This window comes from Vulpes lagopus, chromosome 11, assembly GCF_018345385.1.
Source record: "Vulpes lagopus strain Blue_001 chromosome 11, ASM1834538v1, whole genome shotgun sequence".
Taxonomy (NCBI): Eukaryota; Metazoa; Chordata; class Mammalia; order Carnivora; family Canidae; genus Vulpes; species Vulpes lagopus.
Window position 1 is genome coordinate 62,983,655 of NC_054834.1, and position 68,662 is coordinate 63,052,316.

The 68,662-nt window shown below is 53.1% G+C and overlaps 2 protein-coding genes across 4 annotated transcripts; both read left to right on the top strand.

Annotated features, from left to right (window-relative positions):
- Positions 1-935: 935 nt before the first annotated feature.
- Positions 936-10,891, top strand: SSRP1 (structure specific recognition protein 1). 2 transcript variants are annotated; one of them, XM_041723453.1, is made up of 18 exons: positions 936-1,074; positions 1,561-1,696; positions 2,639-2,824; positions 3,381-3,486; positions 3,745-3,935; positions 4,048-4,278; positions 4,412-4,515; positions 4,619-4,747; positions 5,020-5,241; positions 5,959-6,031; positions 6,141-6,149; positions 6,443-6,581; positions 6,715-6,760; positions 8,490-8,619; positions 9,002-9,172; positions 9,357-9,445; positions 9,964-10,150; positions 10,403-10,891. In XM_041723453.1, the coding sequence occupies exons 2-18, from the start codon at positions 1,643-1,645 to the stop codon at positions 10,472-10,474; spliced, it is 2,139 nt and encodes a 712-aa protein (XP_041579387.1). In that variant the 5' UTR covers positions 936-1,074; positions 1,561-1,642; the 3' UTR covers positions 10,475-10,891. The 2 variants fall into 2 exon arrangements, with proteins under 2 accessions (XP_041579387.1, XP_041579388.1); XM_041723454.1 differs by lacking the exon at positions 6,141-6,149.
- A 966-nt stretch (positions 10,892-11,857) lies between these two features.
- Positions 11,858-36,713, top strand: TNKS1BP1 (tankyrase 1 binding protein 1). Of its 2 annotated transcripts, none has more exons than XM_041774304.1 (12): positions 11,858-12,042; positions 15,014-15,126; positions 16,198-16,834; positions 18,200-18,269; positions 22,646-24,049; positions 26,001-28,135; positions 33,704-34,070; positions 34,305-34,455; positions 34,551-34,687; positions 35,432-35,589; positions 35,683-35,755; positions 36,274-36,713. In XM_041774304.1, the coding sequence occupies exons 1-11, from the start codon at positions 11,873-11,875 to the stop codon at positions 35,741-35,743; spliced, it is 5,403 nt and encodes a 1,800-aa protein (XP_041630238.1). In that variant the 5' UTR covers positions 11,858-11,872; the 3' UTR covers positions 35,744-35,755; positions 36,274-36,713. The 2 variants fall into 2 exon arrangements, with proteins under 2 accessions (XP_041630238.1, XP_041630240.1); XM_041774306.1 differs by lacking the exon at positions 11,858-12,042 and adding an exon at positions 14,530-14,671.
- Positions 36,714-68,662: the final 31,949 nt, after the last annotated feature.

Here is a 68,662-nt window from a genome sequence, read left to right on the forward strand (position 1 = left end):
TTTCTGGATCCGTGAGGAGGGACCCGGTATCGTGTTCAGAAAAGCCACCTTTCCCCCCTGAGCAGCTCTTCCCTTGAGCGTTATCTGTGCCCTCGTCTCTCCCCCTGCCCAGGGCGCAGACATCCTGCTTTGTCCTCCCCTCCAAGAGCAAGGGCTTCTCCCCTTGCCCCTTTCTTTCACCAACTCCTCACGCCAGGAGGGGAATCCCTCATTCCAAAGTGGTCTAGTTCTGTGCGGGGACCCCCTCCCCCGCCATCCACTTCGGTGCGGGGACCCCCCTGCCATCCACTTCGGTGCGGGCACCGGGTCCCCCCCCCCCCCCCCCCCCCCCCCGCCATCCACTTCGGTGCGGGGACCCCCTCCCCCGCCATCCACTTCGGTGCGGGCACCGGGTTCCCCCCCCCCCCCCCCCGCCATCCGGCCGGTGTTTGGAATCAGGGCTCTGCGGTGCCTGTGACCCCCCGCCCCCGCCCCGCCCCCCGCGGACCCGCAGGCCACCCCTACATGGACTGCGGGCTTCGGGAGGGAAGTTTTGGGTGCGGACAGAGAAGCCCTTTCAAAGAGCATCCGGTGCCGTGTGGCGGGAGGACGGGACAGTCACTGCGACACCGACACCCCGGCCCCCTGCTCCCCAGGACCGTCCCGGGCGGGACGCGGGAAAGGCGCAGGCACGCGTCCGCGGGAGGTCAGACAGGAGACAAGCGCACGGCTTCTCCCCAGGACCCCGTCCTCCCCTCAACAGGTGTGACTTTTAAAGAAGGAGCCCTACGCGCCGGCTTCTCCGCCTCGGGGTCCCCGCAGGGTCCTGAACCGCTCGCGGCCCTCCCCTCAGGTCCTCCAGGCCGGCTGGCGCTCTAGGCGGCCGCCTCGCAGGCGGGCCGGGCTCGCGTCTCTCTAGCTCGCTCGCTCTCTCTATGGTCCGTGCACCGCTTCCGGTGGCGGGCCGCGGGGCCGCGCACGCGGGAAAACCTTCCCCGGCGTCCCCCCCGTCCCCCTGTCCCCGCCCCCCCTCCCGCGTCCCCCAGCGCGCCCACCGCCCGCACCTGGGCCGTCGCGAGGCTGCAGCTCGAGGAGGTGGGTGGTCGCCGCCGCGTGCCCCGGGAGGCTGCGGGCCTCGCTCCCCCCCGCGGGCCGCCCGTGATGGGCCGTTCCGCGTTCGAATCCACGGGCGGCGGGCGAATCCATTTTAGGGGGCGGGGGGGCGCCTTGGGCCCGGGGCCGCGGCGCGGCGGGAGCGCCAGGAGGGAAGCCTTGCCCTCGGAGCCGGGTCGCGAGCCGCAGAGGTGCAGCCCCCGGGGTTCCGCTGCTCGTTGCCATGGCGCCCGCTGGAGCGCCCCGAGCGGGCGTCTGGTCCCGCTGTAAGCGCGACTCCAGGCCGGGTTCCCCAGCCGCGGCTGGGCCTGGCTCCTGGAGGTTTGCAGGGCCTGCCGTGGGGTCCCTGGCAGACGAGATCCTGACACATCCCAGGTGCAGCCGGGGCTTGCCACCTGGCTCCATCCACGGGCCCAGGGAGGTGCTGCCTTTGATGTTTGTCACCCACCCCCCCCTTCTTGAATTCAGATTCCCAACCTGCTGAGTATCTGCACACCCACCCAGGAGTTGGGGCCCAGCTCCCAGTTGAGGCCAACAGGGGCTGATCAGAATGGCGGAAACACTGGAGTTCAACGACGTCTATCAGGAGGTGAAAGGCTCCATGGTAAGAAGGGCTTGGGCTTTTCGATAGGCTGAGAGATGGAAGGAGAGTAGGCTTTTTATCCATCATCCATGATGTTGCTATTTTGGAAAAAGAGTCCGAGTCGAATGTGTAGTTGGGTGTTTTCCCCAACAAAAGGCAATGCCTGCAAATCTCCCTACCGGGTCCAGTGGGGTCACGTGGCCAAAAACCTGTTGTAAGTCGAAAATACCGTTTGAGTAAAAAAAAAAAAAAAAAAAAGAAAGAAAGAAAAGCACAGTAATGTTTCTAACCTGATGAACAGGGCAGGTTAATCTTACCCACTTTAAACAGGCCCAGAGTGTTTTCGTTGGCGTAGGCTTTGCTGCAACCATCACAAGGTTTATTTTATGATCGAGTTTGGACACCTTATGTGGTTTATGAAATACCGTCCTGAGAGTGAAACAGAATGAGTAGGGAATGGTTGGGTATCAGTTGTGGCCTGGTGGTGATCAACCCGGGTGACTGTGTGGCTGGCTGGGAGCTATGGTTCACTGCCACTGCCCCAGCGTCCTGAGGGGATTATATACCACCTGCTGCTAGCTCAGGAAAAGATACAGATTCAAATTATGGTTTCTGTTCCTTGCATATCGTTTTCACACCGTCATAAAGTTGAAAGATTGTAAGTTGAGCCACCGTTATTCAAAAAGCATCTGTGTAGGAGTTAGATGATTGCAGACTTTGAAAGGGACTGTCGTCGTGCGCTCCATTCCCCACTGCAGACTAAGGACCTGGTTACCAGGGTTTGGTTTTAGGATCCAGATTTCCAGGTTACTTTTTTTCTTCTTTCTGACCCTCACCCTTGCCAGCTGTTGGTCCTGTATCTGTATCTGGCCAGCCCGGTGTAGGTAGGTGTTGGGTGGGACTGTCTGTGCCCCGGACACAGTGTGTATCGTACCCTTGCATTTGGGCCTGTTTTTCCAACAGAACGATGGTCGGCTAAGGTTGAGCCGCCAGGGTATCATCTTCAAGAACAGTAAGACAGGCAAAGTGGATAACATCCAGGCTGGGGAGCTGACGGAAGGCATCTGGCGCCGAGTCGCCCTGGGCCATGGACTTAAACTGCTTACAAAGAATGGCCACGTCTACAAGTATGACGGCTTCCGAGAATCGGTGAGGTGTCCTGTGGCCATAAACCCCCGTTTACTGTGTCACGTTGTTTATTTTTAATCTAGAAAGAGTTGGGGCTCCTTTGATGGCCGTGTAATTGCTAATTTTGGCTCCTTAGAGCAGGGCCATTGCGGCCATGAAGCACGGTTCAGCTTTGGATGCCTTGTGCTTTGACTCCAGAAGATTTTCTGTTATTGTGATATTTTGGTGGTTTCTGCTCATTGCCTTTATCCAGATTCAGAGTCTTGGTACTTTAGTTTGAGTTTTTTTGTTTTAATGTTTGGACATGTTTGAGTTAAAGACTGTACTGCATTTGAATTTTACTTTCATCAAAGCACTGCCCACACAAAGTCAGAGAGCACGGTGAGGCACATAACCAGGAATGTCAATTCCATACTTTCCTCCTCCCCTGCTCTGACATCCAGTCCCCAGCAACAGCTGCTTTCAACAGTGGGTTTGCCGATAGAAGGTATATCGGGGCAGTTTGTCAGAGAGAATCCCAGAATGTGTTAAGGCCACTGGGGCTTACAGGGATTGCTCTCTCCCCCTCTGCCCACAGGAGTTTGAGAAACTCTCTGATTTCTTCAAAACTCACTATCGCCTTGAGCTGATGGAGAAGGACCTCTGTGTGAAAGGCTGGAACTGGGGAACTGTGAAGTTTGGTGGTGAGTCCTGGGTAGACTGAAGTTTGCAGGAGAAGGTTGGATGAAGAGTTTCAGCTTTTACCTTGTTATGCTCTTTTTGTGCTATTGTTTCTGATTTCCTGTCAGTTTGTAACTCATCACCTAGTTACTGAGGACTGGTAGCAGATGAGGCCTGGTCTTGAGGGTGCAGTGTGACCAAATAGCCCAGTGTCTGGCGGGAGCATTGTTTTTGCAGACTTGAGGGAAGAAACTTGTGGTCGCTAAGCCCTTTCCCCGCAGGGCAGCTGCTCTCCTTTGACATCGGTGACCAGCCGGTCTTCGAGATACCGCTCAGCAATGTGTCCCAGTGCACCACTGGCAAGAATGAGGTGACGCTGGAATTCCACCAGAATGATGACGCTGAGGTGTCTCTCATGGAAGTGCGCTTCTATGTGCCTCCCACCCAGGAGGATGGCGTGGACCCAGTTGAGGTAAGGCCTCCCCTGCTCGCCTTGAGAGCAGACGGTGCTGAGCAGGCCCCGGCTGGCCCAGGGGTGCAGCAGGATCCCCACTGCCTGACTACCAGTGTGTACACTTTTGCAGGCCTTTGCCCAGAATGTGCTGTCTAAGGCAGATGTGATCCAGGCCACTGGAGACGCCATTTGCATCTTCCGGGAGCTTCAGTGTCTGACTCCCCGAGGCCGTTATGACATTCGGATCTACCCCACCTTTCTGCACTTGCATGGCAAGACCTTTGACTACAAGATCCCCTATACCACGGTGCTGCGTCTCTTTTTGCTGCCCCACAAAGACCAGCGCCAGATGTTCTTTGTGGTAAGCAGAAAGCCCCAGGGGTGGATCGTCCTGGTTTTTGCATAGTAGATAGGTCTTGCTGGTGTTTGGTTAATCAGCAGTTCTTGTGGAACACTGACTCGTGTGAAACCTGATGTCGCCTCTTCCTTACCAGATCAGCCTAGATCCTCCCATCAAGCAGGGCCAAACCCGTTACCACTTCTTGATTCTTCTCTTCTCCAAGGATGAGGACATTTCCTTGACTCTCAACATGAACGAGTGAGTGTATCCCTGAACTCATGTCCTTCCACTGTCCAGGCAGGAGAGCAGTGTGCCCTTAGAAGGCAGCAGCGCTGGTGAACTCGTCCTCCTCTCTTTGTAGGGAAGAAGTGGAGAAACGCTTTGAGGGGCGGCTCACTAAGAACATGTCGGGATCGCTGTACGAGATGGTCAGCCGGGTCATGAAGGCGCTGGTCAACCGCAAGATCACAGTGCCAGGCAACTTCCAAGGGTGAGAGTGCCGGCCTGGGGTCCTGGCCTGCCTGGGGGGGCGCTTTGCTGTGTCTCCCTGGTAAACCCCTCCTGGGCTGGGAACGCAATCTCCTAGAGGTCTAGTTGGGCCAGAGCATGATTGGTGTCAGCTGTCTCCATTAGAGCAACTTAGTGAAGTTTACTCACATGAGGACCCGAGCACACATGTGTCGCCGCTGAGGGCGGGGCCTTTGGCTCTATGCCACCTGCTCCTGAGGTGGGTGCTGACTAGGCTCCCCGCATCTTCCATAGGCACTCGGGGGCCCAGTGTATCACCTGCTCCTACAAGGCGAGCTCGGGACTGCTCTACCCCCTGGAGCGGGGCTTCATCTACGTTCACAAGCCACCTGTGCACATCCGCTTCGATGAGATCTCCTTTGTCAACTTTGCTCGTGGTACCACCACCACTCGTTCCTTTGACTTTGAAATCGAGACCAAGCAGGGCACCCAGTACACCTTCAGTAGCATTGAGAGGTGAGAACTGCCAGTTACTTTCTGGGCATCCTGGGTCTGTCTCCATCTCTCCCGGGAAGCTGGCATGGCCTGGGGTAATCTCTGTGCTGTGACTTTTCCCTAACATTTCAAGCCTTGAGCAGAATTTTTCTTCTGCTTCCTTGGGATCTGGTTCTTCTTGGAGTGCTCAGCCTTTGAAAGCCTCTCCCTTTTTTTCTGTACTTAAATTGTTTCCCATAGTGTGTGCTCAGTACCAGCCCTTCTCCTCCACTCCTCCCATGATGGAAATGCTATCTCTCCTTTTCCTGGAATGAGCTCTGTGCCCGAGAAAACAGCAGCTAATGTTTATTGAGTGCTCACTATGGGCTAAATGTCTTCCAAACATCTTCCCACCTCATCCTTCTGATAGCTCTTGTGAAGTACGAAATTCAGAGTAGCACAAAGGTGAAAATGTCCCTTTCCCTGATATTCTCCCCCTACTTTGGGCATATCCAGTGAACAGAAACACACCCCACCTTCTCTTTCTCAGACCCTTGAGACTGCAGTTCCCTTTCAAGACCGGTGTCTGACTCTTCCTTACCGCCTTCCTCTGGGGCTCTCTGAGCTGTTAGCTTGGATAATGTGGTCAGCAGCTGTAGGCCCCACAGTCTTTCCCTGCCTGTGGGTGTCAGAATAGCGTGCGGCCCACCCTGGCATGGGCCCTGCATGTCTAGTAATGTGGTGCCTCTCACCTCACAGGGAGGAGTATGGGAAGCTGTTTGATTTTGTCAACGCCAAAAAACTCAACATCAAAAACCGAGGACTAAAAGAGGTACCCGTGCGAGTGGGAAGAATGAGCCTCTTCTGTTCTTTCAGGGGTGGAGGGAGCAGGGATTCTTCTGCCTTCTTTTTCACTCTCTGTTTTCTTCTTACCCTTATAGAAAAAAGAGGTGCGTGTGACCCTCCCCCCTTCCCGGTGCAGGTTTCCTCAGCATGACCTTAGCTCAGTCTCGGCAGCCCCTCAGGAGCCCCCAGTGGGGCTGGGAGAGGGAGGGGCTTGGACTAACTCGGCTGGCAGGACGTCCTTGGGCACAGGCCCTGCACGCCGCTGTGTGTGGACAATCCAGCCCCAGGGTCTTCTGGGAGCTGATCTTACTCACAGGCATGGGGGAGTGCTTTTGAGTGTGCAGGGCTTCTGGCACCAGGGTGAATTGGCCCTAACTCACATCTTTTTCCTGGCTAGGGCATGAACCCAAGCTACGATGAATACGCTGACTCTGATGAGGACCAGCACGATGCCTACTTGGAGCGGATGAAGGAGGAGGGCAAGATCCGGGAAGAGAATGCCAACGACAGCAGTGATGACTCAGGAGAAGAAACTGGTAGGTTAGCCTTGGCAGTGCTGGGGCACAAGGGCGGTCAGGCTGTTGCCTGAGGCCAGAGCTGGGCGTCTGGGTAAAGGGGCAGGATCTCTCTCTTGGGGGCAAAACTGATGCATCCTATGTTCTTTTTCAGATGAGTCATTCAATCCAGGTGAAGAGGAGGAAGACGTGGCAGAGGAGTGAGTTTTGGTTCTACTCAGGGGTGAGGTAGAGATCTTAGATCTCTAAGATCTCACAGATCTCTAAGATCTGTGATCTTAAGGGACCAGAAGATCTCTAGACATTTCTCATGTCCCAACATTAGCTACTGACCCACAGTGGAAAAGTGACCTCCACTGAGGTGATACATGGACATGCTTTGGAAATTGTCAAGGGTTTTGCAGGTACAAGGCACATGGTAAGCCAAAAAAGCAGTGGGGAGAAAATGGGAATAAGAACCAGTGCCTGCACATTTACTAGCTAGGAGTTTCGGGGTGAGTCATTGAATCTCTGTGTCCTCACGTAGAACCTCATGTGGTCCCCTGTGCTGTACTGATCAAGACTCTTGATTGCCAACCTCAGAAATGTGGCTCAAACGGCCTTTAGCTTAAAAGGGAGTTTTAGAAGTTCATGGAACTGTAGAGTCCAGGGATATAAGTGGCTTCAGGTACCTAGATCCAGATACTCAGAAGTTGTGGGGAATCTTTTATTTCTTCTGTTTTTTTTTTTTTTTTTTTTTTAGATAGGTTTGGCCTCCGCAGTGTCACATGACCCTCAGAAAGCTCTGGGCAGGCTTAATCCTATTGGTTTAACACCCAGAACTGCCTCTTCTCTCAGGGCAGTGAACAGCATGGTTCCTGCCACCTTCTGAGTTATTAGGGGGTGAGCTGTGTTAAAACTAGGCATGTACCTATGCTTAAAGCCTATTGGAGTGAGCCCCTCCTGAATGGGGGCAAGGTGGTTCGCACAGAAAATTGGGATTTTCTTTACCCAGAAAAATTGGGAATGAATGTTGGGCAGCCAAAAACCCAATAGATTTATAGTATGTATATGTATTTATATACATAGTATACATATATATGAGTAGGTGGTTCTGCTTGTCACATACTTATAAAGGTCAGTGAGCAGACACTTGCAAAAATCCCTTGAAAATTGGCACCATACAGGTATAAGGTAGGTCTGTCTGTCTTCTGAGGAGTTCCATGCGTATTGGATAGAACTTAATTATATGTGTATGGATGGACTTGGGTTGAGGTCAGTTTTCCCTTTTCCTTTTCCTTTTTCTTTTTTTTTTTTTTTAAGTATTCTCTACACCCATTGTGGGGCTTGAACCACAACCCTGAGGTCAAGAGCTGCATGGTCTTCCGAATGAGCTAGCCAGGTTCCCCTAAATTTTATTTAAGTTATCTTTAAAAAAAAAACTTTCCTTTTTCTGTAGTAATTATCTTTTTTTTTAATTTTTTATATTTTTTTTAGTAATTATCTCTTTATCAGAAAAAGACTCTAGAACGGATTAAAACAACTAACTCAGAGGAAGTGGTGAAGAGTGCTTAGGGCGTGTTCTGGGCAAGATAAGATAATTCTGGGCAAGATAAGTTCTGTGCCTGTCTCCCAAGAGTATGGTGATGGAGTGAGACATTGGGTCAGGCCATGAGCAAAGAACGCAGCTGAAGCTTGTTCGTTATTTTATGTCCCCTTGGTTGACTGATGCCAGGGATAGGTGTGCAGAAGAGGCCAGGTGTGGGGAGGGGACAGCTGGAACCACTCCAGTGAGAGGAGGAAGCAGGGTGGGGACCATTGGGGGGCAGGCTCTCCTGCAGCCCTGCCTTCCCCTTTCTGCATGGGTAGCTTCAGACTCCTTTCCCTCCTGTCCTGAACCCTTGGGGTGCTGTCCTTCCTCCCAGGTCTTAGCGTCCCTCTCCTTGGCAGGTTTGACAGCAACGCCTCAGCCAGCTCCTCTAGTAATGAGGGTGACAGTGACCGGGACGAGAAGAAACGGAAGCAGCTTAAAAAGGCCAAGATGGCCAAGGACCGCAAGAGCCGCAAGAAGCCTGTGGAGGTGCACACTCAGAATGGGAGGCTGTGGGGGAAGCCATTCCCTTTACCTTCTTTTGTCCACCACCTGTAGGGTGTGTCACAGTGGTCCTGGGGCTGCTTGTTGTAGCCAATAAAGATGGCCTGGGGAAGTATGTCCCTGGAAAGTTTGCTCTCTGGCCTTTGGGCTGATTAGCTTCTGAGAGATCAGAATTAGGAGCCTGGCTTCTGTCCTAGGAGCCCAAGACAGGGGGCCCCTAGGGAGCGAGGCAGTGGGTGTAGGGCGAGTCTAGCGTTATGCTTACTTATTAGTTCTCTCATTTTTCTCCTCAAGCAGGTGATCTAAATAATTTGTTTTGGGGGCCTGTGAGAAATAGATGGCTGAAGGCATTTGGGTTTTCATGTAGGTGAAGAAGGGCAAAGACCCCAATGCCCCCAAGAGGCCGATGTCTGCCTACATGCTATGGCTCAATGCCAGCCGAGAGAAGATCAAGGCCGACCATCCCGGCATCAGCATCACCGATCTTTCCAAGAAGGCAGGCGAGATCTGGAAGGGAATGTCCAAAGAGAAGAAGGAGGTGAATGGCTGCAGAGATGAGGGGTGGCATCCTTGTAACTGATACAGGGGGCAGGGACAAGCTGTCAGTGGACCTTTTCTATATAGATTTTGCCACCATCAGGGAAGAGGGCTCATTCTTCTCTTTCCTTCGTGTGTGTGTGTGTGTGTGTGTGTGTGTGTGTGTGTGTGTGTGTGTGAGACAGGAGTGGGATCGCAAAGCTGAGGACGCCAGGAGGGAATATGAAAAAGCCATGAAAGAATATGAAGGGGGCCGGGGTGAGTCTTCCAAGAGGTAAGTGTTGGGAACAAAATGGCCCAGTAAGTGCTTTTTTTGGCATCTATTTTTGTGGGTCCATGTTGAGAATTGGGGTGTTAAAGATAATAGATAGGCTCTGATTGCAGTAGGCAGTGCTTCTCAGGTCTGGGTAGGCAACTGCCCAATATGGTAATGTGCTGGGGAATTCCAGAGCTCACTGGATAAATGGGGCCCTTTTCCTAGAGGGTTAGTTTTACTTGAAGGTGTGGGGGAATAAATAAATATGATGGAGCAGAATTCACACGAAGTTTTAGAGATAAGCGGGATATGTACAAGGTCTGCAATGTGCTCCAGGCTGTGGCCCGTGATTCTTGTGGTTATTTACTTACGGGGCTCTTCCTTGGGCACTTGGGGCTCACCTGGCTGGCTGTTTGCACTTATAGTGAGATGGGCGGTGTGGCTGGGAGTGAGAAAAGCCCTATTAAAGTTAAGGGTGGATTGGCTTTGATGGGTGAACCTGAAGGCCCAGGCCCTTTTCCCTCTTGCTGCTATAGGGACAAGTCAAAGAAGAAGAAGAAAGTAAAGGTGAAGATGGAAAAGAAATCAACGCCCTCGAGGGGCTCATCATCCAAGTCCTCATCAAGGCAGCTAAGTGAGAGCTTCAAGAGCAAAGAGTTTGTGTCCAGTGATGAGAGTTCTTCCGGAGAGAACAAGAGCAAAAAGAAGAGAAGGCGGAGTGAGGTGTGGCAAGAGTTTAGGGGTGAGGGGCCTTGAGGCAGAGGGGTGGATGTCTGAGGGCTGGGGGCTGTGGTAGGTCTGTAAGAGTAGTGAGTTGGAGTGGAAAGGTGCAGTTCTCAGGTTCTGAAGGCGAGTGCTGCAGTGGGGGGTTGGGGGTGGGTAGGGAATTAGGGATCCTTCACCTGCTGAAAAGTGGCTCCCTGGGAGGGCAACCAGGACTCTAAACCTTTCCCTTAAGAGACCTTTGATTTTCAGGACTCTGAAGAAGAGGAGCTGGCCAGCACCCCCCCCAGCTCAGAAGACTCGGCATCAGGATCTGATGAGTAGAGAGGAAGAAAATTCTCTCTCCTTGGGCTTGCTCTGTCACAACCTGCAGTCTCTCCACCCATGTTTTGGTACCAGTTTCTCATGAAATGCAGTCCTTGGATTTTGTGCCATCTTGACAAGCTCTCCTGGTGACATGCACTTCACCTGGGCAGCAGGGGAGGTGTCCTCTCTACTGCTTCTCAAGGATGGCTCTTGATAACTTGGGGAGAGATTGGGTGGGGCAGTGCAGTGCAGGGTGGAATCCTGAGCCTGCTCCTGCGACCTTAGGGATATGGCTGCTGCTTCTCCTGTTCAGGTTGCTGCAGCAGGGGTCAGGTGAGGGCAGGCCATAGCTCCTAACGGGGGCCTATTTCTACTTTTATTTTGTATTTCTGGTCTGAAAAATCAACATTTAATAAAGGGAACTGACTTTGGAAACCATGTCCTAATGCCTTCTCTGTAGCCCTGCTGCTGAATACAGGCGCCGTGTTCCGGGGGTGGTGGTTACCGTCCTGTTGTGATTGGGCCGGGCCCTGCTGGCCAGCCGGGAAGCAAGCCTCCAGGTACATCCTGTTCTGTTCCCGGTTGGACAGGCATTGGTTTTCACTCTCTCCTGCGGGGATGGGCCACCTGAGAGTCTAGAAACCAGAGCTGATCTGATTAGGAAGTCACTCTCACAGTTTCACTCCATTAGCCCCGCTGAGGGGAGGCAGCTTCTGGCTCAGTCCTTCATCACCGAGTCAAGGGTCTTGCATGGCTTTAGATAATGGAATAAGGATTGACCGGGCTGCGCGCAGCGGGGGTGACGGAAACCCGAGCCCGGAGAGCTGTGGAGAGCGGTGGACGGCGAGTGGGGTGGGGGTGGGGGTGGGGGTCAGGGTGCAGCCGAGGTGTGCAGCGCGGGTGAAGCTTTTGTTCTGGTGGGGCGGTCGGGGAGCTTCCGTCTGGGAAGGGGGGATAAGAGCACCTAAGCGAGGGCCGGCTGGAGAGCCGGGGCCCGCGGCCGCCCTCACGGCGGCTCCACGCCTCGACCGACACACGTGGAGCGGCCACGTTGCGCGCGTTCTCAGGTGTTCGCCGCAGGAAGCCTCTCCGGTCCGCCAGCGGTGACCTTCTGTCTCGCCGGGACTCTATGGTGCTGCAATCAGTGCCCGCCGCCCGCCGAGCCCGCGCCCGCGCCCGCGCCGGAGCCGGCCGCCCTCAGGCCGCCTCTCTAGGCAGCCGTCTCGGTGGCCATCTCGCCCAAGGGCTCCCAGCCGCCGACTTGCGTCAGTTTCGCCGGGGTCCGAGCCCGGGGCAGGCCCCTTATTTGCGAGACTCATAAATAATTGAGCACCGGGGCTGCCGCTCATTTGCATACGGCTCGGCGTGCCCGGCCTGGGCTTCCCGCTCCCGGGTCCCACCGGCTCATGAATATTCATGAGGCGCGCTGGGGGCGGGGCCCTGGGCGGAGCCAGGGGCGGGGCCCCGCCGGGGCTCGCTCAGGCTTGGTCCCGCGGTGACGGCGGCGGCGGCGGCGGCGGCGGCGGCGAGGACTGGCGTCGGGGCGCCGAGCCCGAGCCGCGCGGAGCCGGATCCCCGGGGAGCGCGTGAGTGCGCGGGGGCGGGCAGGAGGGCGAGGGAGGGGGCGGGGTCCGGGATGGGGGCGGGGGAGAGGCATGGAAGGAGTGGGCGCTTTCCTGCCGGGACCTCGGGGCGTGGAGGTGGTGGCGGGGGGCGGGGGTCAGCGGGAAAGTTTGCAGGGGCCGGGGGCGCGGGGGGCGCGGGGGAGCGGGCGCGTGCGCCCGGGGGCTGCGGGTGCAGGGTCTGGAGCTCGTGCTGGCCGAGCTAGAAGAAAGGGGGGAGGGGGCGAGGGCTTGAGGCGGGGCCGGGGGCGGGCGGAGCTGTGGAGGGACCCCCGCCCCCTCCCCGGCTCCCTCGGCACGCCCCCAGCCACCCCGGTCCGCCCCCACCCGGCCCGCGTCCCCAGTCCCTCGTCTGTTCGCCGGCTGCTTCTCAGCCAGCGCACCGGTCCTCCGCTGGTGCCGCCGCCCCCTCCTCCTCCTCCCTCCTCCTCCTCTCCCCTCCTCCTCTCCCCTCCTCCTCCTCCTCCTCCTCCTCGGCGGCCGGCGTCCCCTCTGTGTCCAGGGCTCCCCACCGGGCCCCTCCAGACGGCCCCTCGCCCCGGGCTGTTCCGTCTTCCCGTTGCCCTCCCTCCTCCCGTGGTTTCCGTGCGGTCCCTGCCGACCTCTCTGGCCCCGGATCCGGCCGGAGATCCCAGGGTCCGTAGGGGCGACCCCGCTGGCGCTGATGGCGCGCTGGGCCGCTGCCTCCCCGGGCTGGAGCTGCCCAGCCTCTCCCCAGCCCCTCTGGTGGCCTTGGCGCCGGGGGTCGGCTGGTCCCCCCGTGACTGTTGGGGCTCAGGAGTGCTCAGTGCTGCTGCCGTTCTACAGCTTTCGGCTACGGCCTTGGTCACCTGGGTTTCCTGGCTGGGCCCTCTGAGCTTCTGTGGCCCTCTCAGGTGGGGAAGCCGAGCCCCCCGCTTCATTGCTGCAGCCCCTCCTACTGCAGAGGTGCCCATCAGGCCCCCCAAGTGAAAGGGTTTTATGGTTCTGGGCCAATCTGTCCCCATTTCTAACCACCCACACCATGTCCCTTGTAATAATGTTCAAGGACAAGGAAACAATCTTGTGTTTTTTAAATTTTTTTTTTCCTCCTGTCGTGCGCCCCTCCCCCATGCACACTCGGACTGGCTCTGCACAGTTATCACCCACCCACCGCGTGCGGTCGGTCCTCCCTTGTAGTTGGCTGACCAAGGGATTGACGGTCCTGGGTTTGTCTTTACCCTTGTGTTTTCTCCCATCTTAGGAGCCAGCTGGGGCAGGGGCAAAAGTGAGGGGTGGTTGGGTTCTGCCAAGGCTGGGCCCCAGGGGTCTCCTCTCAGGATTTGGCGCTGTCTCCCCCAGGCCAGCTGGAGTGGGTGGTGAGGAAAGCAGTGCCCCTTGCAGGCGGGAGAGGGTTGGGCTGTCCTCAGGGCTGCGTGCATGCCCGGTGATGGGAAGCCTCCTCCTGCCTTAGGAATGAGAGGAGTAGGGCTCTGGAGCCTGGGGGGTCTTGTGGGTGGGATGGAGCTAGAATGGGAACTGAGGAGGTGGTGGGGTGTCTGAGGAGCAGGTGACAAGATGGGCCCGCGGGAGTGGAGGAGTGGTTTGGAGTGCTGGCAGCCTGTGGCCTGGGGAGAGGAAGAGGCAGTTAGTTACCAAGGATCTTAGCTCATTGGTGACCCTGCATGGAATCCTACTAATGCTGGCCAACATTTGCCGGATACTTTTTATGGGTTAGGCGCGCACTCTCACATAGGCCTCCCGCCAGTCTCAGGTAAAGCTGTGTTTCACATAGGGAAACTGAGCCATAGAGAAGTAAGCAGTGTGCCTAAGGTCACACAGCTAAAGAAGTGGTAGAGCCACTCAGCATTTGAATCCCCATGTGTCAGACCCCAAAGCTCCTGCTTGAGGCTTAGAGGAGGGGCATCATTCGGTCTCTGCCATAGGGCTGTGTTGCTTGGTTTAAAATTTCTTCGGCTCCCCCTCCTCAAAATCCCTCAGGCCGACCCTGGGCTGCTGAATGATGCTCAATATCCCCATTTCATAGGCTCTCCCACCCTGACTGCCTAGAAGGGGGAACCCCGGGGAGTTATTTCCCCCAAGCCACCCCACCCCCCGGATGTTCTCAAGTCCTGTCCCATTCTCCCAGCCCAGGCCTGGGCCGGCTCCTCCTTCCTCTTGGCGAGGCTCTGGAAATCCAGTGGGAGGCCATTGCTATGGCAACAGGACTAGGCCCTGGCTTTACCTCATCAAATTCCAAGCTGAAGCCAAAGCGATTGAGAAATTAAAGAAAAAAAATGTATTCCAGATGTTTACTTTTTATTCCTTATTTTTCCGTGTTTGGATGAGACGGCTCGGAGGGAGGCGGGAGTGGGGCTGGGATGTGGAAGGAGAAAGGGGGGGGGCTGAGCGGGGAGAGGGAACCACTCCCAGCTGCAGGGGGAGGGGGGAAGGAGGGAGAGCGGGAAGGGGGAGGCAGGCGGCGGGGCGGAGCCCCAGGTTGGGGAGGAGCGGGTTTTTCCCGTCTCCCATGAGGTGATTCACAGAGGGACCTCAGAGCTCGCGGCCCTCTTGCTCTGCCCCTGGGTAGACGTCTCAGGCTGGGCCGCCGGCCCCAAGGGGTGCCCTGGGAACGGTAAGTAGGGTGTCTTGGAGAGCTTGCCCCGGGGAGCAGCGGGTCCCTGCCGCTCCGGGACTTTAGGGTGAGGAGCCCGGAGTTTAGAGAGTGGTCTGGGAAGAGCGGAGGTTACAGCTGTAGGGGACCGCTCTTGACCTCCCCCAACCCCCCTCCGAAGTTCCTGCTTCCTGTCCCACACTCTGCCTCTGCTGGAAGTAGGAGACTTGTGTCAGCTACGCCTACTGCCAGTGCCCAGCCCCTCTGCCTTCTCAGTCTCCCTCCCTCTTATCCTGGGTCTCCAGCCCCCCCCCCCCTCCCCCCCGCCCCCGGCTCACAGCCCTCTGCTCTCCAACTCTTCAGGCAGGGTCTGCCGCCTGTGATGAAAGTGTCCGCTCTCAGGGAAGGCACTGCCATGGCTTCCCCACCGCCCCGGGAGACGGAGGAGGAGCTGGGATCTGCTGGCTCCGAGCCAGGTACCTATGGGTGCAGGGTGGAGCAGGGTGGCTGGGAGGAGAGTGGGAGGGGCAGCAGCCGAACCCCCTGCTCTGTCTTGGAGGGGGTGGGGGAGTGAGGGCAGGAGTTACGCCGCTGCCAGGGATATGCAGGATGAGTTCTGAAGGTTTTCTGCTCCCGTGGAGAGCATTCTGAAGTGTTCGAGAACCTCCATCCCCAGCACATGAGGGTGGATTGACCTTCCAGGTGAAGCGGGTTAACCTTAACCCTGGGGTTAACCGTGTGGCGTGCAGGGGAGGACGCTGAGGTCTAGGGGAGAAATGGCATACACCTGGTGGGGGGAGTTTGAACCCAGGCCTCCTGGCTCTCTCTAGACCCCTTTCTTGGGCTGAGCCCAACGAGTGGGTGATACAAGATTCAGTGAGAAGGGCCATGGCCATGAGTAATTCTAAGTCTTTTATCTGGCATTAGAATGCCTTACGGACAAGGTAGGTTTCTGGTCTTGTTTTCTTCCTGTTGCAGATTTACTTCTCTTTGGTTTAGGTCAATAGTACATTTGCATTCCTGATCACACACCTGATCACACACCAGATGACAGCGGGAGGGGCCTGGGTGTGTGTGGGCTGGGGGAAGGCAGTGGGGAGGCCGAGCGGGGAAGCTGAGCTGTGTTCACTCTGGGTGGTGGTGTAGCAGTGTCATGTCAGAGGAAAGGACAGTGGGAACATGGTGGCCTGGCTGCTTGATGTGGGCAGGCAAGCAACTGTTTATTGGTTCTTGTTCATTCATTTGTTTGTTCATTTGAGAAGAACATGTGCTGGTGTGCAAAGTGGGGTACAAGGAGAAATAAGGTGCCAGCCGGGCCCTGAAGTAGCTTTGGCTTGTAAGGGGAATTGACTAACGTTTTTGAAACTTGGAGATGGGGGAAGATGCTCCTGAGATGTGTCTGGAAAATCAGGACAGGCTTCCTGGAAGAGCTGACATTTGACTTGCACCTAGACAGATGTGAACATTCTGAGTTTTTAGGGTGGGAGATGAAGTTCTGCTTCCTGGTTCTTCTGACAGCTCCCCAACCAACCTTTTCCTTTTGGTAGGTGACCCTCGGGCCAAACCCCCCGTGAAGCCCAAACCCCGGGCCCTGCCTGCCAAGCCAGCCCTGCCTGCCAAGCCCAGCCTGCTGGTGCCTGTCGGGCCTCGGCCCCCCCGGGGTCCCCTGGCTGAGCTGCCTTCTGCCCGGAAGATGAACATGCTGGCCGGACCCCAACCCTATGGTGGCAGCAAGCGTCCTCTTCCCTTTGCACCAAGGCCTGTGGCTGAGGCCTCTACTGGAGGAGAAGCCACTCGAGAGATTGGGAAAGAGGAGGCTGGGAAAGAAGAGATGCCCCCTTTGACACCCCCAGCTCGATGTGCTGCCCCAGGAGGTGTGCGGAAGGCCCCCGCCCCCTTCCGTCCAGCATCAGAGCGCTTTGCAGCCGCCACGGTGGAAGAGATCCTGGCCAAGATGGAACAGCCTCGGAAGGAGGTCCCTGCCAGCCCTGATCGCCTCTGGGGCTCCCGCCTCACCTTCAACCACGATGGCAGCTCAAGATATGGCCCCAGGACCTATGGTGTGGCCACTACTGGTCCCAGGGATGAGGACAGTGGGACCCTCTGCAGGGGATGGTCCCAGGAGGGGCCAGCCAAGTCTCCCAGCGAGTGCCAGGAAGAGCCCAGCAAGACCCCTGAGGAGAGGTGAGGCGGGGAGGCAGTCAGGAGGGCCTGTGGGTGGCTTTGCCTGGGACTGCGACCTTCACGTTTAGCTTAGTGTGCCGTGAGTGCAGGCGGACCCTGGACTAAGTCACAGAACGTTCCTTATCATCATTGGTACTCCGTTCTTTGTATGATTGTAGTGCTGTTTGCAGAGTGGACGGACGTTCACGGCAGAGTTCAAATGTTCCATAGGGAGGTTTATTTTTAGGTCTTTTTATACCGAGGGTTGAATTTTGCCTCATTTAAGTGACAGCCATGCTGAGAGTATTAGACCTGTTTTAGAGATGTGGAAACTGAGTTTCTGAAGCGACTTCTCATGGTTGCTCAGCCAGTAAGAGACGGACCCGGGATTTGAATTCGGGTCTGTTTGATTCCAGAGCATGTTCTCTTCTGTGTGGCTCCCACTGTGGGTGGAGCAGTGTGCAGGTCTGGGGGGGGGGTGGGCAGGATGAGTAGGGTGCAGTCTGCCCACAAGGAGGAATCTGATAGAACAGATAAGACAGGGCACACCTTGATGCCCAGCCAGCAAGCGTCCATGCACAGAGGTCATGGCCAGGTTGGAGACTGTGCGCATGCTTCGTCTCTCCAGAGCTGGTGCCCTTGTAAAGGCGGGCTGGCCAGGAGGTGCCCCTGGGGGTGGTGGGCCCTGGACACTGGGGGAAGAGGCTGCCCTCCTGCTCCTGCTGCCCTGAAGGGCAGGGCTGCGGTGGTGCGGGCTGAGCCCAAGGCTGAGGGCCCCTGCCCTACCCTGCCTTCCAGCCTTGCCCTTCTCTCCCCTGCAGGTGCCTGGAGGGTAGGGGCCCCAGTTCACCCTGCTTTGTCCCAGGCCTCTGGGAGGTCACACCCTGCCCAGGCTGGTCCGCTTTCTGGCTTCCACCCTTTTCTTGATCTAAGCAGAGCTTAAGAGGAACAACTTCAACTTTGGAAAATCACTCTTCCCCCCTCATCCTCCCCCTGCAATCCTTCAAGAAGCATTGGCAGGGCAGTCGGGACCAGCTGCACTCTCCCTGGCTGGAGGAGAAGATTAACTCCTTAGGGGCTGGGGAAAGGGGGTGTTAACCTTTTGGGGACCACTGAGGGTCTGTGCAGGCAGGGTGCTTCGCCTAGAGGAGCAGGGCATTTAACCCTTGATGTGCAGGAAGGGAATGGGCGCTTTATCTCTGGGAGCTCCGGCATGTCTGTCCTCAGTGGTTCCAGGTGCGGCTCCTTGGTACATGGCCTGGGGGAGCCGGGTAACTTTGGGTGCCAGTAAAGTCACTCAGCAGACTCTCGAGCCACTCTCCCCGTGTCCATCGGTGACGGGCTGCTCCATTCTGTGCCTCCATTTCCTGTCTTGTTCCCTCCCAGGAGTGCCCCTTTGGACCTGGCCTTCAACGGGGACCTGGCTCAGCCGGCCGGCTCGGACCCACCTGCTGATGTGAGTTGGCCTTCCATTAAGAATCAGAATCATAGTTGTTTAGAGCTGGAAGGGTCACCCGAGATCCTTTGTGTTACCTCCTTGTCGTTCAGATGGGGCACTGAGGCCTGGAGAGGTCTTGCCCCAGGTCTGGCCTCAGGACTCAGATTTCTGGACTCCTAGGCCAGCTTTCTTGATCACTGAGGTGCTTAGGCGTGGTTGGGGCCGTGAGACTGGTCGTTCTGAGGAATAATGACAGTGTTTCTAACAACTGCTGTAGCCGATCAGGCACCTGCCGTGCGTGGGGCACGTCCCAGGAACATTGACCTAGTCGTTGTGTTAGCTCTGGCTAGTGGTCCCTCCTGGCCCCAAGTGAGGTGTATGCATGCCGCAGCTCACAAAGGTTAGGTACCCGGGGCTGAAGCAGGATCCCAGGAGCCTGATTCCAGTGTTCTCCCTGGCTGGGCTGCCTTTGTGGGGCTCCAAAGGGGGGGAATTTCCTGTTTAATCCCCACAGCTCCCCCACAGGGTGCTCAGAGGATGGTCACCTTGACCTGCTTTCCTAAGGAATGACCTCTCTTCTTGCTCACAGAGCCCTTGCTAGCCAAAGGCTGTCCTGTCCCCCCCACAATGGAGACCTGACCACATTTCCTTGTCCATCCAGCAAATACTTACTGAGCAACTATTACGAGCTGGGTGCCAGGGACACAGCAGGGAACCAAGGGCCTACTGTCCTGCCCTCAGGGAGCTCACCTTCTGGTGCAGGGAGACAGACACAAGCACAGCTGTCCCTGCAAAGCCGCAGACCGAAGTGGGTCAGACGAGTGCGGGAGACCTATAGAGGCAGAGAGCTCTGGGCTGAGGGTAATCAGGGAGGCCTTGCCACAAGGGTAGGGGAGTGAGCTGCGTGGGTGTTTGGGGAACAGCATTTTGGGCAGAGGGAGCTGCAAGTACAAGGGACTTGGTACCTTCCCAGCTAGGAAGCCAGGACGCTTGGACTGCAGGGATAGAGGAGGGGTTGCAGCTAGTGAGGTCTGATGGGATGGGTCAGAGTGCTTGAAGCGAGCCACACAGGACACTAGAAGGACTTGGGCTTCAGTGAGGGGATGAGGCCACAGGGAGGTTGGAGGAGAGCAGTGATGTGTCGCTGGCTTCGTTATAAAGAGGCATCTTGGTTGCAGGGAGCTAATAGCAGCAGGGACCAGGTGGGAGATGATGGCGCCTGGACCCTGGGGGTCAACTCTGGGTCGGGTTTAAAGTGAAGTTGGCTGGGTTTACAGGTAGGTTGATAGAAGAGTGAGCCAGTCCAGAGTCATAGATGACAGCAGGGCTTTTGGCCTATGCAGTGGAGGGTGAGGACATGGGGACTTAGAAGGGCAAAGTGGGGGCGGGCGCCTGGGTGGCTCAGTGATTGAGCTTCTGCCTTCGGCTCAGGTACTGATCCTGGAGTCCCGGGATCGAGTCTGACATCGGGCTCCTTCCAGGGAGTCTGCTTCTCCCTCTGCCTGTGTCTCTGCCTCTCTCTCTCTCTCTGTGTCTCTCATGAATAGATAAATAATATTAAAAAAAAAAAAAAGAGCGAAGCAGGATCAGAGGGATATGAGGAGTTTGCTTCTGGGTTTGTTGAGTTTGAGATGCCTCTTAGACATCCAAATGGAAATATTGTGTGTGTGTGTGTGAGGAGGGCAGCTGGGTAGTTGTCAGTGTACAGGTGGTGGTTAAGGTTGAGGTCCCCAGAAGAGCTGGGGAGGTACAGCAGGGCAGAGGGCCTAGGCCCCAGGCATAGCAGGGGTGAGGGGGGGTGGCGGCGGCAGTCGGGGATGGTGCAGTCGTAGAGGCCACACGGAGCCAGCAGCCAGCTTCGGGGCTGGAGGAGGGCATGATCCATGGTCAGATGCTGCTGCCAGGTCAAGGTAGGTGAGCCCTGGGAATGGGAGCTGGCTACAGAGATGTCATTGGTGACCTTGACAAGAGCGCTAGCTGGCATCCTGCAGGGACAAGGCTGTTTGGAATGGGTTCACAAGAGAATGGGACGAGAGGAACACTCTGGATAGAGAGTGAACGTGGGCAACGTGTCCAGGAAACTGGGTGATAGCTTTAGAGAAAGGTGAGGTCAAGAGGTTTTTTTTCTTAAAACAGAAGAAATGAGAGCGGTTTGTGAGCTGATGGAAATGAGCCAGTAGTAAAGGAAAGATCAGCGTACAGGAGGGAGAGCGCCAAGCGAGGACAGCTCACAGGCACAGAAGGGGAGCATGGTGCCTGGGCTCACATGCGGGGTGTGTGTGTGTGTGTGTGTGTGTGTGTGTGTGTGTGTGTGATGTGAGGGCTGGCAGCTGGGGGTGCTGGCAGCTGAGGGGGGTCGGCAGGTGGTATTGGGGCTTGAGAAAACAAGATGCAAAAACATGGCCTTCGGGTGTGGGCAGGGGAGGGGAAGTTTTGGGGGACTGCTGGGCACTTGAGGCCCATCTGGGGGGATTCCCTGGGTGGCGCAGCGGTTTGGCGCCTGCCTTTGGCCCAGGGTGTGATCCTGGAGATCTGGGATCAAATCCCACATCGGGCTCCCGGTGCACAGAGCCTGCTTCTCCCTCTGCCTGTGTCTCTGCCTCTCTCTCTCTCTCTCTCTCTCTCTCTCTCTCTCTCTCTCTGTGACTATCATAAATAAATTAAAAAAAAAAAATGATTTGAGGCCCATCTGGGGTCCTGGAGATTCGAATATCCATTGGGCAGAGGTGAGACCAGGCATCCTGCTTGCTTGCTCCTCTCCAGCCACGTCCGGCCCCAGGTGTGGCTGTAGGGAGGTGGAGACCTGGGACTGATGGGTTACAAAGTCAAGAGGTCCAGGAACAGAGAGCCGGGACTACACGTGTTACCCGTGTGGCCGTTGGAATCACTACAGATTATAAGGGGTGGCTAGCGCTCCGGAGGGTCGGGCAGGAGGGTTGTGGGTGCTGTGGTTTAGGGGCATGTTGTTTAAGACTGGACGATTTTGTTCTTTTTTTTCTTTAAGATTTATTTATTTATTTGGGGCACCTGGGTGGCTCAGTTGGCTAAGTGTCAGCCCGTGGGCCTGGGTCATGATCCCAGGCTCCCTGCTCAGCGGGGAGTCTGTTCTCCCTCTTCCCGCCCCCTCCCCTTATGCCTTGCTCTTGCTCTCTCAAATAAATAAAATCTTAAAAAAAGATTTGTATATTTTAGACATTGAGAGAGAGGGGAGAAAGAATGTGGCAGGGAGGGGCAGAGGGAGAGAGAGAGGGAACCCCAAACAGACTCCCCACTGAGTGCAGAGCCCACTGTGGGGCTGAGTCCCAGGACCCTTAGATCATGACCGGAGCCAAAATCAAGAGTCGGACGCTCAACCTATTGAGCTGCTCAGATGCCCCCAACACTGGAGTTTTGTAGACAGGAGGGAGGTTGGAGGGATGGAGGGGGCTTTGAGCAGCGAGGAAGACCTTCCCTTCCCTTTCCCAGACTGTCCCATTGGAGAGGGTGGCCGGGGAAGTGTGACCCCTGGGGAGGGCAGAGGTCAGAAAGAGCCAGGTTTCCTTCGTTGTTTAGGGACAGGCCCAGTGGAGGGGCGGATGTCAGGTGCCTGGAGTCCCCTGTGCCCCTTCCTCCCACCCCAAGCCCCCATCCCAGAGCATCCCTTATTCTGTAAGTCCTAGCCCAAGAGGCCACGAGCGCAGATCTTACTGAGTTCTGACCTGGTTCTGTGAGATGGGTGTGCAGCCCCAGCGTACAGAGGGGAGAGCCGAGGCCCTGGGAGCTCTAGCAACCACTCTGCAGGACGGCATATGGCCGAGGAGGGGCAGGGTCCGTGACTCCAGGCCATGTGCTTTCATGTCCCTTGGTGCCCTTTGCCTGAATCTTGAGTCAAGGCCTGCCTGCTGCCTCGGGTGGTGGGTAGTGCAGGGACCTGTGGATCCACAGAACGGGTTGGCGGGGCCCCCTCCCTGTATCTGCTCCACCAGCCCGTGTTCTGGCACCGCATTGGGCTTGGAGATCTCTGAGGCAGCATCCCCCCAGCAGCCCAGATGGCACATCTCCCAGTTTCCTTTTCACTTTGTGAAGTCAGTGTTCTTGACCCGTGTACCACGAGCTCTTTGGGCCTTAGATGAGCTCTGGGATGGGTGGGCAGGAATGGTATGGGTGAGGCTGTGTGCATTTTCTGGGAGAGGGCCTGTGGTGAGTCTGCAAACCCTAAGAAGCATGAGGTACCCTAAATCACTTTTGGGGCCTCTCCTAGCTGTCCTGAGAGACCCGCCTTTTGAGCCCCTGTCTCCTCTTCTGGTTTGTGGAGTGAGAGCATGAGGAAGCAGCTGACCTGGGGTCTCTGGGGTTGGCAGGGGTCTCCTTGCCACCCGGGAGGCGAGTAATGGCTCTTGACCTTTCTCTTACAGATCTGCAAGCCCTGGGACCCCTCGAGTCCAGGCCCTGCCTCCGAGAATGCAGGCTCTGCTAGCCCAGGTCTCCCCATGGAAGTCTCAGGCCTGGGCCCTGGGTCTCCCCGACTTCGCTCACCCGATGAGGGGTCTCCCCGACTTCGCTCACCTGATGAGAGCTCTCCCCACCACTCTCAGCTTCCGGAAGCCCAGAGTCCCGCAGTTTCTGGGCCCTCTCCCTGCCTCCCTGTGACCCCAGCATCCCCAACTGTAGCCCTGCCCGATGAGAGTCAGAGCTCCTGCTGTTCCCCGAGCTTAGGGCTTCCTGCTGTGGCAGCCCCAGAGGCCCCTGCAAATGGCAGCCTGGCCCTTGAGAGCGTGTCAGGGCACCATGGCCTGGAAAAGCCCCCAGCTACCTCTGCCCAGCCCCTGCCTCAGGGGGGTGACTTGCTGGATCTTCCTCGGACGTTTCCATCTGGGGATGTGGTAGCCAGGGGTGACCTAGACCGTCCTCCCAACAGCCTGGCTCAGCGCCGATTTTCTGAAGGTGTGCTCCGGCCGCCTGGCCAAGACCAGGAGAAGCTGGGGGGCTCACTGGCTGCTCTGCCCCAAACCCAGGGGAGCCAGTCTGCCCTGGATCGTCCCTTTGGGAGTGGGACAGAGTCCAACTGGAGCTTGTCCCAGTCCTTTGAATGGACCTTCCCTACTCGGCCTTCGGGTCTGGGGGTGTGGCGGCTGGACTCCCCACCTCCCTCCCCCATCACTGAAGCCACTGAGGCTGCTGAGGCCGCTGAGGCTAGTGACTGGGCTGCATCCAGCAGAGAGGAAGGAGCGTCCCAGCAGGGGCGAGGGGCCCAGTCAGCTCCAGAGGAGCCAGGAAGTCCTGGTTCCCAGGTGCAGGCGGATGATCCAGGCATCTCCCCAACCCAGAAGGGTGATGGGGAGAGTCAACCTCAGTCGCCAGTTGATCCCCTCAAGCCCTTATCACCACCTGGGGGTCCACCTGGAGTGGCCTTGCTGCAGGCAGAGGAGAGATATGAGGAGCGGGAGCCCCTGGCAGGACAGGAGTCTCTGCTCCCTCTGGCCACCAGGGAGGCTGCTCTGCCCATTCTGGAGCCAGTCCTGGGGCAGCAACAGCCAGCACCCCCTGACCAGCTCTGTGTCCTCTTTGCGGATACCCTTGACCCCCAGCAGGCATTGCCTGCTGAGGAGGAGGCCATGACCTTGGCCCAGGCTGAGGCCACCCAATCCAGGACAGAAGGTCGAGACCCTTGTAGTGTGTCCCCCGAGCCTGCAGGCCCCGACAGCAGCTCCCGCTGGCTGGACGACCTCCTGGCCTCGCCACCACCTAGTGCTGGCAGCACAAGGCGGGGAGCTGGACCTGAACTGAAAGACACACAGACCCCAGGTGCCTGCTCTGAGGTGAGGACCGATGGTACGGGGAGGCCTCGGGATGGAAGCAGAGCTTCGGTGGGCTTTCTTTCAATGTGGATTTTATATGTCTCGAGCTCAGGATACAGCCGTGAGCAAGGCACCTGTAGCTGTATCCCTCAGGGCTGTACAGTGTGGCAGATGTACACACTCCTCCTGATGGAGGAGGGGGTGCGGGACTGGTGTGCGTTCATAACCCAGCTCCAGCTCCCACTGGCTGAGCGGCCTTGCTAACGTACCCTAACTCCTGAGCTTCACAGACCTTTCACAGTAGGAGCTTTGGCCTCTTTGGGTCTTACTGTGGTAGAACGAGAGGTGGAATGGGCGCAGTCCAGTGCTCGACTTGTGCTGAGCCTTAAGGCCGTCTTTGCAGACGGGATTGTGGACGCAGCATAGCACAGCCACTTAGCGCATGGGCTCTGGAGCCAGACTGCCTGGCTCCTCTGCTGTTTGCCCACATGTGACTTGGAGCAGGTTACTTTCCTGGGCCTCGCCTTTCTCTGTCTGTAAAATGGGAGTGACAGCGATGAAGTGTCCCTCCCATGGCAAAGACTAAGGAAGCCGTGTTACCTGTAACGCACTAAGAATAGCGCGTGGCTCATCCTGAGTTTGCTGGGGGCTGGCTTTATGGACACTGTTACCCTTGAGCTCGAGACCTGCCTTGTAGACAGGCAGCTGAGGCCCAGAGGAGGCCGAACCTCGGGCAGGGTTACCCAGCAAGTTGGCGGCTGGGCCTGGGTCAGGGTGCCAGGCCTCTGGCCGGTGCCCTTTCTACTACCAGGCTGCTCTGAATTTAAGGGCTGGGGTCCAGGTGGCTTTTGAAATGTCTTTCAAGGCCAGCCTGGGCTGGTAGGGGCGGGCTGGAAGGAAGGAGGAGCCAGGCGGCCCCTAGGGGCAGAGGGGTGGAGGAGGAGAAGGGGGAACAGGAAGGAGTTAAGACCGCCTGGCTCCTGGTAGGTGTGTCTGTCCCGGGCTCCGGGGGTGACTCAACGGGCTTCTGGGCGGGGTTGCCAGAGCTGCAGCTGCCGCGGAGGGAGCGTGAGGGAGCCGGGCCAGGGCGAGCGGGAGCCAGAGTGGTTGGACAGGTCCGGGCGAGGGGAGCGGCCCAGCCCTGTCCCTGCGCCCAGCCGCACCCAGCAGCACCCAGCAGCCCGGGGCGGGCCGGGGGCAGGGGCCATGGCCCGGCTTGGGGACCGGGAACCCAGCACGTCTGTCTTGGAGAGGCTGTTAGCCAACGCGGCGCTGAGGGATGAGGCGGGCCGGCTCCGTGAGCCCCAGGCTTCCCCGCCTGAAGGGGTGAGTCAGGGGGTGTGGGGTGTGGGTGGGGTGCACGGAGTCCTGGGGCTGGCTCCTTTGCCTGTGGCAGAGGCTGTCCCTCCTGTGTCCTCCAGGAATATAAGGCAAGGGCTACAGGGTCTTCCTGGGAAGGGCCAGGCAGAGGGTACTTTCCACAGGGAAGACGGGCTGGGAGCTTCAGAAGGAGTGAGTGGGGCCAGGGGCAGGGTCGGACTGTTCCTTGTGCAGGGCCTTGGAGTCTTGAGCACCCCTAACAGAAGCGTACCCCTTTCACACCACTCCACCAGGCAGCCTTTCTCTGGCGGGTAGCCAAGTGTTGCCCAAGGGCTGTAAACATGACCGTGGGTTCATTGATTGAGTGCCCCTTGCAGGCTGGGTGCTATGCTGAGGTTGGGTTTAAATGGTCTTGCTTAATTCTCCCAAACCGCCCAGGCAGGAGGAATTCTTCCCATTTAAGGGTGAGGACCCTGAGGCCCAGAGTGGTTAAGTGATTTGCTCCAGGTCACACAGCTAGGATCGAAGCCCAGCCTTTCTGTAGCCAAAGTGGGCTCTCGGGTTGTGGGCTGTGCTGAGTCTCATCCTGGACTCCCACCCTGATTGACTAAGCATTGTTTCTTCGTGTGTCTCTTTTTTTCCTGATTCCTAGGGACTCCTTGGCTGGGCCCAGAAAGATCTGCAGAGTGAATTTGGGATTACCGCAGACCCACCTCCCGGCAGTTTTAGTCCTTCCAGCTGGTCGCAAGACACTTCTCACAACTATGGCCTTGGGGGTGCAAGCCCTAGGGGGGACCCAGGCATCGGAGGAGAGGGGGACTGGACTGACAAGCGTGGGCAGGGAGCAGGGGAAGGGAGCACCAGGGAGTGGGCCAGCAGGTGTGGTATGGGCCAGGACAGTGTGGAGGTCACCGGCCGGAATGGCAATGGAGTGTCGGCCCCGGGGGCCCTTGCAGCCCAGGACTGGGTGATTGGAAAGCCAGCCCAGCTGGGTGCTCAGCAGAGCCAGGAGGCAGATGTTCAGGACTGGGAGTTCAGAAGGAGGGACTCCCAGGGCACCTACTCCAGCCGGGATGCACAACTCCAAGACCAGGAATTTGGGAAGAGAGACTCGTTGGGTACTTACAGCAGTCGGGATGTAAGCCTTCAGGACTGGGAATTTGGGAAGAGAGATTCTCTGGGAGCTTATGGCAACCAGGATACAGATGAGCAGAGCCAGAACTTGGGGAAGAAGGACCTCCTTGGCAGGTATGGCAGCCAGGATGCAGACGGGCAGGACCAGGAGTTTGGGAAGAGAGAGTCTTCACGTGGCACCTATGGCAGCCGGGGCACAGAGCAGCCGGATCAGGATTTCGGGAAGAGCGCCTGGCTGAGGGACTACAGCAGTGGCAGCTCCACAGCCCCCGGCCCCCAGGACAGAGGCTTCGGGATGAGAGCCCTGAGCGCTGGCTTCAGCCCTGAGGAAGCCCAACAGCAGGATGAGGAGTTTGAGAAGAAGGTCCCGAGTGGTGGAGACAGCCCAGGCGACACCAGCAGGGACTCAGGCCAGCCCGAAGAGAGAGAGTCGGGGGGCCTGTTCAGCCCCAGCACCCCCCCGTCCCAGGACGGGCCACTGGCACAGAGAGACCAGAGCAGCTGGCATGGTGGTGGGGCTGGCCAGGAGGCTGGCGGGCAGCAGGGGAGGCAGCAGGCGGGGGGCCAGAGCCCCGGTGATGCTGGCCAGGAAGACAGGGAGGTGAGCCACCGAGGCTGGGGGGGTGACTTCGTCCTTGGCGTCGTCTCCCAGCCCAAGGCCACCTTCAGCCCGGGCCAGCGAGATTGGAGCGGTGACTTCTGCACGGAGACTTCCGAGAGAGGCCACCAGTTTGGCATCATCGGTGACGACCGGGCGAGCGGTGCTGCCCTGAGCCCTCCTGGCCAGATGGCCGGTGGCCGCTTTGTGCTTCCGGAGAAGACCTCAGCTGGGCCCGTGGACTGGAGCGACCAGCTGGGCCTCAGGAACTTGGAGGTGTCCAGCTGTGAGGGTTCTGGGGGCTCGAGTGAAGCCAGGGAGGAAGCTGTGGGACACCTGGGCTGGTCAGACAAGCTGGGCCTGAGAGATGTGGACCTGGCCAGCCGTTTGGAAGCTGGAGGGTCTGAGGAGCCCAGGGGGTTTGAAGTCGGGGAGAAGGAGGACTGGACCTCTGATGTTGGGGTGAGGAGCAGAGATCTGGCTGGTGTCAGAGAGGTAGGGGGCCCCAGCCAGGCCAGAGAGAGTGGCGTGGGGCAGACTGACTGGTCTGGTGTGGAAGCCGGAGAGTTCCTTAAATCAAGGGAGCGTGGGGTGGGGCAGGCCGACTGGACGCCAGATCTCGGGCTGAGAAGCATGGGCCCGGGGGCAGGCTGCAGCCCCAGACAGCTTGGGGCCGGCCAGGTGGACTGGGGCAGCAGACTGGGCCTGAGGAATTTGGAGGTGCCATGTGACCCAGAGTCTGGAGGTTCTCAGGACCCACGGGGATGTGGAGTGGGCCAGATGGACTGGACCCAAGACTTGGGACTCCGGGACGTGGAGCTCTCAGGGGCCCCGAGTGAAGTCAGGGAGCGTGGGGTGGGGGAAGTCAGCCAGTGCCCAGACCTAGGGCTCAGGGACAGCAGCTCCTTGTCCCCGGGCCTGGAGGCCAGAGAGCAGGGGCCTGGTGAGACAAGCGGGCCAGAGACCCAGGGTGAAGACCCCCCTGCACCTTCCCCAGAGACCTGCCCTGAGGACCCCGGGATGGAGGCTGGAGAATCCCCCAGCTTTGGAAACAGGTAAGGGAGCCCCATCCTCATGTGGGAGGGAAGGGCTGGCAGCTTTCTAAAACATTGAGCCTTTTGGGGAAGGGAGAGGAGGGTTTGGAAAATTGAGAAGGTTTGGACTGTGAATCACTGATTTTACTTTTTAAAAAAAATTATTAATTTATTTTAAAGATTTTATTTATTCATGAGAGATACAGAGAGAGGCAGAGGCATAAACAGAGGGAGAAGCAGGAGCAGGCTCCCTGTGGGGAGCCGCATGGGGGACTCGATCCCAGGACCCTGGGATCATGACCTGAGCCAAAGGCAGATGCTCAACCAATGAGCCACCCAGGCGTCCCTACATTTTTTTAAATTGAAATGTGACACACATGTGGGTGAATTTTTTTTTTTTTTTTTTTTTTTTTGGTGATGATTGCGGTTTTTGAGGTTCTGTTCGTCTGCTGCCCGTGCTTTAGGCGTCTTGGTGACGTCATATCGCGACTGTCCTGGAAGAACGGGTGTGGGGCCCATCTCTGAGTTCCGTTGTTGTGCACAGCACCTGTTCCCAGGTGTCTTGGCCCAAAGCCTCAGGTCTTCCTGGCTAGGGAACGTGGATGCTTTCACGGCATTGGCAGGAGGACTGGACCCTGTGTCCCATTGGCCTGGGCCGCTGCAGGTTAGGAGTGGAGCGGACAGAGGCGCTCATTCCTTGCAGAGATGGGGAACCTAGTGCTTCCTGCCTGCCCTGTCGTGAGGCCTGGAAGAGCAAATAGTTTAAGATCCTGAAGGTCATGGAGACCTGGCTCCCGACCCCGTGATCTTGTCCTCCATGCACACGGTGATGGAGAGGGAACTTTCTAGAGGAATAGACCAGTAGTTTTATGAGCCAACCACAGCTTGTCCCAGGGATTTTTATGTTCTGAAAGTAGCTGACATGATTTCACACCTGCAAGGGGTACTAAAAAGACATTGCGTCTGTTTTGTTAACATGTCCTGTTCATTGAGATGGGGTTTTATTCTCTTGACTGCATAGAGGTTATTTTTCTTTATTTCTTTTTTTTTTTTTTTTTTTTAAGATTTTATTTATTTATTCATGAGAGAGAGAGAGGCAGAAGGAGAGGCAGGGTCCCCACAGGGAGCCCGATGTGGGACTCTGGGGTGTGGGACTCTGGGGTTACGACCTGAGACCTGAGCCAAAGGCAGATGCTCAACCACTGAGTCCCCCAGGCGCCGCCGAAGGTTACCTTTCTGAAGAAGCTGGAGCTTCTCAACGGCTAGTCGGGGAAGAAGGGGAAGAAGGGAAGGGAGGGAGGTGTTGGATGGGGGCCGTGTTGTGAGTGGAAGGGGCTGCTGGTAGTGGCAGGGGGGTGGGGGTGGGGAACCTGGAAGGGTCTAGAAGGAACGGTGGGGGTGGGGGTGTTGATTGATGGGTTGGGGAGGCACCAGGGTTCAGGAGAAGGAGGGAGAGAGAGAGGAAGGTGGGGAAGCGCTGGGGTGGGGGCTGCAGGGCAGGGGTGGGTTCACAGGATGGGGAGTTGGGGGCTCCTGGAATCTTGGATGCTGTCTCTGAGCCTCACCTTCTCACGTTCGCCCCAGGAGGCTTTACGGTTCCTAGTGCCCCGGGGTTGCTCTTGGTTTCTGTCACCCACACAGCCACTCTGCGGGGCCCAGCGCTCGGCTACCCATCTTACCTCAACCTTCACAGCTGCCCCGTTCTGTGGAAAGGGATCTGTACCATGTCCAGTTTGCACGTAGACGAGGGGTGTGACCTGCTTACGGTCTCACAGTCAGTAGTGCTGCTCTCTGGCTTCAGTGTCTGCATCATAAATGCTGTCAGGTGTGGTCACAGTGCTCGGAGTCTCAGGCTGCCGACCAGCTGGGCCCATGGCCCTCCACCTTTCCCCTCTGCCTGGGTGGCTCTTGAGAAGGGGAAGGAGGAGAGTATCTTTCCCTTGGTTCAGGAGAGGGGTGGGGGCTACTGGGGGGCCGCAGGGCCTGGATTGGGAAGAGGAAAGTAGGAGCGGAGAAGCAGGCGTCCTCAGTGCCCAGCCGGCTGAGCTTCGGGCTCTAACCTGCCTTTAAGCCGCTCTGGTGTTCTGTCTGTGTTGTCCATTTGGGAGACATGGAGTGTTTGTGCACGAGCACGTGCTAGCCCGTGAAAGCACAGGCATGAGGAAACCTGTTCAACGCTCTGTAGCACAGGGTTTCGCAGACTTGACTCCTATCCAGGAAGTTCTGGGCATCTGACTTAGGGAAATCCTATACCCTGGAAAATTGCTCTTTGAAGGAAGTTTTGGAGGTTCCCCTGGGACGTCCTTGAGGCCAGTTCAGAGTAGTCTGGGTTTGGGTCCATCTGCCAGGTTTGAGTCCTGATTCAGCCACCACCTCTGTGACCTTGGGCAAGTTCCCTTCTCTCTGTCTCTCAGAGCGTCCTATTTCTTATCTGTACACTGGGAGTAATTTATGTCCCACACTCACAGGGTTAAGAGTCTCAGACACACCTCAAGTGATAGAAAACTGCTTGGCACGTGGTAATCACTGAAAAAAATTCTTGCTACTCATAATTGTATCCGTTTTGCAAATTTGGATGGATCTGAGCTGTCTTGAGTGAGGCCCTTGGGGATGTTTGTCATTGACTCTGTGTGGGACAAAGGTACCCTTGATGGACTGCTGTCCAGCACAGTTTGACAGGACCAGAATGGGATGGCTGGGTCATAGGGGCAGCTCAGGCCCCTTCTCTGTGTCTAGGGCCACCTTTTCCTGGTGGGAGTGGCTCTCTCGGGTTTCCCGGAGAGCTCATGCACTGCCCCCTCTTCTCTGTGACCTCCTGGTCATCTCCTGCCCTTCCCCTGGGCCCCAGTGATATGGGGACCTCAGTCATTTTGGGCTGTTCGTAGAATCTCCTCAGATCATTGAGGCCAGCTCCCTCATTTCAGTGGGTGGGGAAACTGAGGCCTAAGGAGGCAGTGTGACTTGCACAAGGTCCACGGCTGGTGATTACGGGCTTCCTCATGTTCCCTCAGGCCCCAGCCTTGTCATCCTCTCTCTGGGTGTGTTTCCTGTCTCTCTGGGGTCCAGGCCATCTGCTGCCCCTTTAGGCACATCATTCCAGCTGCAGGCCTGAGCCTCCTTTATTTTGGGTCTTGGAGCCTTGAATATGGGGAAGCTGGCTTTGTGCACATTGACTACATGCCCTTCCCTAGGCTCTGCCCCACAATGGCGGTGGGGGGTGGGGTGCAGTTGGACAGAGTCTCCTGAGGGTCAGGAGATGAGAGTCCTGACCCTCAGGAGACTCTTAAGTCCAGATGACTCAAGGATGAGGGGTATAGCTGGTATAAGATGTGACAAGTCCTCGGGCCAGGAACCTGTGTTGAGGATGCTGATTATCCTGAAAGAATTAAAATTAAAAAATATATATTTATTTAGAGACAGGGAGGGAGCAGGCATGAGCAGGGGAGGGCAGAGGGTGCAGGGAGAGAGAGAATCCTCCAGCGGACTCCCTGCTGAGCTGGAACCTGAGCCAAAATCAAGGGTTGGTCGGTCAACTCGCTGAGCTACCCAGGTGCCCTGATTATCCTAAAAATGTATCAAAACTTAGCACACAGTGGTGTGTGCTGGGCACATATTTCCAATGTGTTACCAACAGACCCAGCAAAGTATAGGTCTTTTATTATCCCCGATTTGCAGATGAAGAAACTGAGGCTCAGAGTGGGTAAGTAGGCAGGTGGTGTAGGGGTGGAGCCTGTAGCTGTGCCCACGGCAGCCCTTGGCACAGGCCTTGACCATTCTTCTGCTTCCCTGCCAGGGCGGGGTCAGGTTGCAGGTGTTCTGGTACACAGAGGCAGGAAGGCTTCTCTGGAGCTGGAGTTTAGGCAGGCCGGCAAGGAGGATGCACACCATGTTCCCCAGTGCACTTCCTGCCCTCCCTTCCTCGTGGCCCCCCCAAAGCCCACTAGTTCTTCCTCTGCCCTCTGCCCACGCGGCTGGGGTCCACGTGTTGGATGTGGATGTGGATCTTTCCATCCACCCATTGCTGTTCAACATCCCCTTGACTCTGCTGGCCTGACCTCAGCCTGGTCTCTGCCCCACCCCAGGGAGAGGTGTTAGGCGGGGCCTCCTCAGGCTGGGTGGGGTGCTGCCACCGCCCCCCCCCCCCCCCCCCCCCCCCCCCCGCTCCCGGCCTCCGTGATTTTAAGCTGCAGGGTGAGCTGGCTCTGGCCCCCATCCAGGGCTGCGCCATTCCCGGCCTTGCTGCACTTCTGCTGCCACCTCCGCCACCCCCCCACCCCCTGACCGTTTTTATTTCCATCTGTCAGCAGCTTGTGGAAGGACAGACTGACACACGTTCTCTCCTGCCCTCCCCGCTTCCGGCCTGCTCCTGACTCACCTGCCCTATACTCCTCCCCTTCCAGTCCCTTTGGGAACTCGCTGAGGCCTGGCTTCCGGGCACTGCCCCTGCCTGCCTTTCCCACGCCTGCCTGCCCCGCTGCTGCCCGTGTGTGTGTGTGTGTGTGTGTGTGTGTGTGTGTGTGTGTGTGTGTGTGTGTTGGGGTGTGGCTCTGCTGTGCTTCTGGGGGTGGGTCCTACATGTGCCTTGAGGGAAGTGTGTTGTGAGTGTGCGTAGGGTGTGTCCATATTTCAGGGGGTGGCAGCTGGCCCACACACCAGCTCCTTGTGTGAGGTATGTGAGTAAGCGTGTGTGCTGAGCCGGGTGTGTCTGTCGTGTTTTGAGGGAGCGGCGGGCCGAAGATGCACAGGCCGTATTGAGGTGCAAGGTGATCTAGCCTGTCAGTGGATGGCGAACATTTGCTCAATCCTCCTCCTGGCTGGGCCGAGCCCAGGTACCGGGGTCACAAAGGCCAAAGGGGCCGTCTTTGCCTTTGAGTGGTTCCCAGATGGGCTCTGAGGCAGGGGCTGGTGCAGGTGGGGGCCCCAGGCTCGCAGGGCTCAGGAAGGGGGGCTGTGGCTGGGGGTGGAGAGGGGCCAGCCTCAGAAGAGGAATGGACCCGTGAGGGGGAGAGGAGCGCAGGGCAGTGGGGGAGCCTTCCAGGCCAGGGAACAGCTTGTGCACATACACTGCAGTCTGCGAGGTGGTGGTGTGTTTGGGGGAATCCCTGGACGTTCTGTGAGGCTGGGGTGCAGGGAGAGATGCTGCAGGGGCCAGTGCCTGGCTTGTCCCAGGGAGAGTGACCACCCAAGCAGCTGCCCCTATGAGGAGCACATGGAGCAGTAATGATTGTGGTCAGTGCTGGGGACACGCTGGGTGCCAGGCACTGTGCTTTGTGCTGTGGTTCCCATCTCAGTCCCCAGCAACTCTTGGGAGTTAGAGGGTCCTGAGGCCTTGGTGGGTGGAGGGACCTGTCCACAGCCTCAGTAAGTGGCGGACCTGGGATTTGAACCAGGCTGCCCACCTTGCCCGCTCTGTGCTGTACTGTTCGAGGCCCCGACCGTGTCCTTTCAGAAGGAAGGTGTCTGGGAAAGCATGGAGAGGCAGGAGAGGGAGAGCCTGTTGGAGGGGGGCACAATATTGGGAAGTGGGCTTTGGGGGAGGAAGATGGGGCCTCATGGGTGACCTTGTCCTCTGGTCTGTCTCCTTTGCAGTCCTGCCGGCTGCCCGGCCCGCTCCCCGCCCTCTGGCTCCCAGGGCCTGCTGGAGGACATGCTGGCCACCAGCAACTCCAGGGCGGCAGCCCGTAGGGGGTCAGCAGCCTCGGGCCCCAGGGGCCTGTTGGAGGAGGACGGAGCCACAGTGGGTGCCGACACAGGGGAGCCCCTCGAGCCTAGCGGGGTCCCTCTGCTTTCCTGGAGGCCGCAGCCTGATGGTGAGGCCAGCCAGACGGATGAGGTAGACGGCACCTGGAGCCCTTCAGGGGTCGGGCAGGGCACCCAGGGCCCGACACGGCCCCCTCGGCGGCCCCCTCAGGGCCCTCCGCCCCGCTCTCCCAGTCAGGACTTCTCCTTCATTGAGGTCAGTGCAGGGTGAGCCCAGGGCAGTGGTTGGGCTGTCGGGGGCACATGGGCGATGTGGCCCGAGGCTGGTCCCTGGGGCTTCCCTGAGTGGCGTCAGTCCCCCCGGGGCGGGGGGCAGGAGGCGGGCAGTGGGTGACCCTCTGAACAGGGTGCTGTAGGCTGCTGGAGGGATGCGCTGTTGAGGGTTCCCGTGGGACCGCAATGGCAGTGGTGTTGCTCTTGTCCCGACCAGGACACTGAGATCCTCGACAGCGCCATGTACCGGAGCCGAGCCAACCTGGGGCGCAAGCGTGGGCACCGGGCCCCGGCCATTCGGCCCGGGGGCACCCTGGGCCTCTCAGAGGCAGCCGACTCGGACGCACGCCTGTTCCAGGACTCTACGGGTAGGCCCCTGTCTGGTGGGGTGACATCTGGGTCTGCGTGGGGGCGGTGCTCTGGGCTCGCTGTCGCGCTGAACCCCTGCTCCGGGCCCTTGCAGAGCCACGGACTTCTCGGGTGCCGTCTTCAGACGAGGAGGTGGTGGAGGAGCCTCAGAACCGCAGGACACGGATGTCCCTGGGCACCAAGGGGCTGAAAGTCAACCTGTTTCCTGGCCTGAGCCCGTCAGCCCTGAAGGTAGCGTCTTAATCGGCCAGCGCATCCAGCCCCTCCGGCCCCTAGCCCCCGAGCGCCTGCCTGGGGTTTCTTCTGTCCGTCCATCCGTCCGTCCTTCCCTCCCTCCCATTCTCCTGTCATCTGCTCCCCCTGAGGGCCCTGTTGGGTCCCGAGTGGGATGGGAGGAAGAACAAGGCATTCCTTCCTGTCCCAGAGTCCCAGAACCTCACGAGGCGAGGAGGACACACGCCCTGTCTCCGGTTAGCTCTGGTGAAGGGCCGAGCTGCAGGTGTGGGGTTGGGGATGTACAGATAAGGGCTGGGCCTCTTCTGGGGGTGGGGGCGGAGGGTCGGGGTGAGGTGTGACTTCTTCTGACCCACCGACCTGCCTGCTGGATGGGAGGGTGTATGGGGAAGGGCTCGTGGAAGTGCCGGATCTTAGCTTGAGGCTGTGTAGAGCTGGCTGTAGAGGGCAGGGTGATGGGGAGGAGTTCGAGGCAGAGGAAACCAGATGAACAGAGACACAGGGCTGGGAAGGGACTGCTGGCTTCGTCCAGCCCAATTGTCTGGATTCAGTGGAGCAGAACCGTCACAAGGACCTACTCCGTGCAGGGTGTGGCTCAGGGGACTTCCCGTCCCTCTGGGTTGAAGGACTGCAGAGGGGTCTGTGCCTGATTCTGGGGACGGCTCCTAAGAGAAGGCCTTGCCCTCTGAATCACCCTGCTCCTTCCTCTGACATCTGTCTGCACTTGGGCTCGTCTCACAGGCCAAGCTGCGCCCCCGGAACCGCTCAGCTGAGGAGGGGGAGTCTGCGGAGAACAAGCCAAGCCAGAAGGAGTCCGCAGTGCAGCGTTCCAAGTCTTGCAAGGTCCCTGGGCTGGGGAAGCCCCTTGCGTTACCTCCTAAGCCAGAGAAATCCTCAGGGTAGGTGACCTCGACTGGCCTCGCTGGGTGGGCCAGAATTAACCGTGTTTATGTCAAAGGTTTGCCTAATGACCTTTGCCCTGTGCCATCTAGGTCAGAAGGATCATCACCCAACTGGTTACAAGCCCTGAAGCTGAAGAAGAAGAAGGTCTGAGAAGTCCTCGAGGTAAGAGTGGGTTCCTGGGCTTGGGTTGGCAAGACCTGCACGGGAGGGTTCAGGAGGCCCCCTGCCTTCTTCTAGGCCTTTCTGTCCCCCTTCTCTGTGAGCCTGGCAGCATCCCAGGGGAGCCAAGCTCTAGGACCTGGTGGGTCCCTTGGTTCCCCTTAGATTTTGCCCACAGAATCCAGTGTTGTCCGGCCTGGGATGATGGGGAGGAGGACTGCATCCTGGCTTCCTCTCTGGGCTCAAGGATGGTCCCCACGGGCCCCCAACCGCGTGCCCCCAACCCTTCCTCCCTGGGCTCAAGGATGGTCTCCACGGGCCTGCAACCCCGTGGCTGGCCCAAGTGGGGTCAGCCTGCCCTTCTGTTATTTATTAGGCTCAAGGGCCCCAGGTGGGACCCTCCTCACCACGAGGCTCAGCGAAGGGAGCCAGGATGGTCAGGGGACAGGAAGCCAGAGCTGAAGTGGCTCCTCTGCCCACCATGGTGTACCCCCTGACACCTTCTTCCCCTCCCCTTGCAGGTCCTTCCATCTGGCAGTCTCAGGCAATGCCCATTCCTGTGGGGTCCCCGGCGAGGAGATGGCTGGAGCCCCACCAGGCCCCAGGCTGCAGCCTCTGTCCCCTCCACGTCTGAGGAGCGTCTGGGGAGGCACATTTATGCACTTTGTATCCCCCTGCCCTTCCTGACTCTCCCCCACTCCCTCCTGACCAGATTCAGGCATTAGTGGTTGAAGGTTTGGTCCCTCCTCCCTCGCTCTCGACACCCCCGTCTCTGCTTCCTCCTCCAGCCTCCCCTGGGTTTTCTTTTGATATCAATTTATAGCATTTTTTATAAAAGTCTTTGATTTTTGTAACGGGCGGAGCCCTGCCCCCGCCCAGGCCTCCCTCCGTCCTGCCAGGTGCCCCACAGAGACCAATAACATTTTGCCACTTGAAACAATAAAGTTTTTTGGGAATTGGTGCTGCCCAGGCTGTGGTGTGTGGTTGCGGCACCCCAACCCCCATGCCAGACCAGCGTTGGAAAGTGCTGGGCCTGGCCCCTGCCCACGGGAGTTCACCGTGCCGCTGCCTACTCCCTTTCCTGGTGCTCGGGAGCTCTGTCCCTGAGGAGGGGGTGTACTGCTGACGGGAAGCTGACTGCCGAGTCACACAACCCCCACATCTCAGGAGCTTGACACACAGGATTATTTGCCACTCACGGCAGTCTGGGGGGTGGGTTGGTGGTGGGGACGCTCTGCACCTCATAGTCACTCGGGAGCCAGTTCTTCCCTGCGGTGGCTCGGCTCTCTGCAGGGGCTCCGGAGTCCCCCAAGACACCCAGGGGAGAGTGGACGGAAGGTCTTTGGGGAGACCTTTCCCCAGGACCACAGGATGGGAGATTTCCATTGGCCAGAACTGAACTCAGGGCCCTTGCCAGCAGAGGGGGGGGCGTGGGTGGGTGGGTGGGGAGCGCCTGTGGTGGGAAGTGTGGTTTAGCTGTGTGGCCAGGGAAGACTGGGTGCAGGTGAAGAGTCAGCCTTCCTGCTGGTGTCTGACTTCTGTTGCTCCCTAAGGGAGCCCATACATTCTGGAATGTGCACAGGGCCCTGATATCCTACTTGGCCTTCTTCTGTGTCATCCTGTGTTCCCCAGAGTCACCAACCACTTTCTCTGAGGCTGGTTGAAGGGAGAGGCTCCTGCGGGCCTCGCCTTGATGGGGACTGAACTGAGCCGCTGAGGTCAGATACACCTGAGTTTGGAAATCATTGCATTCGCCAGAGCATCTTAGCTTTTTATTTTATTTTAGGGGAATCTAGAGGCTGTTGACCTAATTTGAGATTTTGACCAAAGCTGTGGATGCTCTAGAAAAATGCACGTATACTACCATACCCACAGCAGCCTGGAATTCCCAATGCGGACCTCCTAGAGCAGTGGTTCTTCACTTTCACTGTGAGCACAGCCCCTGGGGTGCTATTTAAAAATGCACATTCCTGGGCCCCCACTAGGCTTCCAATCCAGTAGCTCTGCCAAGGAATCTGCATTTCGAGAAGCCCCCCTGAAGTAGAGGGGAAAGACAGGTGAAGGGGCCTTAGGCTGGTGCCTGGGTCTGTGCCAGGTAGCCCCCATGCCAACCCTCCCAGGGCCCAGCAGAGCCTAGCCGGCGAGCTTTGTCCTCTTCCCTCCCATTCTCTTTTCCTTGTAGGAGTAGGACTGGCAGGAGCCCAAGCCAAACACTTAAGACTCATTAGTGGGACAAATGGAGCCTGGGCTGTCCCAGTGCCCGGGCTCTGCTGGGAGGGAGAAGAGATGGGCCGGCTCCCAGGGAAGGCAGAGCCAGATCTGGTGTGTGGGTGGGGGGTGTCCTCTGCTCACCCTCTGTCTGGAGAGTGGCTCAGGGCCTTTGCTGGGAGCCAGGAGAGAGGGCAACCCACTCAGGCTTTGACCACAAAGGCAGGTGTGTGACAAATGCCACAACTGGGATGGTAACATTCTTGTGCTGCCATTTCTCAGACCGAGTCTGGGGTTCTTGAGAGTCGCCTCAGACAGCTGGGTGGTGGTGGTCTTTTGCCTGGTTTTGGATTTTGGAGACCACTGAAAGTCACTTGGAGGCTTGCGTTGTGGGGATACTCTGGGCAATCCAGGAACTTGATCGATTTTAGTCAAAGGTGGCTCTGAAGGCATTTTCTGAAGAGGTGAATGAGCTCTGGAAGAGTCGAGCGTACAGCCTCTCAGGCTAAAGGCAACAGCTCAATGTGTGTATGCAGGAATCCACCCCTTTCCAGTCCTTTCCCTGCGTGTTAGGCAGCGGAGCTGTCCCTTCCCGAGAACCTTGTCCCGATTTCATCAAAGTTAGAAATGTCTCAACACTGCCTCTCCCCTCTCCCTTGCTTCTGAGGCCCTCACCAAGAGCCCGGCCACATACAGATCAGATACCTGATGATGGGGGAAGCCTTTGGGAACTGGACAGGAGTGGAGCCCAGGGCGTTGTCTCGCGTGGCCTCCCCTCCAGGAGCTGGAGTTGGTGTTCGGGGTCGGGCTGAGCCTGAGAACCAGCTGGCCTTCGCCGATGGTGCCCTTGGGATCTGACTGGTGATGCTGGGTGTTGGGCGGAGTCTTCTGAAGGGTTGCTGCCCAATTAGCTCTTCCTCCTTCCAGTGTCCTGTCCCCAAATGTGGTCCAGCCACGGGCCGTGGTCATTGCCTGTCCCGAGAGGGTTGGAGACAGAACCCTGGATGTCCCCTTGGATGGAGCAGTAATTCCTCGTCTGACGGCCCAGAGAGGCTGAAGCTGGTGGACGGGATGTCCTTGGGGCCGATTTGCCTCTAGAGTCTCAGCCAGAAGCGGAGGCTCACCTGGGATGAGCCCTTTGGCCTCTGCTGCTGCTGCCCTGGCTCCCTTTTCCTCCCAGCAAGTGCTGATTGATCACAGGCAGCAAAAGCGCTGGCCGCTGGCCGGTTTCAGAGGCACACCCCCTGCCCTGGGGGAGAGCCAGGCCCTCAGGGCTAGAGCCTCCTGAGCCCAGTGATAAAGTGGGTTTTAATCCCTGCCAGAGAAACTGCTCCAATTATACTTTTATTTACATAGCGTTCTGTCTCCAAAGGGCCAAACACCCATTCATTCTTTTTTTTTTTTTTTTTATTTATGATAGGCACACAGTGAGAGAGAGAGAGAGAGAGAGAGAGAGAGAGAGAGGCAGAGGGAGAAGCAGGCTCCATGCACCGGGAGCCCGACGTGGGATTCGATCCCGGGTCTCCAGGATCGCGCCCTGGGCCAAAGGCAGGCGCTAAACCACTGCGCCACCCAGGGATCCCTCATTCTTTTTTTTTTTTTTTTAAAAAAAAACAAAGTTTATTGAATTTTCTTCTGATGGCAAAAGCAGAACATTCATGGTTGACTACCTAGAAAACACGGAGAAGTAAGATTCAGAAAATTAGCCTGTAACATCGCCACCCAGATATACTTAGACTGCTAACATTTATCAAACGAATACTTTTTATTTTAGGATAGATTTGGATTTACGCTGCAAAAATAGTACAGAGAATTCCACTAAACCCACACCCAGTTTGCCCTAATTGTAATAGTTGATGTGCGGATGGTATGTTTGTTCCAACCGATGAAGAAATAGCGATGGGATTGTTAGTTTATTAAAGTTCACAATTTACTCACATTTCTTAGTTTTTACCTAGCATCGCTTTTTCTGTTCCAGGATCCCACCCAGGACACCCCATTACATTTAGTTGTCACGTCTTGTTACACTTCCCTAGACTGGGACAGTTTCTCCTTGATTTTGGTGACCTGGATGGTGTAGAGGAGTCCTGGTCTGGTGTTTTGTAGCATGTCCTTCAATTTGAGAATGTCTGATGTTTCCTGTGATTAGAGAGGGATTATAGATTTTCGGGAGGTAGAAGTAAAGTGCCATTCTCATTCTATTGAAGGTACGGGCTTTCAGTATGACCTATCAAATGTTCATTTCTTTTTATTTTATTAACAAGATTGTTTTCATTTCTTTGTAAAAATTTATTCATTTATATTGAGAGAGAGAGAGAGAGAGAGAGCAGGGGCAGGGGCAGAGAGAGAGAGAGAAGCAGACTCCCCATTGAGCGTGGAGCCTGATGTGGGGCCCAATCCCACAACCCAAGCAGAAATCAAGAGTCGTATACCCAACCGACTGAGCCACCCAGGCGCCTCTATCATTTGTTCATTTTAAGTGTGCCCCACTGGTCGAGGCAATGTCTATCAGGATTCCTCTCTGGAAAGTTATTCTGTCCCCTTGCCATGTGATACTCTTTGGAAGGAAGACCTCAGTTCTGGCATTTTCACAGATGTGCTTCCAGACTCAACCTTTGCCCTCATCCCCAGAACACAGCAAAGTTCTAATGGGCACCTGTTAACTCCTGACCCCTAAGGATCTCACCAGGAGCTGGGGTGAGGGTTCTAGCCTTGACACTTTCATTTTCATCATTTCTGGAGCTCTTTGGGCACCAGTTACCATTTTAAATGCATCTGTGCCTCAGTCTATGAAAACCAAAATGCTGAGTACTTACTGTGTGCCAGTCCCTGTGCTAAGTGCGTTCCATCCCTTATTAATGCACAGATGACCCAGCGATGGAGATGATGCTACTGCCTTCGTGTTATGGATGAGAAAGCTTTGATTTGCGGAAATGAAGTAAGTTGTCCAGAGTCACGCAGCTTTGCAAGTGGCAGAGCTGGGATGCAGACCGTGGTCTGTTACTCCAGAGCCCAGGACCAAACTGTGCTTTTTTTTTTTTTTTTTTAAGGTTTTATTTATTTATTCATAGAGACATAGAGAGGCAGAGACATAGGCAGAGGGAAAAGCAGGGTCCTTGCAGGAAGCCTGATGCGGAGCTTCATCCCTGGGCTGCTTAGGGGCAGGGAGGTTCAGAATGTGGGCTCAGGGGTTTCAGTCGTGGCTCTCCCATTTACCAGCTGTGTGGCCTTGGGTGAGTCACTTCCCATCTTCATGCCTCAGTTTTCTTATCTGTGCAGTGGGGATGGTAACATCTCCCAAATGGGGCTGTCGTGAGGCGTAAATATTTTTGTAAATTTTTTTTACAATTTTTTTTAAAGATTTATTTATTCATTTTTGAGAGAGAGAATGTGTGTGTGTGTGTGTGTGAGCGAGTGCATGAGCAGTGGGGAGGGGCAGCAGCAGAGGGAGAGAGAAAATTTTAAGCAAGTCCATGCCTGGTGCAGAGCCTGATATGTGGCTTGATCTCATGACCCCTGAGATCATGACCTGAGCTGAAATTAAGAATCAGATTCCCAACCAACTGAGCCACCCAGGCGCCCCAAGACTTAGATTTTTTAAAAACATGCTTGACTTAGGGTAGGCAGTCAATGAGAGTGATTATTGTTATTACTATGGTATTTTTTTCATTTGTCCATCCATCCATCCATCCATCCATCCATCCATCCATCCATCCAGGAAAAGCACCGCCTGCTCTGGGCCTCACATTCAGATCTATAGTGGTGTCAAACCAAAGCAGGAGTTCTCAGCCCTTTTTGAGACATGGACCCTTCTTGGCAGGCCAGTAAAATATAATACATAGGATCACTAAGGAAACTAATTATACTGAAATAAAGCTATCAAAATATCAAAAAACAATTTGTGGTGTGTTTATTTCGTAACATAAGATCTAGCGGTAGGTCCAAGCACTACTACAATTTCGAGGTGGTATTATTAACAATGTTTGAGAATACCGCAATGACTAATGAGCTATGAAGAAACCTGTCATTATTGTGAGTGACAAAGCCGTAGGTACTCCAGATTCTGCTGTGGGTTGATGTTTGTGTTCACAATAGGAAAAAAAAAAAAAAAAAAGCTAAGTTTCAGTTAGAGGCGTGTGAGCATTTTCTCCCCTCAGTCCAAGTTCACAGATGGCTGAATTGTTAACCACGGACCCCAGATTAAGAACTGAGGTAGGGACGCCCGGGTGGCTCAGTGGTTTGGCGCCTGCCTTTGGCCCAGGGTGTGATCCTGGAGTCCCAGGATCCAGTCCCATGTCGGGCTCCCTGCATGGAGCCTGCTTCTCCCTCTGCCTGTGTCTCTGCCTCTCTCTCTCTCTCTGTCTCTCATGAATAAATGGATAAAATCTTAAAAAAAAAATAAATTGAGGTGGAGGATGCCTGGGGTTCCTTCCAGCTCTTCCAAGTGTGAGCCTGATCTCCAGGGGTCATGTGGGAGAGGAGAGGGGGCCCTGTGCTCTGAGGATGTTGGCCCCAGGACAGACATCTCACAGGGCCTTTCAAGCCTCAGCCTGGCTTTCCTGAATTGCTCTGTTCTAGAGGTTTCAGAGACACCGGCTGGCAGCGCCTGCCCGTGGAGCCTTTGCTCTCATCGATCAATGGCTGCAACTGTAGATTATTGACCCAGCCCTTTATTTTCGAGAAGCAACCTGCCTTTCTTTGTTAACCCCTGCCAATCTGGCCCCAAATGGGATTCCTTCTGTGTTCCGGGCTCAGCACTAGGTCCGGTCAGGCATCAGGAGAAGAGGAGCATCCTATGGATAAAGGGCATCCACCCAAGGCCAGTGGCTATGCTGGGTTCTCTCATCAAAATGTTTGACTCCCTGAATCAGCAAAGACTTCAAGCCCCAGGCCTGCCTGAGCTTCTGATGCTGTTCTCTCCAGAATTCCAGAAGCCTCTATCCCTCCTTCACCAGGCATGTGAGTTTGGGGTCTTTTCCACCCCAGGATCCACACATAACATCCACACCCTCCATTTCTCTCTCTCACAGACAGACAGACAGACAGACACACACACACGTCTGCAGATTCACATAAGGTCTGGTCTGGTCTCAGCATGACAAGGGAACATAGACTCAAGTTTTGGGGTGTTGGGTAGGTGGGAAAGGACCTCCTTCACTTAAAGTCTGCAGTTTGCAGCCCCAGCAGCCTATGTCTTCATCACTCACAACTCATATCTGGGGGTTAAGGTTTGTTCCCACCCCCCTCCCCAAACCCTGGGTTTTGTTTTAGAATGAACAGTCTCTAAGGCAGTGCTAATTTCTTCTGACCTTAATACCTTTCTTAGAGTTTGTGCAGGGAGCAGGGCAGAGGCATGAAGGGGAAGCCATGGGGTCTGAGGGCCAGAGACCCTGCCAGAGCCGTGCTAAGGCCCTCAGCAAACTCCTCGATTCAGTTCAATCCCACAGACGTGTTACTGGACCATCTATTATTCTTGCTGGGCATGTGGAGATAAAGCAGGTACAGCCCTTGTCTTGGGGTAAAAGTCTGGCAATAACCCCAAATACGGTGTCATGGAGATTATAGTGACAACACTTGGGCAGAGCTAGACAGTGCGGAACACTTTGCTGATGTGGGGCCTCTTGAAGGGAAATGGACTGATCAGTTAGCAGGGCCTGGAAGGTGGAGTTTGTCAGAGTACAGGAGTACAGGAGGAGGAGGGAAAGAATTGCACCCCGGCGGGGGGTGGGAAGAGGGGTCAGCCTGGGCAGAGCAGGGTGTGAACACCTGACACTCTCCACCAGGAGCCCTGTCTTGGCCTGCTCCGCCCACCATTACAAAACATGACAGAGTGGCTTTAACTATGACTTTTCCCTCTTCTGGGGCTGGAAGTCCAAGGTCAAGGCACTGGCAGGTCTGTTTCCCCTGAGGCCTCTGTCCTTGGCCTGCGGATGGCTCCACCATCTCCCTGTGTCTTCACGTGGTCTTGTCTCTGAGCCTGTGTCCTAAATTCTTCTTTATAAAGACACCATTCTTATTGGATTAGGGCCCAACCCTAGGACCTCATTTAACTTAATTACTTCCTTAAAGACCCTATCTCAGAATATAGGTATTTGTATTTGAGGCATAGGGGTTAGAGCATCATTATATGAACTTTGGCGGGGACACAGTTCAGCCGGTGATGGGAGTTGACTGCGGGACATGGAGAAATGGGCTGGGCTTGGCGGGGGGGGGGGGGGGGGGGGGGCGGGCTGGGGGGTGCAGAGTCAGGTCAGGAAAGGCCTTGAATCTCGGGGTTGAGCTTCGCATTTCAGCACTTAAAGATGATAGCACCTGCTCCAGCTTCCGGAGGGGCCAGTTCGAAAGCGAAAGCATCCCCATGTTCCTGTTTCCAAAGCACTGGAAATTCTGGGAGTGGTGAGATTGCTCAGGCCTACTGCTCTCAGGGCTGGTCATGGGGGCTGTGCCCCAAGGAGGGGCCGGCAGTGGCCGTCTGCCCTGCTCCATGGGAGCCCTGCCCAGCTGGGTGGGTCCCAGCATCATATCTAGTAGTAAGCCTTCCTGCTTTCCAGAAACTCCCATCTGGGTGGGCAGGGATTTTCAAAGACCTCACTAATCTGAGTCTGATGGGTCACAGCTCAGCTTCCCAGGGAGGGGAGGGGATGGGAAGGGAGGGAAGGGGAGGGGAGGGGAGGGGAGGGTGCAGAGTTGTGCTGTCTGGGCTTTCCCCCTCAGTGGTGAGGCCTCCCTGGGTTGGGAGGCTAGGAGGTCTGTGGTCCTCCCCTGCCTCTTCCCCTGAGTGCACACGCAAGCCCCAAGCCCCACCACCCTTCTTTCCGCCTCCATGAAACAAAGGGAAATAAACTCCCGAGGGGCCTGGCCCTTCCAGCCCTGACTTTGGGATCCTGGAACTGAGAAGGAAATAGGGGAGAAGGACCAGAGCAGGGGGTGGGACTGTCGGGCCCCTGGGGAGAGCCTCGGGCTCCACCAGCCAGCCAGGACAGCCTGGAAATGTACTTTCCTAGGACACATGAAGCTGGCTGGGGCAGGGATGCAGGGCGAGTGCTCCTGCTGGGTAATTCTTCTCAAAATCCTTTATTGACCTGGTGTGTCCGGTACATGAATTTCACGCATAGAGCTTGATTTTTTTTTCTCAGGCAGGAATACATCTGTGTAACTGCCACTCAGAACCAGATACAGAACATAGCAGAGCTCAGAAGGCTCCCTTCCTCGTACCCCCTTGCACCCCATCCTCAGACAACCACTATTCTGACCATCCATTAATTTTGTCCTTGAACGCTGCATACATAGAATCACACAGTATGCGCTCTTTTTAAAAAACTGTTGAATTGAGGTTCGACATTTCAGCTTCAGCTTACAACACAGCGATTCGACAGTCCTGTACATTGTGAAATGCTCGCCATGATGACTGCAGTCACCATCTGTCACCACACAAAGCGATCATATTATTGACTATATTTCTCACGCTGTATTTTTCATCCCTGCAACTTATTTATTTTATAATTGGAAGTTTGTACCTCTGAACCCTCTCCCCTTTCACCTATTTCACCCTCTCTCCCTCCCCTCTGATAACCACCAATTTGTTTTCTGTTTCTATTCTGTTGTTGTTTTGTTCGTTTTTTTTCAGACTCCATGTAGAGGCAAAATCATTTGATATTTATCCTCTGTCTGACTTATTTCACTTAGCATAATACCCTCTAGATCCATCTATGTTGTTGTAAATGGCAAGGTTTCATTCTTTTTCGTGACTGGGTCATATTCTGGAGTATACATATATACATCATATCCTTTTTATTTTTATTTATTTTTTTAAAGATTTTATTTATTCATTCATGAGAGACACAGAAAGAGAGAGAGAGAGGCAGAGACACAGGCAGAGAGAGAAGCAGGCTCCACGCAGGGAGACCGACGTGGGACTGGATCCCGGGTCCCCAGGATCATGCCCCGGGCTGAAGGCAGTGCTGAACCACTGGGCCACCCGGGCTGCCCTATTTATTTTTAAAGTAAGCTTTATCTTCAAAGAGTTAAAAATAGACCTGCCCTACGACCCAGCAATTGCACTGTTGGGGATTTACCCCAAAGATACAGATCAACGAAACGCCGGGACACCTGCACCCCGATGTTTATAGCAGCAATGTCCACAATAGCCAAACTGTGGAAGGAGCCTCGGTGTCCATCGAAAGATGAATGGATAAAGCAGCTGTGGTCTATGTATACAATGGAATATTACTCAGCCATTAGAAACGATGAATACCCACCATTTGCTTCGATGTGGATGGAACTGGAGGGTATTATACTGAGTGAAATAAGTCAATCGAAGGACAAACATTATATGTTCTCACTCATTTGGGGAATATAAATAATAGGGAAAGGGAATAGAAGGGAAGGGAGAAGAAATGGGTAGGAAATATCAGAAAGGGAGACAGAACATAAAGGCTCCTAACTCTGGGAAACAAACTAGGGGTGGTGGAAGGGGAGGAGGGCGGGGGGTGGGGGTGAATGGGTGACGGGCACTGAGTGGGGCACTTGACGGGATGAGCACTGGGTGTTATTCTGTATGTTGGCAAATTGAACACCAATAAAAAATAAATTTATTATTAAAAAAAAGTAAGCTTTATGCCCAACGTGGCACTTGAACTCATGACCCTGAGCTCAATCTTCACCTGCTCTACTGACTGAGCCAATCAGGCACTCTTAGACCACATCTTATTTATCTCTTCATGTATGGATGGACACTTGGCAGCTTCCGTATCTTGGCTATGGTGAATAAAGCAGCTATAAACACAGTAGTGCATATATCTTTTCAGATTACTGTTTTTGTTTTCTTCAAGTAAAAACCCAAAAGTGGAATTACTGGATCATATGGTAATTCTGTTTTTTTAGTGAAGATTTAATTTATTTTTTTAGGGAGAGAGTGTGTAAGCAGTGGGGTGGGCAGAGAGAGAGAGAGAGAGAAAGAGAGAGAGAGAGAGATAATATCAAGTAGACTCCACCACCAAGCCTGGGGCTCAACTCCGGGCTTGATCTCTGAGATCATGACCTGAGCCAAACCAAGAGCCAGATGTTTGACCCAGGCATGCTGATAATTCTGATTTTGATTTTTTGAGGAACCTCCATACTGTTTTCCAGAGTGGCTGCTCCAGTTCACGTTCCCACCAACAGTGCAAGAGGGTTCCCCTTTCTCCACATCCTCTCCAACACTTGTTTCTTGCTTTGTTCCTAATAGCTATTCTGAATTGTGGGAGGTGCTATCTCATTGTGGTTTTGATTTGCATTTCTCTGATGATGAGTGATGTTGAGCATCTTTTCATGTGTCTGTTGGCCGTCTGGATGTCTTCTTTGGAGAAATGTCTATTCAGGTCCTGGTATGCACTCTTTTGTGTCTGGCTTCTTTTGTTCTCTATTACACTGAAAAGTTCTCTATTACACTGAGAAGTTCTCCCACTGGATTCTGTTGGAAACGGGGAAGATCCTCTTCAAACAGTCTGTTCCATGAATGCTCCTGAGCTTGCCTCTTCCCTGAAACATGACATCCAAATTTCTTGACATTTCTCTTGTCAGGACAACTGTGCCCTTTAAGCTGGCTGGGCTTGTGACTGTCTTGATCAACAGAGCATGTGGGGAGGACACTTTGGACTTCCTAGGCTGAAGCATAAATGGTGATGCAGCTTCTGCCTGACGTGCTAGAACACTGGTGCGTGAAGCACTGGACCAAAGACTCGGAAGACTGCTTCCTACCCTGAGGCTGCCATGTTCCGAGGAAACCAAACTTCACAGGGAGCCTCATGTAGGCATGCTGTATTTAGCCCATCTTGAGTCTAGCCAGGGAAGGCATCTGACATGTGAGGGAATGGAGGCCAGAAAATTCCAGCCTCCAGCTGTCAAATCATGCCCTGCCTCCAAATCTACCCAACTGAGGCCTCAGAGATCATGGAATAGAAACAGATCATCCCTCTGGTCACCCAGCCACACTGTGCTCTGTCCAAATCCCTGACCCATGGAATTCAGGTGCCTATTAAAATGGCTGTTGCAAGCTGCTAAGTTTTGGGATAATTTGTTACCCCAATAATAACTAGAACATGGAGTGAGAAGTGGCTGGACCTGGGAAGGCAGAGTTAAGCCTCCTCACTGGCTGGGAATTGGCAAGAGAATCTGCTTTCCTGAGCCCTGCCATGGCCTCATCCTTGCTCCTTTCTTCAGACCTCCTCTGATCTGTTTTAGGCCAGTTGTCCACTAATTCTTTGCCTCTGCCATCCCCCAAAAGCAAAAGGCATCTTCTGTAAGGGTAGGACTCCTCCTACACATCTTCAGCTCCCTATCAGAGCCTCCTGAAGAGGGGAGCATGTAGAATGACTGCGAGTGTAGATAGTCTATGGTTTGTACAAGGAAAGTGTGTAATCCAGCTCCCAGCACATTCAAGAGATGTTCGTAGCAAAAATGCTGCCATTCTCAGTGTCTTCAACAAATGGTGTTGGGAAAGTTGGACAGCTACATGCAAAAGAACGAAACTGGACCACCTTGCTACACCATATACAAAAATGATTAAAGACCTGAATGTGAGACCTGAAGCCATAAAAATCCTGGAAGAGAGCACGGGCAGTAATTTCTCTGACATCAGCCACAGCAACATTTTTCTAGATATGTCTCCTGAGGCAAGGGAAACAAAAGCAAAAAATAAACTATTAGGACATCAAAATGAAGAGCTCTGCACAGTGAAAGAAACAACAAAACCAAAAGGCAACCTACTGAATGGGAGATGATACTTGCAAGAAGATACTTGACATATCCAAGAAAAGGTTAGTATCCAAAATATATAAAGAAGTGATACAACTCAACATCCAAAAAACAAATAATACAATTAAAAAATGGGCAGAAGACCTGAAACAGACATTTCTCCAAAGAAGGCATCCAGACGGCCAACAGACATAAGGAAAGATGCTCAACACCACTCATCATCAGGGAAATGCAAATCAAAGCTACAACAAGATAGCACCTCACACCAGTCAGAATGGCTGGTAGGAAAAAGACAAGTGTGGATGAGGATGTGGAGAAAAGGGAACCCTCTTGCACTGTTGGTGGAAATGCAGACTGGTGCAGACACTCTGGAAAATGGTACAGAGGTTCTTCAAGAAGTTAAAAATAGAATTACCCTATGATCCAGTAATTACACTACTGAGTATTTACCAAAAGGATACAAAAACAGGAATTCAAAGGGTTACATGCACCGCTATGTTTATTGCAGCATTTTTTTTAAATTAATTTTTATTGGTGTTCAATTTACCAACATACAGAAAAACACCCAGTATTGCAGCATTTTTTATGATAGCCAAACTATGTAGACAGCCCTAGTGTCCATGGAAAGATGAATGGATAAAGACACCATAGATGGTGGTGGCATAGATGTAGTATCGATGTGATACACACACACACACACACACACACACACACATGCACACACGAATATTGTTTAGCCATATGAAAGAAGGAAATCTTGCCATTTGCAACAACGTGGATGGAGCTAGGGAGTATTGTGCTAAGTGAAATATGTCAGGCAGGGAAAGATAAATACCGTATGATTTCACTCGCATGTAGAATTTAAGAAACAAAACAAAGGAGCAAAGGAAGAAAAAAAGAGAGAGAAACCAAGGAACTGGCTTCTTTCACTTAGCTTAGTTTTCAAGGTTCATCCGTGTTATAGCATATGTGAGCTCTCCATTCTTTGTTCTTGTCAAGTAATATCCTTTATATGGCTCTACGACATTGTATTTGAGAGACACTTGGACTACCTTCACTTTTTGGTTGTTATCAGTAATGCTCATGAACACACGTATGTATGCTTTTGTGTGGACATAGGGTTCATTTCTGCTGGTTTAAACAAATATTTTATTTATTTATTCATGAGAGAGAGGCAGAGACACAGGCAGAGGGAGAAGCAGGCTCCCTGTAAGGAGCCCGATGTGGGACTCAATCCCGGACCTCTGGGATCACACCCTGAGCTGAAGGCAGACGCTCAACCTCTGAGCCACCCAGGCATCCCCATTTCTGCTGGGTTTATGTCAAGGAGTAGAATTGCTGGGTCATATGTGAATTTGATATTTAGCCTTTTGGGAAACTTCCAGATTGTTTCTCGGGCAATTACACCATTTTCCAGTGTTGTGAGGGTTTTGGGTTCTCTGCATCCTTGCCAACACCTGTCTTCTTGCTTCTAGCCGTCCTAGTGGGTTTAAAGTGGTATGTGTTTGTGGTTCTGCTCGGCATTTCTCTCATGGCTTATGATGTTGAGCATCCTTTTATTTGCACATTGGTCTTTTGTAATCTTCTTTGGAGAAATGTCTATTTCAAACCTTTTCTGATTTGTCTTTTTTTTTTTTTTTTTTACCAGAGTTCTTTATGTATTCTTGATACAAGTCCCTTCTTGGGGTTTGCTTTACTAATTTTTAGGAAAGGCCATTTTTTAGCTTCCCTGTTCCTGGGTTTACTGGCTGGAGAATTGTGTCAGGAACAAAACGTTGGCTCATCCACAAGGCAGAACAGAAACTCCTTGGAAGCAACAGCTCACATGCATTCTTGGTGCTGGTGCAAACAGACAGGATTGTCCTGGTTCCCCTTTCCCCTCATTTCTTGTTTCTGGATCTTTGCCTCAGTCCATGGGTCCCTAACAGCATGAGGTCGAGGCACATGTAAGAATCACCTGTGGGACTTTTGCAACTCTTACAGTCTCATGGCTCCCTGAGCTATCCTCAGATGCGCTTTCCTCTTCCCTGCACCCTTACTTTCTTTTCAAGAACCACTATCTTAAAAGGGACGCTTGGAGACAAACCCTACCATGGCTTGAAATGGCCCCTGGGTAGCAGTAAAACTGAAATGAAGGCCCAGGGCTTGGCGTCAATGGCCAGTGCTGATCCCCAGACAAAGAAAATGGTAGGGAGGTTCCTCAAAAGTTAAACAGAGAACAATATATGATTTAGCAATCCCACTTCTGGGTATGGAGTCAAAGGAACTGAAATCAGGATCTCAAAGAGCTATCTGAAGCCCTATGTTCATTTGCAGCCTTATTCACAAGAGCCAAAATACAGACGCAACTGAAGTGTCCATCGATGGGCGAATGGATAAAGAAAATGTGGTATATGGGGCACCTGAGTGGGTTAGTCTGTTAAGCGCCTGACCCTTGCTTTTGGCTCAGGACATGGTCTCAGGGTTGTGAGATCGAGCCCTGCATTGGGCTCTGCACTCAGCATGGAGTCTGCTTGAGATTCTCTCCCTCTCCCTCTGCCCCACCCCTTGTGTGTGCTCTCTCTGACTTTCTCAAGTAAATAAATAAATCTTTTTTAAAAAAAGAAAATATTATATATGTGTACAATGGATTTTTTAAAAAAACATTTTATTTATTCATAAGACACACACAGAGAGGCAGAGACACAGGCAGAGGGAGAAGCAGGCTCCATGCAGAGAGCCGGATGTGGGACTGAATCAATCCCGGGACTCCAGGATCACGCCCTGGGCCGAAGGCAGGTGCTAAACCGCTGAGCCACCCAGGGACCCCCTGTACAATGGATATTATTCAGCCTTAAAAAAGGAGATTTTTCCTCTGCCACCACAGGGATGAACCTGGAGGATGGTTTGCTAAGTGAGTAAGTTAGACACTGAAGGACAATACTACACGGTATCCCTTACATGAGGAATCTAAAAGAGTCAAACTCACAGAAGCAGAGAGTAGAATAGTGTGTGATGGGGTGGCTGTAGGGTGGGGAGAAAGGGGGAAGTGTTCATCAAGGAGTACAAAGTTTAGATTATATGAGGTCAGTAAACCCTAGAGATCTACTGTGGGGCGCAGTACCTATAGCTGGCGATAGTCTGTTGCATGCTTAAACACTTGCCGAGAGGGTAGATCTTGTATTAAGTGTTCTCATCACACATACGCACCAAATGAGGAGGGAGAAAGCTTCTGGAGGAGATGGATGTGTTTATGGCTTATGTAGGTTGTAGTGTTGAGCTCATGGGTGTACACTTATTTCCAAACTCATCAAGTTGTATTGTTTAAATGCGTATGTCATTTTGTATGTCAATCACACCTAAAGTGTTTTTTTTTTTAAAGATTTATTTATTTTAGAGAGAGAGAGAGGAGAGGGAGGTGGGGGGAAGGGACAGACAGAGAGGGAGAGAATCTCTGGCAGACTCCCTACTGCGCATGGAGCCCCACACGGGGGTTTAATCCCACCTCCCTGAGATCATGCCCTGAGCTGAAATCAAGAGTCAGATGCTTAACTGACTGAGGCCCTTTTTGTGTGTGTGTGTGTGTGTGTGTGTGTGTGTGTGTTTAAAAAGAATGTTCTCTTCTTGTAGGAAGTGGCATGTGCAGCTGGGTTAGGGGGTCAGATTGCTCTGTGGCCGAAGCCCAGGGTGGAATGTAGTGACATGTGATCGTGCCCCGGGGGAGGAGGGATGGGATACTGATGTTGTGTTTATTCAGTGTCTACGAAGCTCTAATGTTGAGTGAGGCGTTGTGCTAAGCATTCAATATTCCTTATTTCATTAAACTTCCACCACAGCCTTATGGGTTAGGTGCTGTTCATCCTCGTTTTCCAGGTGAGGACAGGGAGCCCGGAGGGATTAACTTGCCATTTCTCCCCAGTTAGCAGGTGGTAGAGGTGGGATCCACACACAGGCTCTCTGCCTCCAGCACCTGCATTTCTCTGGTGGCTGGAGCACCCATGCTCTTGAGTCCGAGTCCTGCCAATGTCCATTTTCACATGGTCAGTTCGCAAAGAGATTTACACGGGAGGCCGCTGAGCTGGAGAAGAGCCCTGCGTGTGGACCCAGAAAGCTGGCGCTGAGAAGTACCCTGGCACGCACAGGCTTTGTGTGACCTGGGTCGGTTACCTCATCCTTCTCTGCATTTCCTTACCAGACAATGGACATAACAGACTCACGTCACAAGGTCATTGTGAAGGTCAAATGAGATTTTGGCCGTGAGTAGGATTTGTAAATGCTAAAGTTTGGAAAGTCAGGGTTTGTTATTCTTATTACATTGTTTCCTTGATTCAGGTCAAATCCTGTCATTAGCAGCCCCAAACCTAGATAGGAGTCCTGGCCAAGTTTAAGGGGTGGCTGACTTCTGAGCAATACCCAAGATGGTAGAAATATGGCCCCGCCCCGAGCTGGGGTTCGGAATTGGAGGTACTTTGGTCCCTAAATCCTACTTGCCCATCCCCACTTTCCCCACTTCTCCACTACCTTTTGCTTTCGCCCCTGCTCTCATCTGTGCTGGCTGTCTATCTTTACCATTTCCTTGCCCCTTGACAGAAGCTGTATGACACATTTGTGGCAAAGACAGGGCGTGTTCATCAAATGTCCACACACTCTTGGTTGGTGGTGGTGGGGGGGGGTGTCAATGAAATGTAGGCAGAAATGGCATGTGTCTCTTCTAGGCAGAGGCCGTGAAGAGCTAGTGTTCCCCTGTCCCCTGTTGGATGCCATCTCTAAGGTAGAGGAAGGCTACTTGACTCACAGAGGTCTTTGTGACACGAACAGAAGTGAATCTTAATTGTAATAAGCCCCTGAGATTTGGGGGTTAATGGGTGAAGCGATGTAGCCTAGCACTGCCCCCTCCGTTTCCATTGGTCCACACAGAGGAGAGGAGGGAGGACCCTATTCCCGGCAGAGTAAGCAGCACGAGTAAAGATGTGCCATGTTACAGGAGAAGGAGAGCATTGGTGTGGATGGACCCGAGGGTCCTTGCTCACAGAGGCCTAGAACATAGGGGTCAGGGTCCCTCCCTTGAGTTCTGGCTCTGCCACGGACTGGCTGCGTGCTTTGGGCAAATTACTTCCAAGCCTTGGTTTTCTTTCTTTTTTTTTTTTAATTTTTATTTATTTATGATAGTCATACAGAGAGAAAGAGAGAGGCAGAGACACAGGCGGAGGGAGAAGCAGGCTCCATGCACCGGGAGCCTGATGTGGGATTCGATCCCGGGTCTCCAGGATCACGCCCTGGGCCAAAGGCAGGCGCCAAACCGCTGCGCCACCCAGGGATCCCAAGCCTTGGTTTTCTTAACTATAAATTGCAGGTGATCACAGCGCGCCCCTGGACTGGACCGGCCAGGGGGGCTGCTGTGAAGGTTGGGTGAGTGCTTGCTCAGTGCCTAAATTAGGTTTAGTGCCTGATAAAAATCAGCTGTGCTAAATCTCAGTCATTGTTATGCTAAGGGAGGACTGGGAGGCAGATTTCAGGGCAAACTGAAGAGCTTTCCATTCCTACCCATAATCTGGAGCCTAAGATAGTAAAATGTAGGAGACAAGGACCTAGAGAGTCTTGAGGGTACCTAGAGAATGGATTCATCCACCGTCCAACAAACTAAAAAAAAAAAAAAAAATTCATTCTCTGAACATGAGGGGATCTCTAACCAACAGGGCGATAGGGCCTGAACTGCTGGACTTATTGGAGAACCCTTTCCAGTCCTGCTGCCTCCTTCACAGGAGCTAGGAAAAATAGCAAAGCCAGGAAGGGAGCCAAGGCCAGTGACGTCTTGGTAGGAAGCAACAGGAAGCACACATCGAGGCTAAGTGCCTCTCCTTGGGGCCCTGTGTGAGGAGCTCGGTGGGGACAGGTGGTGCCAACTTTGTCGCCGGGCACTGTGGTCTGGGGGTCTCCGGCTTGCAGTCCGCCGGGCCTGGGAAGCCGGGTGGCGCTTCACTGAAGTTACATCTCAGAGGCCTGGGAGTGGAAAGTACTGCCCTATATCTGCAGCCACATGCCCGACAGCCTCCTGGGAGCATGTGGGGTGTCTTGTCTACCCAGAATCCATTTTCCTGTCTCCTGGTTTCTGAGCCAGCCCTAAATCTGTAGGTTCAGCAGGGCTGACTCTGTGTCCAGCTCCAGGGCCTGACCATTCACAGTATCAATACTTCCAGGCTACTGTGACGGCTTCACAGCTTGTGAACTTTCATTTGAACCCTTGGGGGATAGAATCTCTCTTTTCACAGGACTCACAGGGAAGAGGCTATGGGCTCTGACCTTCTGGAAGCTCATAGATCCAGGGAGAAAAATCTGCCTAAGGCTAATATAGCAAAGCACAGTATGGATAGAACAGAGGCTGCATCCTAATGCTACTGTGTGTAAGCCCCTGGACCCAACCGGGCCTGAAGGCCACCTCAATGTTTTAGTTATGTGAGAGCCCTGATTGTTACCCTTGGTTCTCCAAAAAAGCATTTTTGGATATCTGAATCCTATTGGGGGCAGGGAGAGGGGGGAAATCTCACCACCAGGATGCATGTCCAGTCTCCACTCTTGTTCTGGGTTCACAATGGGTTGCTCACTCTGTACCAGCTTGTGGGCTGGGCTCCTGGGGTAGAAACATGAATAGGACTTGAGCCTTAGCTCCAAAGGCTCAGAGTCGAGAGACGATGACAGATATAACTAGAACGGCTCAGCGTAAAATGTGCTGAGATAAAATAAAAACTGTCATGGGAACAAAGAGAAGAAAGGGAGCCTGGATCTCAGCGGGAGAGGCATGTTAAGTGAGGCTGTTGAGAGGAGGTGATATTCATCGTTTTCAACTGGTATTTATGGGGCAACTGCTCTGTGCCATATACTCTGCTAGGCACTGGGGGTGTAAGGGACATGGTACCTGGCCTCAAGGCGCTGACAGTCTGGTGGGAGCGGGGGTCCCCCAACTTCTCTGAATATTCCATGGGTACCAGACAGGATGGTGGTACTGTTAGAGCAAATAACCAAGGAACAGGACTTGGCTTTGGGATGTAGGGGAGGTTTCTCTGAAGAGGAAGGAGGAGCAAGGACTGAGCAGGACAAATGGAGACGGGGAGGCATCCTCGGCAAAAGGAAACAGCATCTGTGAAGGTTCCGTGGTGGGAAGGGGCAAGACAGCCAAACAGACACGACAGATTAGTGGACTGTTTAACTGTGAAGGGAGGCCCCGTGATCCGTAACGCCAATGGCTGTCAGGCTCCTTATAGAGCGAGACAGGGTGTGTCACACGGGCTGAATCATGTCCCCCCTTGCTCCCAAATCCACATGTTGGAGCCCTAACGCCCCAGGCCTCAGAATTTGAGGAGATGGGGTCTTGGGAGAGGTAAGTACGTTACAATGGGGTCACTGAGGGTGGGCTCTAACCCAGTATGCCCGTCCTCACAAGCAGGAGATATTTGGACACAGACACCTGTGGAGGGAAGACACAGGAGGACAGCCACCCCCGCCCCTAGCCAAGAATAGAGGTCTCAGAAAGAGCCGAGCCCGCTGACACCCCGACTTCCTCCGGCTTCTGGCTTTCAAAGCAGAAAAAATAAATTTCTGTCATTTGAATCCCCCAGTCCGTGGAATCTGCCCCAGCAGCCTGAGCAGACTGGGCAGGAGCCGCGTGGGAGGCATGGAGAGGCACCAAAGCCCTTGTCACGGCCCCCCACCGTGTGGCAGGCCCCTCTCTGCGCCCCCTCCCATGGCCCCCACACTCCCTGCTCCCTGAGCCCCGAGAGGGCAGCCTGCAGCCTTCTCCCCCTGGAAGCAGGTGACAGAGCGGGAGAGAGAGACAGGATTTGGGAAAAAAGGGGCTTTGTCCTCTTCCCGCTTCCTTCACCTGTGTTGGGATGTGGGTGAGTGAAGGGGGACATCTCTCCAAGTAGGCTGGGGTCAGACTTTCTGGGTTCTCCTGACCCCACCGCCCCCTGGCTGCATGACTTTGGAAAAGTTACCGACCCTCTCTGTGCTTCACCTTTCTCATCACGGAGACGGGAAAAATGGGTTGTTGTGGAGATTCAGTGAATGTGTAGAACAGTGTCTGGCACAGAGTGAGGGCATTAGGGTTGCTCCCCTTGTGGAATCTCATTCTTTTTTTTTTTTTTAAAGGATATGCAGTTATTTTATTATTTATTTACTTATTTACTTATTTATTTATTTATTTATTTATAGAGACACAGAGAGAGAGAGAGAGGCAGAGACACAGGCAGAGGGAGAAGTAGGCTCCAGGCAGGGAGCCCGACGTGGGACTCGATCCAGGGTCTCCAGGATCACGCTCTAGGCTGCAGGCAGCGCTAAACCGCTGCGCCACTGGGGCTGCCCAGAATCTCATTCTTAACAGGAGAGAAATGTTCCCTTACCATTATCTGACATTCTCCTTGTCTCACATGTACTTCTCATTTGGTTTGTATAACAACTCTGGGGGCTTGGCCCCATATTTCCCCATTTTATAGATGGGAAAACTGAGGATAAGGAGGTGGAATAATTTGCCCAAGACTGTCAGTAGCTGTGGTGCTGGGATTCGCCTCTGTGAGTCGAACATGGGTGCTCACACTCCTAATCACGGGGCAGTGCTGTCCAGTAGAACTTTCCATGGGGACGGAGATGTTCTGTAGCTGTCTATCCCATATAAGTAGCCCTAGAGACCTCCTTGCATGTGGCCAGGGTGACAGAGGAACTGAATGTGTAATCAAATTAATTTATAAGTAATTACAATTAAAATCTCGATTGTTCCCTGTGGCCTTGGCTCCCGTGTTAGGCGGGCAGGGCCCTGGGCCGCGGAGCCTCCGGATTATAGCGCAGGCTCCGTTTCAGACGGCTTGCAGGTGAGTGAAGGGGGGATTGTCCAGACCCCCCGCAGCTACCAAGCCAGGTTGCAACGCCCTGCTCCTGGCCTGAAACCCAGGCTTCCAGCCAGTTCCAGGCTCTTCCCTGCTGGGCCTGCAGAGAACAGACTGCCCACTCCCGAGAAAAGGTCAGAGGATTTTTTTTTTTTCTGTGGCGGACACTGGACCCCCGGTTTCCCTAATGGGTGGTGGGAGGGGAAGCCGAGCACCCTTCCTTGAGCTCCCCTTACTCCTCACCCTTTCAGGCCCTGAGCTCCACTGCTCCAGCAAGAGAGAGAGAAACCGGAGGGGAAGCCGAGCTCGAGCTCCTGCACTTCCTCTCTGAGCTGGAAGCTGCGCTGGCCAGCGTTCAAGACTTAATTAGCTGCAATAACTGAATAATCATCTTTAAGATGATAGTGGTAAAGCTCACGAGCATCCCGTCGCCAGCTTGACTGTGCCAAGCTGGCTGGACTGAGCAGGATGACTCAGTGCCCCATGGAGGCTCCCCTGCCTGTGATTCTCTGCGTGATGGGAGAGGTGAGGTTCAACGTCTTTGGGGGGGCCTGCTTCCGCGTCTGTGGGATGGAGACTATACCCACTGAGCAAGGCGGTTGTCAGGAGTCAGCGAGAGGCTTGGATATCCCAGACAAAGGGACCCTGGTACTTGTTGCTGAGTGACCTTGGGCATGCCACTTCATGTCTGCAAGCCTGCTTCCTTCTCTGGAAAATGAGCACCCACCTCTGAAGACTGTCTGGGAGGCTTGAGTGGGCAGGTGTGCAAGCAGTGCTCGGCCCCAGGGCCCGGCACACAGCGGATGCTCTGCAAATATCACTTTTCCCTCTTTTTGGTTTTCTCTTGTCTTTCTGCTGGATCTTTGGAGACATTCCTCGTTTGGGATGAGAGGGAAAGACTTGGTAGGAAGTTTGGAAGGAGCTGATGTTCCAGAAACAGTTCTCTTTCCTGATACCTGTCAACACTCCTCTGGTGGTGTAGAGTTTTGGGGTGCTGGGGCCTTTGAGGTTTAGGACGAGAGCAGAAGACACAGTGTGCAAACTCCTTTCCAGGACCCATCGTGCATGTTCTTCCCTGGAACCCAAAGGAGGGAAAGGCCTCCAGAGCCAACAAGTTCCTTCCCATAGAACTATTAGGTTGGACGATGGGAAGTGCCATTTTTCTAGGTCAAAAGTTGGCTGAATATAATAAGCAAGCCTTGCGAAATAAATAAGACCACTTCACTTGACTTTAATTAAGTCTGCATTAAGTCATGTGCTGCTATATGCATCTATTTAAGGACGTGAGAAAAAAAAGTATAAATGTTTTAATAATGAGATTTAAATAGCCCTTCAAAGCACAAGAGGAGAGAGGCCGTCAGGCAGGATCTAACTGATTGCCAAGTAATTTATAAGAAAATGATTAGCTCAGGATTTGAAAAGAGGGAGAGGCTGCTCCCGAGTAAATGGAGTGATGGGCAGGTTAGCAGACAGAGCTGGGGTTTCAGTTTGTGTCTAGAGGGATGGTTAGAGCTTCAACAGGCAGAGAGAGGGGTCAGACCGATGCTTCTGGCAGAGTGGAACAGCACGACCTAGGTCCCTGGGGCAGGGAGACGGTGTCTGGCAAACATGTCTGCACCTGACCCCATCCCGGTGACAGAGTGGGTACCAGTACACACTGGATAAGAGTGAATGGATGAGCAGGTGGAAAATGTGTGGAGGTGAGTGAGCCGACCAGTCGTTTGGGGGCCAGTGGGCCAGTGGGAGATAACACTGTCAAGTTTGGTCGTGGCGGCGGGGGTGGGGGGGTGTTCTGAACACAGATGAAGGAGTTTGGAGTTTGGAAATCACTCAGAGGAGACCACCTGAGTTCTCCACTATGAGTGAATTCAGCAAATACCTATTATGTGTCACGTTAGTTCTAGAGGTGAGAGAAAAGCCTTGGAGCATCTCCTAATTTGCTGATTTTAAGGTGAGGTTGTCCTAGCAAACGGAGGCCACTCTCATTAGTCCGGATACCTTAGAGGACATTGCAGTCATGAACGACTGTGGGTTTCTGGGGGGCTTACAGCAATGCAGGCCTACCCGTTGCACATGCAGTAGCTCCACCCCAGCTTGGCGGTAGCATTGCCCCAGGGCATCTTCATCCCAGGACCTGGCTGAGAGGGCAGCCTATAATATCTGGGACAGAGGAAAATAAACCCTGGTAGGCCACTTGCCGGGTCCCTCTGCTTCTGCTTAGGAGTGACACATTTCCTGGCTAAAGCAAATCACTGGGCCCAGCCAGATGTCAGAGGGGTGGGGAAGCCTAATTTCCCTTTCCCCAGTAAATATATTTGAATAACAAAACTACCAGTTTCTCACTGAGATTTTGTGTCAAGAAAGAGTAAGCAGGCCTGGGAGATACATAGTAGTAGGGAGAAGGATGATCTGGGGATTCATTCCTGGGTTAATCTGAGTTTTGTTTTGTTTTGTTTTTTGATTATTTATTTATTTATTTATTTATTTATTTATTTATTTATGAGAGACACACAGAGAGAGACAGAGACATAGGCAGAGGGAGAAGCAGGCTCCCTGCAGGGAGCTTGATGTGGGACTTGATCCCCAGACTCCAGGATCACGCCCTGAGCCGCCCTGAGCCGCCCTGAGCCGAAGGCAGAGGCTCAACTGCTGAGCCACCCAGGTGTCCCAATCTGAGTTTTGTGATCCTGCCCACCACACCCCTCCTGCCTCAGGCTGAATAGAAGTCACTTTTACTTATGTAGCCAGTCTTGGCCAGATTCTGGATAGTTCTTTAGAGGGTGGGACAGGCTACCTAGTTTGGGGGACCCAGTGCCAGATGAAAACGTGGAGCCTCTTGTTCAAAACTCATTAGGGATTTCAAGGCACTGACAACAAAGGCAGAAAAACCATGCATGATGAAGCATTTTTGAGTGTGGGCACTGTGCAGCCGTACAGGTCGTGCACCCATGAAGCTGGCCCTGCGTATAGGTAACCGCTGGTTCCATCAGGTCCAGGCAGGCTACAGCTTCTCTCTTCTCAGCCTTTCACTCAGCCTTCCTCCTCTCTTTTGTGCAAAGCTGTCCATTTCTCATTGGCTTGACGACATTTCCTTCCCACTCCCCATGAACGCTTATTTATGTTTGAGAAGTGCTCCGTGAATTGCATGCAGGCCCAAAGGAAGAAGCAGGAAATGGATGTGGCTGGGGGCAAGAATGTGAGGCAACATCAGGGTGGTGGCATTCCTAGCAGCCCTCACCTTGCTCTCCATGGCAACTGCTTGGAGACACCATGCATCCAAACTCCATTCCCTTCAAACCTCCCGACTTGCTCCCCTTGCTCCTGTTCATCCATCAGATGAGAACAGGCATCTTCTCAAACCCACGTCTTCTTCGGACCTCCCAACGGGTGGCACTGATCCCAACCCCCCAGGGAGGCAAGGCTGCTGTCCCGCTGCTGAAAGTTGAGTGCGTCCTCCTCTGCTTTGGATCGCTCCCTCGCCTGGCCTGTCCTTGATCCCTTTCTGCCTTCATCCGGTTCATTCCTTCTTTTGACTGGATCTTTTCTGTTGACTTTTATTTTTTGAAATAACAGCTCTGCTGAGATACACTTCACATGCCATACATATAATTGGCCTGTGTAAGTGTAACAACCTAATGGTGCTTAATGTATTCAGAGTTATGCAGTCATCTCTATTATCAATTTTAGAATGTATTTATAACTCTGCACCCCCCCCCCCAGCAATTATTTCCCTTCCCACCTCCTCTCCCTGACTAGCCCTAGGCAGTCATTAATACTTCCTGTCTCTGTAGATTGGCCTATTCTAGACATTTAAAATGAATGGAGTCCTACAATGTGGGATTCTTTGTTACTTTTTTCACTTAGCATAATGTTTTCAAGAATCATTCAGGTTGTAGCATATATCAAATTTTTTTTTTTACTGCCAAATAATATTCCGTGTGGGTGGCTATACTACACTTTACCTGATGGACATCTGGGTTTGGTTCCACTTTTTGGCTATTACGAATAATGTTTATGTGAATATTTGTGTGCATGTTTTTGTATGGCACATTTTCATTTCTGTTGGGTATATACCTAGGAGCAGAATTGCTGGATTATATGGCAATTCTATGTTTAACCTTTTGAAGAACCAGCAGGATGTTTTCCAAAGTGACTGCACCATTTTCCACTCTCACCAGGAGTGTGTGAGATTTCCAATTTCTCCACATCCTTGCTAACACTTGTTATTGTCCGTTTTTTTTTTTTTTTTTTATTACAGCCCTTCTTGTGGGTATGAAATGGTATCTCACTCTGATTTTGCTTTATGGTTAATAAAGCAAATGTGATGCTTTGAATGTAATGTTAGTGATGGTTAATATGGTTAATGATATATTTTTGGTTAATGATGTTAACCATCTTTTCACACACTTATTGGCCATTTGTATATCTTCTTCGGAAAAATGTCCATTAAGATCTTTTGCCAATGGGATGCCTGAATGGCTCAGTGATTGAACATCTATCTGCCTTTGGCTCAGGGCCTGATCCTGGATTCCTGGGATGGAGTCCCACATCGGGCTCCTTGCATGGAGCCTGCTTCTCCTCCCTCTGCCTGTGTCTCTGCCTCTCTTTCTGTGCCTCTCATGAATAAATAAATAAAATAAAAAAAAAAGACCATTTGTCAATTTTTTTTTTTAAAGATTTTACTCCACACCCAATGTAGGACTTGAACTTATAACCCCGAGATCAAGCATTGCAAGCTCCACCAACTGAGCCAGCTGGGCACCCCTTCTTTGCCAATTTTTAATTGGGTTGTCTTTTTATTATTGAGTGCTAATAATCCTTTATATATTGTAGACACAAGTCCCTTATCAGATATATGGTTGTCAACATTTTCTCCTGCTCTGTGGGTTGTCTTCTCATTTTCTTGATGGTCCTCTTTGGAGCAAAATTTTCAGTTTAAATGAAGTCCAATGTATCTATTTTTTGTTGTTGCTGCTTGTGCTTTTTGATGTCATATTTAAGAAACTGTTACTTAATCCAAGGTCATGAAGACTTACGCCTATGTTTTCTTTTAAAGTTTCATGGCTTTAGTTCTTACATTTAGGTTTTGGTCCATTGAGTTAATTTTTGTCTATGGTGTGAGATAGGGACTCAGCATCATTCTTTTGAATGTGGATATTCAGTTGTCCTCACATTTGTTGAAAAGATTTTTCTTTCCCCATTGAATTGTCTTGGCACTCTTGCCAAAAATCAGTTGACGATAAATGCAAGGGTTTATTTTTGGAGACTGTATTCTAATCCACTGATATATATGTCTATCCTGTCTTTATGTTAGTACCACATGGTCTTTATTACTGTCCTGACCTTGCCAAAGGCAGACCTGAGCCAAAGGCAGACACTCGAACACTGAGCCACCCAGGTGTCCCCTCTAATGAATTTTTCAGATCGGCTATTACACTTTTAAATTTCAGATTTTCCATTTGGTTCTTTTAAAAATATATATAATCCTTATCACTTTATTGAGAATCTCTTCTTGATGGAACATTGTGATCATATCTCTTACTTATTTAAGCACGATCCCCTTTACTTCTCTGAAAATATTTATAAAGGCTGCTTTGAAGTCTGTTACAGCTGACTTCTGGGCTATCTCACAGATAGTTTCTGTTGCCACTTCTTTCCCTCCCCTCTGCCTTGCATGGGCTACACTTTTTAGTTTCTTTGCATGTCTTGTAATTTTTCCTTGAAGTCTGGACATTTTAGGTGATATTCTGTAGAAACTCTGGAGATTATAGTCTGTCCCTCCCTGGTTTGTTTCTGTTGTTGCCATGTGTTTGTTTAGTGACTGGGCTGAACTATTTTAGTAAATTATATTTCTGGCTTAATATGAAGTCTGTGATATTGCTCCTCACAGAGTGTAGCTTTGGGCATGCACATGGTCACCCTGGGATGGTGGGTTTTAGCAGGGCTCTCTTTGATAGTCTCTTTCTCTAAAATCTCTATTAAGCTGCTTGCCTTTGCTATTATCACATCCAGCTCTTAGCCTCCACTCATTTTCTTTTGCTTGCTCTATTGTTGTTGACAATGCCCTGGGGGTGTATATTGCTCTGCAGTCTGATCCAATTAGATTTGGGCACCTTTCCGGAGGTAGCTTTAAAGGCAAGTCTTTGAGGTTTGTTTAGACCCAGGAGGGCTCTTCTTAGCTATCTCTTAACCTGATTCTCTCTGGTAAACTAGCTGGCCTATGATTTAGCTTGTTGCTCTAATGGATCTACTAACTTCCTCTTAATTGCTTACCACCAAAATCTTCATTGCTTTTGTGAGCACTCTTACTTGAAATTCCCCACACTCCATTTCATATAAATTCAGTCTCTGTGGGAAGAGCTTTGGAGCTCTCCATCCTCATCCTAGGTGAAATCTCTGAACCATTTCTTCAGGGGTGAGGGATGGGACAGTCACTTCTTTTGGAATGATGATCCTGAGTCAGGAGCAGGGCACTGAATGATGATGGCAGCCTCTAGTCTTCTCGGCTTCTTCTCCTGGTATGGAACCTCCACCTTACAACTGAACTGGGGTGAAAGCAATCAGGGCTCCCATATTCTTAGCCTGCTGTGCCTGGGGTTAAGCCCCTAATCTAGGAGGAGACCTAAGTAGAAGGAGTGAGCCCCCAACAGTTTGGCCACCTTTGCCAGGAGGTTAGCATCGCAGCTTGGAGTTTGGGGACATGAGAAATGCTAGTGGTCTGACTTTCCCCGTGAAATACACTATTCCTTGACTGGGAACTTAGGTGAGAAAGAGGACCACCTTATTCACACAACCTGCTCAGATTGGAGCTTCCATTGTCTTGTTGAGATGAAGAGTTGGGGAGGGAAGCTCAAGTTTCATAGTCTTCCTGTACTTACTGAGATTTAGTTCTTAAATAAGTGTTTCTTTGTGTGCTGTCCTCTTTTATGATGACAATTTCCAGAGACTTCTAGTGGTTGGGTTTAATGATTTTCACCAGTGATGGTTCTTTCCTGGGGAGTGGGTCCATGACATTCCTCACCCTGCCATCCCAGAAGCCCCCCTTAGCTTTAACACAAGCTCAAGTCTTTTCCATTAAAAAAAATTTCGTCTTTAGCTTTAACTACTGCTCAGTTTTTGCTTTCACTGTCAAAACTGGAGTAAAAGTACTGCATTTCCTTCATTCCAGCTTTTTCCTCAATCATTCCAAACAGGTTTTCCAGGCCCACTGGTCCTGAGGGAGCAGCTTATATCCTGAGGTCACTGGTGCCCCCACATCATGTCATTCATCAGTACTTGTATCTCATCTTATTTGATCTGTCAGTAGCATCCCAACACTACTGACTCTTCCCTCTTATCTTTTCCTGGGTTCTGTAGACTTGGCACCCACCTGGGTTGCCTCCTATGCCCATGGCTGCTTGCTCTTGGCCTCCTTTATTGGCTGGTTCTCCACTCTCAGAGGCTAAAGGAGTAGAGCTCCACATGGCTCTGGCATGGGCTCTGTCTTAGTTACCAATTGCTGAGAAACAAATCACTTCCAAACCTAGTAGCTTAGAAAATAAGCATTTATTATCCCATGGTTTCTCTGGGTCAGGAATCTGGCTGTGGCTTAGCTAGATGTCTCTGGAGTAAAGATTCCCAAAGCTGCAATTAAGGTGTTGGCCAGGGCTGAATAACACTCTGAAAGGACTGTAGAATCTGCTTTCAATATCCCTCATGTACTTATTGGCAGGATTCATTTTTTTCATGGGATGTTGGATTAAGTGCCTCAGTCCCTCCCTGGCTCTTGCCTAGAGGCCTCCTTCAGGTCCTTGCCATGTGGGTCTCTCCATAGGGAAACTTACAACATGGAGGTTGACTTCCCTCAGAGCAGGTGATTGAGAGAGAGGGCATATGAGATGGAAGCCAGTCTTTTTGTGACTTGATTTGGAAGTGACATCCCATCACTTTTCTTATATTCTAGCCCACATTCAAGGGAAATTGCATAAGTGCATAAACACAGGAGGTAGGGATGACTGGGGCCATCTTAGAAGTTCCCTTTTCTTCTCCCTCTCTACCCTTTCTAGACCACCTCAGACACACTTGGACTTTAATTACCCAGCCACAAAGAAGAGGGAGATGATTCACAAACTTATGTTGTCAGTCCAGGCCTCCCCTCTGACTTCCAGGCTCACATCTGAATTCCCATTTCACTCAGATTTCTCAAAGGCTGCTCAAAAGCAAAATGTATGAAACTAGACTCATGGGTTTTTTCCCCAAATCTGGTCTTCCTATGTGTTAGTTATAGTTCAGTGAAGTATAGTACAGTGAAGCTGTGAGATAAGACAATGTGTGGCTCAGCTCTGCTCCACACGGTGTCCCCCTGTTTGCCATTCCTCCACATGGTGTCTTCATTCACATGGTCAATGCTGGCTCATTAGCCCCACACCCCTGTTTCAGGAAGTGAAGAGTAAGCAATGTCTCTTTTGGAGGCTGTGGCCTGGATAGAATACATATTACTTCTACCCATACCCCATGGACAGTTAGAGAGTAAGCTGTTGAGAGGGAGGGTGGACATACCAGTCTCTAGTCATGCAGCTGTGACCTCAGTTTATGCACTGGAGAGGGGGCAGTCATATTACTGGGCTCTCCTCAGGGCAACCTCTGAAGCAGGGGGCTTCTGTAGTTTTCTTTTATTAGGGAATCAACTCCAGAGAATAGGAATAAGTCACAAGGGGAGCGGCACAGAAAGGAGGGAGAGGTAAGATGATCATGCATATCATGAACCAGCCAATCTGTAGGACTACTATCCTAAACGGTATAAACTGCCCCTGAGGACCAGCCCTCTGGGAGAGAACGCAGGAAGAATTTCTCCACTGGCTTGTTTTCCACTGGTCAACGTTTCATCCCCTGGGGTGCTAACTCTCTTGCGTTTCTGAGTTTGCATGTCTGCAAGGACATGGGCAGCAGGGATATCAACAGGGAAGCCCCAGAGTGGGAGGCCAATAGGCACGGCATGGGCCAGAGACGAGGAGCCTCCAGGCTGCCTGCTTCGGGCTCATTAGAGCCCTTGCAGAGCTGGGGCAAGGGGAGGGGAGCCTGAGAAGATCTGAACCCGTGACAAGACTCTCATGCAGTCTCTAAGCAGATATCAGGGTTTGCTTACCGCTTCCTGTCGCACCCTGTTCCATGAGTGACACCCCATTCATTTAGTTCCAATAAGGGAGAAACCTAAGAGACACTCACACTTCCGTTTTCCTTATGCCTAGATCCAATCCAAAATATCTCTGAAATCTGTTCACTTCTCTCCATTTTGAGTATCACACTCTTAATCAAAGCTTCTATCGCCTCTCACGGGAACAAATGTCTTCTAAATGAACTCTTGTCCTTCTTCATATCCATTCTCCATGCACAGCCAGAGCGGCTTTTCTGTAACACCAGCTGGATCTTGTCACTGTGCCCTGCTAATTAAAACCCTTCTACTGCTCTCCATTGCTGGGAGGATAAAGGCAAAGCTCCTTAGGGTGGCCCACAAGGCCCCATGTGGCTTGGTCCTTAGCCTCCTCTTGCAACACAGTCTCCACTGTCCTCACCTACCTATTTTCAGCCTCGGCTTTCCCAAGCTCCAGGCTGCCTCAGGACCTTTGCACGTGTTCTGCCCCAGGTTTGCTGTAATTGTTTGTCATCTTTTTCCCCTAACTGCCTTCTCATCTTGAAGCTCTTGGGGGCAGTAATCATTTCCTCAGGGGAGTATTTCTTGACTTTTCTAAGTCAAACCTTTCTTGTATATGTATCCAGTCTTGGATTCTTCCATAGAAGACTAAGTATGTATTTTGTATTTCAGGAATTGATGAAACAGAGTCACTCCTAATTTTTCATAACATGCAATTTGGCTTTTCAAAAACAAAATATCATTGAGGAAGTCATCGTGGGCAAGACAAGACTTTTGGGGGATTTCATTACACTTGTTTTTTTTGTTATTGGTTTGTTTGTTTTAATTTTAAAATGTGGAGGATGTCATAGTCTTTTCAGTACTTGGAACCTCTACATGTTGGACCCTAAAACTCTGGCTGTGGATACAACTCCTTCATTGTTTCCCACTGCTATAGCTTAACTTTTCCTATGTCAGTTAGCAGATGCCAGTCTTCTCCACTAGTCTCTGTTTTTCAAAGGTAAAGGCCTCGGTAGTGTTTGGGATCACCACCGAGCTTAGCATAGGGTCCCCACAGAGGAAAACGCAACGTTCACTCATTAGGCGAGTCTCTGGAGTCTGTAGCTCTCACCCTGGCATGGCCACTCATGGGCTCTATCCTCGTTCCTTTCTGTGCCCAAGTTCACCTGTCTTATCAGAATAGCTGTTTCTGAGACAAAGGAAAAATCTTTCCAGAAAGAGAAAGAGGAAAAGAGAGAACACACACACACACACACACACACACCACACTAGAAAAACATACATTAAGTTAGATCTCTATGTAGCCTCCAGGGTCCCAGGGCTAAGATTGCAGCAGCAGCTTGGACTGGTTCTGAACGAAGTATATTTCTATTTTCACACTTCTTGCCTGGGCCCACTCAATTGTGTGTCCCACGCTAAAATTTGTGGGTGGAGTGGGAGACATTTCAGTACAAAGTCCGTTGAGATAAAAGGTTCAGACAAGAAATTCTCAGTAAGAAATTCTGCGGTTGTTGTCATGCAAGTAACCACACGGCGGCAGTAGGTGCTCAGTAATGAGATTCTTGCCTCCAGGACTTCTTGACCAACTTTTTTCTTAATCCGTTGTCAGTTTATTTTAAAAAGTTTCCTAGTCCATAATTTTCTTTAATAAAAGAGTCACACTTTTCACTTTGCTATGTCTTTACGCAGTGATGTGCTTGAGGAAGTGTCACGAATAACACGAGGATGATTCAGTGTCTCTGGTTTTCACCCAAAGTGGAAATGACAAGAACATTTCTTTCCTTACATGAGTGTCATAACGTGATATTAGATAATTATCATGCAATGTAACCACATTTCAGGAGATAACATGTGGCTCAAGACGCTGAGCTGAGTGTAGAGACCTACTGCTTGATTCCTTTGCAGACTTGGGCACCTGAGCTAGCTGGGTTCTTGGACCCGCTCAGCCTCAGAATCATCAGCTGATTGGACTGTGGGTAAGTC

What these genes read in the sequence shown, in the direction of transcription:
- SSRP1 (XM_041723453.1), top strand. Translation starts at nt 1,643, where the DNA reads ATGGCGGAAACACTGGAGTTCAACGACGTCTATCAGGAGGTGAAAGGC. An exon ending in CGGGGTGAGTCTTCCAAGAG is followed by an intron (nt 9,446 to 9,963) that starts GTAAGTGTTGGG and finishes TTGCTGCTATAG; the next exon opens with GGACAAGTCAAAGAAGAAGA. An exon ending in AGAAGAGAAGGCGGAGTGAG is followed by an intron (nt 10,151 to 10,402) that starts GTGTGGCAAGAG and finishes TTTGATTTTCAG; the next exon opens with GACTCTGAAGAAGAGGAGCT.
- TNKS1BP1 (XM_041774304.1), top strand. Translation starts at nt 11,873, where the DNA reads ATGAGGCGCGCTGGGGGCGGGGCCCTGGGCGGAGCCAGGGGCGGGGCC. An exon ending in TCCCCCAGCTTTGGAAACAG is followed by an intron (nt 28,136 to 33,703) that starts GTAAGGGAGCCC and finishes TCTCCTTTGCAG; the next exon opens with TCCTGCCGGCTGCCCGGCCC. An exon ending in TGAGCCCGTCAGCCCTGAAG is followed by an intron (nt 34,688 to 35,431) that starts GTAGCGTCTTAA and finishes CTCGTCTCACAG; the next exon opens with GCCAAGCTGCGCCCCCGGAA.